General features: G+C 43.8%; 3 protein-coding genes across 3 annotated transcripts; all 3 read left to right on the forward strand.

Annotated features, from left to right (window-relative positions):
• The first annotated feature begins 483 nt into the window (after window positions 1–483).
• Window positions 484–13,492, forward strand: LOC138769841 (nicotinamide N-methyltransferase-like). The gene is made up of 3 exons (XM_069948538.1): window positions 484–628; window positions 11,345–11,552; window positions 12,956–13,492. Exons 1-3 carry the CDS (start codon window positions 484–486, stop codon window positions 13,377–13,379), a joined length of 777 nt encoding a protein of 258 aa, XP_069804639.1. The 3' UTR covers window positions 13,380–13,492.
• An 18,890-nt stretch (window positions 13,493–32,382) lies between these two features.
• Window positions 32,383–45,298, forward strand: LOC138769445 (nicotinamide N-methyltransferase-like). The gene is made up of 3 exons (XM_069947939.1): window positions 32,383–32,572; window positions 33,928–34,135; window positions 43,605–45,298. The coding sequence occupies exons 1-3, from the start codon at window positions 32,422–32,424 to the stop codon at window positions 44,026–44,028; spliced, it is 783 nt and encodes a 260-aa protein (XP_069804040.1). The 5' UTR covers window positions 32,383–32,421; the 3' UTR covers window positions 44,029–45,298.
• Window positions 45,299–52,229: 6,931 nt separating this feature from the next.
• LOC138769311 (indolethylamine N-methyltransferase-like) lies at window positions 52,230–56,930 on the forward strand. Its single transcript, XM_069947706.1, has 3 exons — window positions 52,230–52,394; window positions 53,653–53,860; window positions 55,957–56,930. Exons 1-3 carry the CDS (start codon window positions 52,241–52,243, stop codon window positions 56,378–56,380), a joined length of 786 nt encoding a protein of 261 aa, XP_069803807.1. The 5' UTR covers window positions 52,230–52,240; the 3' UTR covers window positions 56,381–56,930.
• The last annotated feature ends 10,768 nt before the right edge of the window (window positions 56,931–67,698 follow it).

The following is a 67,698-nucleotide window of genomic DNA, read 5'->3' on the forward strand; positions in this document are numbered from 1 at the left end:
TCAAGAGGGTGAGAGCCTCGAAGGACAGAGATTTGCAAAGCACCGAGTGATGGTGTGAAGATCTATGTGCATCTGTCCAACACACTGTGGTGACGTCTTTCTTTTTCTATTGTGTTTTGAAGATTTTTTGTCTTTTTTGTGAAAATTGCAAGATTTATACATAAAGGAAAACAAGTTTTTTGCAAGTAGCATGTTGTAGTGTCCCATTACTTATTTATTGCATTGGTCAGGGGTATCCACACTTCTGCCATCTTCTTGCGTGTTTCTGTTTTATCTTAATAACTGCATGTAAACACTACAGTATTTTATTGTACTATCACTATTCTTATCTCCTAAAATCCCCGGCATGAGATACGTTCCCATGACTCATGAAGAAAAGAGCAGAATAAATTATGTATTCATTACCAAACCACAAGCAAATAAATTACAGGTTTTTTTTACAGTACTTGAGTACTTTTGGAGGCAGTGATGGAAAGAGATACAATGGCTTCCAGCACCCACAAGCTCTATCATGTTCATGGCTTTGATTCCAGGCAGTTTCTGGAGCATTACCTGGCAGAGAACAATGAAATACAAGATGATTCTCTAAAGTTTCCCATAGAAAATCTTACAAGGGTTTTCACAAAAGGTATGTATAATGATCTTTATTCATGCTTTTATTATAGAACAACCTACAACACTAATATTATCTCTTCAAGAGAAATGGAGATGGGTTGTGGTTGTGGTTGTTGTTGTTGTTGGTGGTGGGGGGTACTTTTTCCTAAACTTTTTCACAGCACTTAAAGTAGAATTCCAGCCAGACCCATTTTATTATGGAGAGGATGAAAGAAATAACATGCTCTTACCTCCCTGGCTCCAGTGCTGGTGGCCGCATACTGCTGCTTTGGTCCCCGGGTGTCCGTCCGCTTCCTGGTGTCATTTTTTGACTTGTGAGGTCCACTCAGCCAGTCAGGGGCCAAAGTGGTCTCCTGCCTCAGCTGTTGACTGGCTGAGCGGACCTCACACATCACAGGGTATGCAGTCACCAGCACTTGAGCCCCTTTTCCCCAGCTGAATTCACGTCCACACAGATGTGGCCCTTGGTGAGTTTCCCCCCCCCCCTCCTTACCTTCTATGAGCCATAGCTAATTTTCCATATACAGAACTATATGAGGGCTTATTTTTTTGTAGAATCAATTGTACTTTATAATGACACATTTTATTTAACAATAAACATATTTAGGAAAAGTATTATTTTTGGGTGCATTTACATTAAAACTGACATGCTATCTTGATTCTTTAGGTCAGTCCGATTACAATTATGTTTTGTATTAATAATTTAAGGTTATGTTCCCACTACTCAAAAAACAATGTATTGCCGAGGTTTAGCACTAAACCACGGCCGTTGTTGTAGAACAGCAGCCATATTTTTATTGGGCAACAATTTTATTTTATTTTTTTTAATTGTGAGCTTTCAGGGTGAAAAAGATCCTTCCATCAGACAATTTTACCATTGTATGTTTACAAAACTTGTCTGATGATCGTATCTTTTGAATCCTGAAAACTCACAATGCTTAACAATTTTTTTGTTGGCTATTAAAGGTATCACTTCTAAAAACACTTTGATAAAAAGTATTTACCATCACTGTCTTGTTTTCCCTTTAATTTTTCAGTTTCTCCTTTCACCCTACAGAATAAATTACATTACAGTTTAATAGATCGGACAATTACGCACCCAGCGGTACCTAATATGCTTACCTTTTTTCTTTTCTTTTGTTTTCATTTTTATTTGAAAAATAGGAAAAGGGGGTACATTTAAAAATTCATCCCTGCACAAAACATCATCCTGCAATCTTCTCTCACCAAGCCCCCAGTTAAGCACTGACATTTCTAACCTGTGAATGCAGCGTTTTATGTGAACAGACAATGTGCAAACTGTACAGCTGCTTCTCTGCTCTCCCCGCTCACTCATCTCCCCTCGGTTATAACGGACTCAGCAAACCAGACTTCACTAGTGGCTGAAGCAGGGCACAGCAACTAACTGTACTAGCTGTGGCACCTGAGTGAACTAGTGTTGCCTGGGTGTGTAAAGACAAGAACCATCACCCATAGTTTGAAACTACATATGCAAAAATCTAATTTTATGCAAGCCCAACTTCAATTACAGGTCCCTGCAGAGTTACTAAGAGGAGCTTGCTTCTTTGGAAATCTATCTGGGTACACGGGGTGGAGCTTTTTGTAAGACTTTAGCGGGGATAACAGTCAAGGCAGTTTCTAGGTCTTTTTGGCAACAGGTCGACTCTTCATAAAAGCCCCCCCCCCATATATTCTGCCCTGGGGAAGGAAGGGGGGCTATTATCAAGATTAGGGTTACTAGAAAGAAGCCGTGTGTGTATTATGGAATGGAGCAGTACAGCACCCCTACCAAATAATGTTCTACTGAATACAAAAACATCATTCAGCAACAGGTGACGTCTTCTTTGATCTGAGGCATCACTTTCCTTTTCCTCTCCATCCGGCCCAGACCTCCATGATGATTTCTTGCAGTTACAATTCGTCTCTTCAGAACCTGCCAGACAAACATCTTAGGCTCCACACCTTTTCAGCAACTTCCTTCCATTTTTTCCACATAGGCTCCAAAAATGTAATTATTGCGCTGTTTGGTGCACTAAAGTCAGTAGGTATGTGAGTTACGCTTTGTATGTAGGCTCCCCTGCTGTGCCCTCCATATAGGAATAATGTCTCCTGTGCCTTTCATATAGTAATAATGTCCCCTGCTGTACCTCCATTTAGTATTTAGTAACAACACCCTTGCTGTGCCCCTCATATAATAATAATGCCCCCTGCTTTGCCATCCATACAGTAATAATGCCTCCTGGGGTTCCCCATAGTAATAATGTCCCTCTGCATTTCCCCCATAGTAATAATTTTCCCCTCCATTGCCCCCATAGTAAAATGTCCCCCCTGCATTGCCTCCATAGTAATAATGTCTCCCTGCATTGTACCCATATGTCCTCCTGCATTGCCCCATAGTAATAATGTCCCCCTGCATGCCTCAATAGTAATAACGCCCCCTGCATTGCTCCCATAGTAATAATGTCCCCCTGCATTGCCTTATATGTCCCCCTGCATTTCCCATATAGTAATAATGTCCTCTTGCACTCCCCCCACATGTCCCTCTCCATTTCCCCATATTAATAATGTTTTCCTGCATCGACTCCATATGTCCTCTTTATTTCCCCATAGTAATAATGTCCCTCTGCATTGCCTCATATAGTAATAATGTCCTCCTGCACTTCCCCATATGCCCCCCTGCATTTCCCTCATAGTAATAATGCTCCCTGCATTGCCCCCATATGCCTCCCCCTGCATTGCCTTCATAGTAATAATTTTCCCCTGCATTGCTCACATAGTAATAATGTTCCCCTGCATTGCCTTGTATGTCCCCCTACATTTCCCATATAGTAATAATGTCCTCTTGCACTCCTCCCATATGTCCCTCTCCATTTCCCCATAGTAATAATGTTTTCCTGCATTGCCTCCATATGCCCCCCTTTATTTCCCCATAGTAATAATGTCCCTCTGCATTGTCTCATATAGTAATAATGTCCTCCTGCACTACCCCATATGTCCCCCTGCATTTCCCTCATAGTAATAATGTCCCCTTGCATTGCACCTTAGTAATAATGTCCCCCTGCATTGCCCCCATATGTCCCCAAACACACTTTTAGAATATAACAGTCTGTAGTGCAGGTGTACTGTAGGTGTAAGTAACCACAGAGTCTCTGTTTAACTTAACCAGGAAAAGCTGTTTACTATAGAAATCCTTTTTGTAGTGCAGAATACAATACAGAGTCTTTTCTCCAATACAGTGCAATACACAGGATAGTCTACATCACAGTTTTCTCAGTAATAGTAGTAGACAAATATACCAAGCTTCTCACTTGTTAAATCAGATAGACATAGATTCTTCACAAGAATCCTGGTGTGGTGCACCACTAGTGTGGTGGACAACCGGTCACTTGCCAGATGAGGAAGTGTGAATCCACTACAGTAGTGGTTGGTCGGGGAATATCTCAGCCAGGTGTTATATTATTGTGACACCAGTGCTGGTTGGGCACAGAGGTATGATGGCACACCTGCTTTTATTTTAGTTAGGCTGGCTATACCCTTTCCCCTGTGGTCAGTAACCTGCCGGGCTGTTTGGGGGTCATTGGTCACTTATTGGTCTGGAGTAGAGTTATGACCTACTCAGACTATCGTTCCCTTCACCCACAGAGAGGGAAGATGAACGAAGGAAGATGCAATGGCTGTGTAGGTGCTTAGAAAATAACCACTGAGTCCAGTTAAAATAAATAACTTCTTTACTTTTAGAAATACTTGATACAGTGATATATAGCAGACCTCTGTCTTGACAATACACTTTATACTTTAGTGACAGAATCTGTGCTAAGAGCTTATAGAGTAGTGCAGCCGTGCTGGCTGGTTTGCGTGCTGAGAGGTAAAAGAGGTTCAGAGAAGTAGAGAGGGGGATGTTGAGAGAGTCCAAACCCAATGTGCTCTGCCGGGACTTTACAAGTAGAATAAGCAGAATACTTGAGAGTAGATAGAACACTTGTGCCCGTGTTTTGACTCCTTGGTCTTTGCAACACCTATTGCCCCCCAGTGTTGGGTGACTCGTCCTAGAGGGTGACACAAGCCCCAGACTTTGTTACCTTGGTTGAGCAGAGTGGTCAGAGTTCTCTGATTGCACCCGCACTGCAAGATAGAGTACGTAGGCTTCTAGGAACTTTGCTCTATCCGGATCAGTTGCTCTTTCTTTAGGATATTGTCTTGCACCTTTAGACTTGTTCATGGCGTGGGCTGGGACTTTTCCTCTCTGAGACTACATAGCACTGCATAGTGCCATGAAAGTACTGCTTTCAAGAAAAGAGTGGCCGTTCCCATGTGTGTCTGCTCTGTTACACACCTCAGACTACACTGGACTTGCCCTCTAACAGGGGATCTGGCATAAGCTACGGCTCAACTTGTCTGCTGTAAGGACCATTCTGGCTTGCGTCCTTCCTTTACAGCAGTGCTTCTTAAACTGTGAGGCGGGCCTCACCAGTGAGGCGCCCCCTAGTAGTTGGTGAGGCCCAGCTCACCAGTTTTCACAAAAGTAACTATGATCTGCGCAGTCCTTTTGCTGTTTGCAAAAATCTCCATTATTAATTTATTTTGTACTTGCTTTATTAGTATTGGGACATGGGTGAAAGGAATCCTAGCATTATTTTCAGTTTTTTAATGTAGTTTCACCACAGATAGTTAGACCCAGGCACCCTCTTGGCAAGTATGGTGAGGCCCAGGCATTGCCTTGATCTGTTGGGTGAGGCTCCAGTAGAAAAAGTTTGAAAAGCGCTGCTCTACAGAAACCAGAGTAAGACTCACTAAGTGTGTGGCTACACTTCCTCTGCCCATGTGACAACTTCCTACAGTATATGTTATATGTGCTGTGAGTGGGTGAGAAGAGAGTGCAAGAGAAAGAAGGATAGAGATAAGTAAATAAGAGAAAGAGCTCTCATTGGTGCACAAATCACAGAAACAATAACCCTTTAGCTGCCTACAGCTATGCAATACTTAAGCATACAACATACATACTAGTGACATCTAGTGGTAAAACTTAGGCACTACCTCATTACCACTGCTACTTTGAAGTACAAGCTTTTGCAAGAGGTGTAAAGACAAGAAACACTCTAGGTGGGACACCACATTAGCTTGCTACTTAAGTTAATCTCTGCTTATTGTGATAAAGGACAAGGGAGGGTGGAGGGCAGAAGGAGGAGTCATGGCTAAACTGGGAGGAGGAAGATGGATCGCCATAGTGTCCAGGAACAGGACCCACAGTAGCCTTGTGGAGAGCAGCTCCAGCAGTAACTGGGACCCCCCCCCCCCCCTCCTTGCCTGGTAATTGGCATCCTCTGGATGACACAGTAGACAGAAGAAAAAAGTACCTGGGTAAGTATCCTGACCCTCACCCAAAGGACCCGGCCTGGAAGGGTTACGCATGTGGTATTGTCTAACCAGACGAGGTGCATGCATGTCTTTGCTCGCCACCCAAGTCCGTTCTTCCGGACCAAATCCCTTCCAGTGTACAAGATATTGTAGAGAACTCCGGACCCAACGAGAATCCAGAATTCTCTCCACCTCGTACTCCAGTTCACCCTGGACGACCAAGGGAGCAGGGGAAGTAGACGGCAACACAGGGTTAACATATTTCTTTAACAGCGATTTATGAAAGACATCATGTATTTTCCAACTCTTAGGTAATTGTAACTGATAAGACACAGGGTTAATGATTTTCATAATTACATAAGGACCAATGTATTTTGGAGAAAGTTTACCAGACGGGGCTTTTAACCTTAAGTTTCTAGTAGAGAGCCATACCTTATCCCCCACCATATATTCTGGGTCAGATATACGTTTTTTTTTATCAGATTGTTTTTTAAAACTTTCTTGGGCTTTAATCAGGTTCTGAAGAGCCTGGGCCCAAACTGTGCACAGTTTATTGTAGATTTTTTCAGCAGAAGGGTTAACAGATTCGGCAGCATGTACTGAAGAACATCTAGGATTAAACCCAAAATTACAAAAGAATGGCGACATCTTGAGGGATTGACTTTCTCGGTTATTAAGTGCAAACTCAGCTAGAGGCAAGTACTCTTTCCACTTGTCTTGTGACCCTGCAACAAAACATCTTAAAAATTGTTCCAGTGATTGGTTGACCCTCTCGGTTTGACCATTGGATTGCGGATGAAAGGCGGAGGAAAAAGACAAAGTTACACCTAAGCGACCACAGAATTCCTTCCAGAATTTCGATACGAATTGTACGCCCCTATCGGATACAATATTTTCAGGGACCCCATGCAGACGCAAGATATGGTTAATAAACAGGGAAGCTAGGGTACGAGCGTTAGGGAGTTTACTAAGAGGAATGAGGTGACACATCTTGGAAAATCTGTCAATGACGACCCAAATCACCGTTTTCCCCCTGGAAGGGGGCAAATCGGTGATGAAATCCATAGAGACATGAGTCCAAGGTCTCGCAGGCAGTGGTAAGGGTTGAAGCAGACCCTCGGGGAGTCTGCGAGGTACCTTGGACCTGGCACAGGTCTCACAGGCTTCTACAAACAACTTAGTATCCCGAGCCCACGAGGGCCACCAATAATGTCGTGATAACAGATACTGAGTGCCAGCTATGCCCAGATGACCTGCCAACACTGAGCAATGTGTCTCCTCCAGTACTCTTAAACGAAGGTTAGGAGGAACAAAGAGCTTATTCTCAGGGGTGTTCTTAGGGGCCAGGGACTGAGACTCTACCACTTGGGCAGCAAGATCGGGCTGTAGAATGGCTACCACAACCCCGGGAGCTAAAATAGTCTCTGATTCCCCACTAGGGACATTGCTGGTCTCAAAGCTACGGGACAAGGCGTCAGCTCTTACGTTTTTGGAACCAGGTCTGAAAGTTATTTCAAAATCAAAACGTGTGAAGAAGAGAGCCCATCTAGCCTGGCGAGGAGTAAGACGCTTAGCCTTGTCTAGATACACCAGATTTTTGTTATCAGTTAGGACCTTGATTTTGTGCTTAGCCCCCTCTAGAAAATGTCTCCATTCATCAAATGCCCATTTTATGGCAAGGAGCTCCCGGTTGCCTATGTCGTAGTTGCATTCAGTTTTGGAGAATTTCCTAGAGAAGTAAGCAATAGGTCTGAGATTGGTGAGTGTCTCTGGACCCTGTGAAAGAACAGCTCCCACCCCCACCTCCGAGGCATCCACTTCAATCACAAAAGGTTTTTCGAAGTCAGGTTGAGTCAAGACCGGAGCCACCGAAAAACATCTTTTAAGCTTGTCAAATGCCTGAACGGCTTCAGGAGTCCAGTGTACCAAATCAGCCCCTTTCCTAGTTAGATCAGTTAGGGGTTTAGCAATTACAGAAAAACCCTTGATAAATTTTCTATAATAGTTAGCGAACCCCAAGAATCTCTGTAATGCTTTAAGACAATTAGGGCGCTCCCATTTTTCAATAGCTGATACTTTTAGAGGGTCCATACAAAAAGAATTGGGTGTGATTCTGTACCCCAAAAATGAAACCTCCTGAACGCCGAACAGGCACTTTGACAATTTTGCAAATAAATGATTTAGTCTTAAAAGTTCCATAACCTTACGAACATGACAAATGTGTGAGGACCAGTCAGGAGAGAAAATCAATATGTCATCCAAATACACCACTACAAATCGTCCTAGGTATTCACGAAATACATCATTTACCAGGTGTTGAAAGACCGGGGGCGCATTGCATAATCCGAAGGGCATAACAAGGTACTCAAAGTGCCCCTCGGGAGTATTAAAAGCGGACTTCCACTCATCACCCTCTCTTATCCTGATCAGATTGTAGGCCCCGCGCAGGTCAATTTTGGAGAACCACTTAGCCCCAACAATCTGATTAAACAAATCAGGAATAAGAGGAAGAGGGTGCTGGTTTTTCACTGTAATTTTATTTAGCTCACGATAGTCAATACAGGGGCGCAGGCCCCCATTTTTTTTCCCCACAAAGAAAAATCCCGCACCCATAGGAGAAGAAGAAGGGCGAATGTGGCCTTTACGTAAACTATCTTTGATGTATTCAGCATTGCCTCTCTCTCAGGCCTAGACAAATTAAAAATTCTTCCCCTCGGATACCTGGACCCTGGAACCAAATCAACAGCACAATCATATGGGCGATGTGGCGGTAAGACATCTACTGCTTTTTCATCAAACACATCTGCAAAATCTGACAAAAACTCAGGGATCTCTCCTTCAACCGGAGAACAATCTGCAACATTCAGCGCAACACAATGCGAAGCACAGTTAGATCCCCATTTGACCAATTCCCTGGTGGACCAATCAAATGTTGGGTTGTGTTGTGCCAACCAAGGTAACCCCAGAATAATGTCTGAAGACAAATTATCCATAACTAAAAATTCCAATAATTCGAAGTGAATAGAACCCACCCTTACATCAAGAGAGGGAGTTATATATTTCACCTTACCCTGAGCCAATGGGGTAAAATCCGCTCCAGTAATACTCAGCGGGCACTTAAGCAAAAGCGGACATACCCCCAGAGAGGACCAGAACCCAGAATGAATAAAATTAGCAGATGCCCCAGAATCCACATGGGCAAACCCAGAAATACATTTTTCACCTAAAAATAGTGAAATGGGCACCATTAATTTATTTTTCATATCGAGCGGTACCTGTGCGCCTGAATGACCCCCTCGACAATCATTCAGGCGCTGGAGTTTTCCGGCGGTGATCCAGGTCTGGATGTACATTCCTGTACACGATGTCCGGCCTTGCCACAGTATAGGCACAGATTGTGCTGTAGTCGATAGGCCCGTCGGGTCTTAGCATCTGTCGCTCCAATTTGCATAGGTTCTTCTTGAGAAAGTGACAGGGGAGAAGAAGACTTAGAGAAGGAAGCAACAGATGATGGGGCTTTGAACGAGTCAGAGGTTCCCTTTTCCCTGCGTCTGTCCCGCATACGTCTATCAACCCTTATAGCTAAGGTCATGGTTTCCTCCAAGGTCTCTGGAGGGGGGTAGGCCACTAGCAAATCCTTCAACTGGTCCGCAAGACCCAGCCGAAACTGATACCGCAAGGCAGAATCATTCCAGGTGGACAGGATACACCACTGCCGGAACTCTGCGCAGTAGTCTTCTACTGGTCTCTTACCCTGACGTAAGGAGGTCAGTTGGCGTTCGGCCACCGCAGTCCGGTCAGGGTCATCATACAACAGCCCTAGGGCTGAAAAAAAATAATCAACTGAAGTCAACTCAATTGCATTGGGAGGTAAGGAGAATGCCCATTCCTGCGGTGGGCCTTGCAGAAGGGACATGATAATTCCCACTTTTTGGCTCTCATCCCCAGAAGAGCGAGGACGGAGCCGAAAAAATAGTCTACACCACTCTCTGAAGGATCGGAAATCCTTCCTATCTCCCTTGAATTTTTCAGGGAGCTGAACAGGTGGTTCTGGAGGTGTGGGGGTTATCATGGTCACCTGACGGGGTGTAGCCTCTTGTTCTTGGACCCGCTCAGCAAGTCCCTGAACCAAAGTGTTCAAGTTTTGCATCTGTTCTATCAGCGCTTTCATTGGATCCATGGGAAAAAAAAATCCCAAATGGTAGGGCTGGTTATTCTGTCAGGACTGGCAGGCGTAGACAAGACAAAAGACAGTGGGCCCTAGAACTGAAACCACCCACTGTCACCTGCCTACTTGCCTCAGTCGACCCTAAACGGTCGCGGACAACCACGGAGTCGGTCCCTACACTGCGTAGGTGGATACACAAAACGTAGACAGACAAACAAAACACAATGGAGGATAGTCAACTAGCAGGGTCAAAACCAAACAGACAACGCAGTACAAAATCAGAAGGAGAGCGGATAGTCAAATGTCAAGCAAGAGGTCAGAACACGGGCAGAGCAAAAGCAAGGGGATTAGGACAGGGAACGCTGGGAAAGGAGCAGGGGAGCTGGGACTAGTAACAACTAATAACCAGCAGGGAACAGAGGATCTGACTGCTTTTTATCCAGGAAAAAAGACCAGGTCCAGCAGCTGATTGGAGCAGCCCAGATCCCAGCATCAAGCTCAGCTGAACAGACCTAGCGGTGCAGTAACCCCTACACTGCCAGAAGTCTGACAGGCCAGGCAGGTGTGGTTGAGAAGTGAAACACAATTCAGACACAAAACCAGTGCAACAGCAGACATAAACTCAGCGCTTCCTTGGCCGCCCGACATGGACTGAGGAGCGCAAAGTCACATTCCTAACATCTTGTTTTATTTCTGGATGACACAGGCACAGAGAATCCTTGTTGCGTTCCAGCTGTCAGTGATAGTCGGGACCTGCCACAACTGACAGTTAAGTCAGCACGACCGCAGCATCTATAGGGCTGCAGAGAGAGAATTCTCATATAGTGGGAAGATTAACCCTCTGCTAAGTGTCGTCCTCTCCCAGCTCTGAGTCACATGATATCAGTTGACTCCATAGAATTACATAGGCAGTCAGTAGGAGCCCAACTGATCACGTGAGACAGAGGCAGGACGAGTTGACTTTACGTCAACAAGACGAGTATATGCCTTTATACGATATACGCAGAGTATATCGGCCTTTGTTGTTAAAATGTTAAAAAAATTCAAATTTAGCATGATACTCTCAAATGTTTGCACAAAGCACTACAAAAGTGAAAATTGTTAAGCACATATAGATGTGCATAGCTTTATATTTGCCTGGGTGGGGGTACGCAGTCTGTGTCCGCCCTGGCTTCATTATTTTGATTTTTTTTTTTTTTTGTACAGGTCATATTAATGGAAATGTTCTGATTGACCTCAGCATTGGTTCCATGGTCCATCACCTCTATTCAGCCTGTGAGTTCTTCAAACACATCATAGTGCTAAAGGTCAGTGACAGATGCATCATGGAGCTGAAGAGATGGCTGGACACACGGACAGGAGCATTTGATTGGGGACACGCCATAAAACTACATGGAGAGATAGAAGAAAAGAGGTGAAGCAGTTGTCCAAATATTAGTAGGAATACACTGTCATTGTCAAGCTATTATTTCGCCATCAATACCCCATAATGCCAAATTAAAAATAGAATGGTAGAAATGTCAGCTACTTTATTGAAATGGTAAAGCTCCCATTGCCATTAGTATTCAGAGTGGTTACTCAGCACTTAGTTGAAGTCTTTTTGGCAGTCATTCCAGGCTCCAGTCTTCTTGGCTATAAGGCCATAAGGGCCCTATTACACGGAGCGATAATCGGCCGATTCAGGCCGATTATCGCTCTGTGTAATAGAGACAAAGCTAATGATGTTCATGCAGCTCTTACTGCTCGATTATCGGGCCGTGTAATAGGTTCAGTAAACGAGATCCCATCTAGCAGATTGGCACTTGTTTACTAAAATGATTGGGCCATAGTTGGCCGGTGTAATAGGACCTTTAGTCTTACATCAGGATTTGGGGGATTTTCAGCTTTTCGCTGTAGATTCTTTTAGGCTCTGTCAGATTGGATGGTGACCATTGGGGGACACCATTTTCAAGTCTCTCCAGAAATGATCCATTTGGTTCAGGTCAGGACTCTGGCTGGACCAATCAAGTACATTCAGAGAGTCATTGGGGGAGATTTATTTAAGGGTGTAAAATTTAGACTGGTGTAAACTGGCCACATCAACCAATCACAGCTCCTCTTTTCTTTCACCAGAGCTGGAAGCTGAGCTGTGATTGGTTGCTGTGGCCAGTTTGCACCAGTGTAAATTTTACACCCTTTGATAAATCTCCCCCATTCTCTTCTTAGAAGGTAAAGCGTCAGCACAGTCTGAGATCCAGTGCATTCTGGGTCAGGTCTTTAGGGGAAAGCAGAATGGAGCAAAGTACAGAGATATTCTTAATAAAGGGGTTATCCAGAATTAGAAAAACATATCCACTTTCTTTCAAAGACAGTACTACTTGTCTCGCGTTCAGATGTGGTTTAAAATTAAGCTCCATTTACTTCAATGGAACTGAGTTTCAAAACCTGCACCCAAACTGGAGACAAAAGTGGTGCTGTCTATGAAAGAAAGTGGCCATGTTTTTCTAATCCTGGATAACCCCTTTAAACCGGATTGCTCCCCCTGTCCCCACACAGAATGATCTCTAAGCTCTGGAAGGGGAAGAAGTAAAAACTCCAATCAGTGTGGACAGGTGAGCATCTCTCTCTTTTGTGGTATATTGCATGCAGAGAGATGCACAAGACCTCAAAACAACAAAAACTTTCCAAATGCATTGTATAAATCTGATTTAGTATTTAGATAGTATATCTTCTATCTACCTTATATTCTTTTTTGTAAGATTACAGCCTTGGTTAAATTCAAGTTTTTAATGTTAATTATAGGAATATCACTTTCCTAATTTTTCCCATTTATTTCAGTCACCAGTTGGAGGAAAAAGAAGGAAAAGTGAGATCAGCCGTGCAACATGTAGTGAGATGTCACCTTGACAAAGAGAATATGACGCATCCGATAGTTTTACCACCAGCTGACTGTATCATCATCGCTTGGCTACTAGGTGCTATCAGCAAAGACCAAGATGATTACATCCGATATTTTGGGAAGTTCTCAAAGTTGCTGAAACCTGGAGGATACCTTATAATAATTGAAGATTTAGAGGGAACATTTTACACAGTGGGGAAAGACAGGCATCATTATTTCAAACAGGATGAGGATTTTATCAGGAAAGTTCTAGCTGGTGAGGGATTTGTGATTGATTACTGTAATGTTAAGGAGAGAACGGCTGTGAGTGACCTTCTCGACTTTAAGGCCAGTATATGCATTGCAGCTCACAAGGGGAAATAGATAAGAGCAGAAACTTGTATTTATTACTTCTACATGTGATGCGGCCATATGTAAAGCTTCACAGCATGTTTAAGACTTCATTAAGCTGCCTTATGGATCACTGCAGTAGCCCAGATATGAGTAACAGCTAGGGTCCCATGATAACAGTCTGGATAAGAGATAGCTATTGACAACAGATTGACAAGGGAGGGGGCCACCTCTGACAACACTCTGGGGCCTATAACACGTGACTGTGGGCAATCAAAAAAGGACAACACAGGATCATAGCTGTCAGGGCTTCCAAAGTCTCTTAAGGAAATAGATACTTGCTAGGGATGAGCGAACTGGTTCGTAACAAACTTTGGGAAAAGTTTGGTTTGGAACCGAACCGAACTTTGAGAAAGTTTGTTACGAATCTGGTAAAAACAACGGCGACGCAAAATTGTACTTTTGTCACATAATAGACCAGGATACAAGGGATTATTACTCCTATAATCCCTTGTATCCTGGTTTTCTGTGAATATCAAGATGTGTGACGTCACCCCTGTTAGGGTGAGACCTTAAATTAGTCTCCTCAGATATACCTGGGTGCTGCCTAATGAAAAATGTAATGGGACAGCTGTCTGTGAGTATTAACCAAGACACATGAAAGCAACTTTGGTGTTCAAGCTTATCGAATTTATTAAGGGAAGATCAGTTCATATCTTTACAATCAGGTTAAAAAATATAGAAGAACCCCGTTTAGCTGAAACAACAAAAAGTAAAAAAAAAAAGGCCAAAAAAGTCCCATCACTGTCGCAGAAACAAAAAAAGTCCCATCAGCTGTCCCATCGGCTGTCCCATCACTGCACAGTTGTGTAGACAAATGTTGGCGACTTATTGGGTATCTTGGTGTCCAAGACCGTGCACCCCAGTGCTCATGTCTGGTCCTTAAATTATGGGCAAGGGCAGTACATGTCTGTTACTTCCCATTGGGTCAACATTCCCCCAGAAGACCAACAGAAAGTTAGCCCATTCTTGCCACTATCACTTCCCCGGTGCTTTAGGGGGCCAGTTCTGCCTCCACCAGCTTGCAACCATCCACCGCTTTGACTGCAGTCCAACCTGCCCCGGTGTCTTACCAACGATGTCAGACCCGGCGCTCTCAGGCTGTCCTCCATTTTGTGAGCCTGGGTGAATGAAGCTACAGTGGGCAGGAGCTCCTCCGGAATATCAGAAAGGTGAAGGAGGTATATGAATCACTAACCCAAGGTCAACTAATGGTGGGAAGTGTTGTAGCCCACAAAGGGAGGAACATTGTCTCTGCAGTGCAGCAAGGAGAGCTGCGTCATACACTTTGTATGGCACATGTGATAAACCTCATAGTGCACAGGTTTCTTCGAACATGTCGCGTTGATCCCTTTTAAAGACGCGTCTCTGTGAGCAGGCATCAAGGACATCATCCCACTAGTCTGTATTCTGGAAAGTGCAGTAACCAACATCATCAGCGAGGAATCCCAGGCCACCACTCCAAGGCTGAACATCCTCCACCATGAATAGTCTGTTCGCAATCATACTGGCCTGGGTGCAATAAAGTAGTGCCTCCTCCTCCTCAAATAGTCTTTTCCCAATCATACTGGCCTGGGTGCAATGAATTGGTGCCGCCTCCTCCAATAGTCTCTCTCAACCATACCGGGCTGTTTGCAATCAAGTGCTACTGCCTCTTCCTTCCCCTCCTCCACATTGGGTCCAATACAGTACTATTACTGCTGCTGGCTACACTGTCAAATGTCTGTTTTCCACCCTACTGGGTCCAAGGAACTTTGTGTCCTATGTCCCATGTAATCATTTACACCTTGGCAAATTTTTTTTCAATATTTTTGTATTTTGATATTTTTCACTTTTCATTGTAATAGCAACTGCAAATTAACGAAACTATACCCTATCACACTCCCACTTTTGTAGCTGCAATTATTCAGCCGTTATAGAAAGGTTCGTTTTAGGTTCGGTTCGTACGAATCCGAATTTCACGAAAGTTCGCCGGATTGAACCGAACCGAACTTTTCAAAAGTTCGCTCATCCCTAATACTTACAATACTCACAACATTTTAGGGGTCTCCTTGGTAGTATGAATAAGGGGCAGAGACCCCAGAAATGTTGCAGCCCTCAGAGAGAAAGACACAGCCTGTTAATTTTTATAGATACATGGCATACAGTTACATTGGGTAAAAAAGTATATTACAGGCATGTGTATAGCCAAATCGCACTGTTCTTAGCAGTAAGGACCAAGATTAGAGATCAGTCTCGTATTGGTCATTTAACTGTTTAGATGCCACATGTTTAAACAGTTTTGACAGATAAAATTGGTGGTTCTCGGTCCGATTGGCACAACCGCAATGTAATCAAGGGGTGCCAGTCGGTTGTCAAAGTAGCCCCCTCTAGCAAGTGATTATTTATAATAGTCGGGGGGGGGGGGGGGGTAAGAGGGTAAATGTTGAGGGGAGTGAGTGAGCGAGCACAGAGAGGAGAAAATGTAGCCCTGTGAAACACTACATCCTGCAATGTTATCTCACCAAGCTCCTAGATAAGCAATGACTTCTGAAACCAGCATTTTATCTGCCTAGACAGTCTGCAAACTTTACAGCTGCTACTCTGCTCTTCCTGCTCTCTCATCCCCCTCGACCCCTGCCCCCTCTATAGGTTATAAATGGGACGCCGCAAACCCGTCTTCACTTTTCTCTTCTGTAATGAACGTTGTTTTTGACCGATAATGGATGGCTGGAAAACAGCTTTTTGAGTACAGAAAGAGGCTTTTTTTGCCTAGTAAAATTGCCTTTTCTATTCATTACTGCAAAAAATAAATAAATTAATAAATAAAAGATATTTACACTTTCAGGTTTTTGTTTTCTCCTTAATCTAAAATTCAGTGCACTATTACAACATGCTATCCCAACACTCAGAAGGTTTCATATACAAAGCCATCAGAAGGTGTCCACAGCGCAGCACATACATCTCATGGCGGAGTGTCAGGAGATCAGGTTATTGTAAAAAGCTGAAAATCCCACACCATACTGTACAGAATGTGTAAAGAACAAACACGTGTACATTCCTTTTTTTTCTAAACCTTTTTGGGAGCTTTGATCACTTTGGAAAATATTGGGTATTTTTTTTAAAGCTTTTGGCTATTTGCATACTACAAACCTATTAATAAAAGAATTCATGTAACATTAATCTGTGGGCTTTTCAACAGTGACCAATGATTCTCGGCTGCTCCTCAGCTGTCAGGATCAGCAGACGTGCGCCCACTGTGTCACATACCCGTCTATCCCTAAGAAAATTGTCTTAGTGTATGCTCTGTTCTTCACAAGATACTCCTGAGGGAGGAGCTAGACTTTCCCAGAGGATACTCCAGGTCGCTACCTCTTGAGATAAAAGTAACAGATGCAGGTTACAGATGCTGATGACGAAGGATAACCAGACGCAGAAATGGTAGCAGGAGCAAAAACGGCTTGGGTCAGGTTCATACACAGGACGCAGGTATGCTGGAAGCAACTGGGAGTGCAGGAGCAAACAACAGGAACTCCAGGGAACGAGGACACCTCAGTGGTAACACAGGATCTAGACAGGAACACTGTTACAGGAACATAGGAACCAGGGCAGGAATTACAGGAACACAGGAATGCTTTTGTAAAGCAAATGCACAAACAAATGCAGGAATCAAAGGAACCTTGACACTCATGGCAGAGCACATGTGCAGGAAGCTTCCTTAAATGGCCAAGACACAGGTGCAGGGTAACTAAGACACAGAGCAGTGTGCACACGCCCCCTCTAATGGCTAGATGTATACTGCAAGAAGGAAGGAAAGAGAAGACACATGTTGCTCCATGCAGCTAGGGCCGAAAACCACGATGGTGAGTAAGAAGAAGTCGTCCGGAATACCCAGCTGACGTTACAGTACTTCCCCTTACGCCCCCTCTTCTTCGGGGCATGACAAAAGAGAAACCTCTTCAACAAGGCAGGGGCATGAATGTTTTCCTCAGGCTCCCATGACTTCTCTTCGGGACCAAAATTTTTCCAGTCCACAAGAAAGAACCACTTGCCCCTGACAACCTTGTCGTCCAGGATGTTCTTGACCTCAAACTCTTCATCATGGTCCACAGATATCGGAACATGCGAAGTTGGCTTGGAGAACCTGTTCTGGACTAGAGGTTTGAGAAGTGACACATGAAAGGAGTTTGGAATCCACAAGGTGGGTGGTAACTTCAACTTATAGGTGACTGGATTGATCTTCTGAAGTATCACAAACGGACCAAGAAAGCATGGAGCAAACTTGCGTGAAGGTACATGAAGACGAATATTCCGAGAAGAGAGCCAAACCTTGTCTCCAGGCTGGAAGTGGGGAGCTGGTTTCCTTTTAGTATCTGCATTTCTCTACATGCGAGCTGTGGACTTCACTAACATCTCCTTGGTCTAACACCAAATAAGCAGAAAATCTTGAGCCATTGCACTGGCAGCTGGAAAGTCAGAACGGGCTGGCACAGGTAAAGGAACCCGAGGATGTTGTCCATACACTATAAGAAATAGAGAGGCCCCAGATATCTCGCTTATACAATTATACAGTAACATAGTAAATAAGGTTGAAAGAAGACAAGAGTCCATCAGGTTCAACCTAGGGAAATCCTACTGTGTTAATCCAGGGAAGGCAAAAACCCCTATGAGGCAAACGACAATTGCCCCATCACAGGGAGAAAACTCCTTCCCGACTCCAATGGCAACCAGAATAATCCCTGGATCAACGTATCACCGGAAATCTAATGCCCATAACTTGTAATATTATTTTGTTCAAGAAAAGCATCCAGGCCTCCCTTGAACTTATTTAATGAATCGGCCATGACAACATCATGTGTCAGAGAGTTCCACAGTCTTACCACTCGTACAGTAAAGAACCCGCGTCAATGCTGATGATGAAATCTTCTTTCCTCGAGACGTAGAGGACACAAGGGGTGTCATGGTTACAGACCTAGGAGTAAAAAGACCACTACAAAGATCTCTGTACTGTCCTTTCATGTATTTGTACATTGTGATCAGATCGCCCCTAAGACGTCTTTTTCTAGCATAAATAACCCCAAGCTTGATAACCTGTCTTGGTCCTGTAACCCACCCATTCCCTTAATGACCTTTGTGGCCCTCCTCTGCACCCGCTCCAGTTCTGCTGTGTCCTTCTTATATACCGGTGCCCAAAACTGTACACAGTATTCCATATGTGGTCTGACCAGTGATTTATAAAGAGGCAAAACTATGTTTTCATCTTTAGCATCTATACCTCTTTTGATGCATCCCATTATTTTATTAGTCTTGGCAGCTGCTGCCTGGCACTGATCACTAAAGTTGAGTTTACTGTCCACCAATACCCTCAAGTCCTTTTCGGCAGTAGTTTTACCCAGTGTTTTATTATTTAGCACATAACTGTACTCATTATTTCTACGGCCCAAGTGCATAACCTTACATTTATCTACATTAAACTTCATTTGCCATTTCACCGTCCAAGCCTCTAGCTTCTCCAAATCCCTCTGTAATATGATATTATTCTCCTCTGTGCTGATTACTCTACCCAGTTTAGTATCATCTGCAAAAATGGCGATTCTACTCTGTAGCCCCTCTACAAGATCATCAATAAAAATATTTAACAGAAGGGGACCCAACACTGACCCCTGTGGTACCCCACAAGTAACTAAAACCCAATCTGAATATGTTCCATATGACCACCCTCTGTTTTCTATCACACAACCAATTACTTACCCATTTGCATACGTTTTCCCCAAGTCCCAGCATCCTCATTTTGTAGACCAACCTTTCATGCGGCACAGTATCAAATGCCTTTAAAAAGTCCAGATACACAACATCCACAGCCTCCCCCAGGTCCAGTCTATAACTTACCTCTTCATAGAAGCCGATCAGATTAGTCTGACAGGACAGGTCCAAAACTTATTGGAAGCAGCCAGTCGTCCTGTTGGGCAGAGATGAAATGGCGAAGGTAAACCTCCAACTCCTGGTTCACACGCTCTACCTGGCCGTTTGTCTGTGGATGGTACCCCAAGGAATAGTCCAGCTTGATCTCTAAGAGTCCACAAAGCTCTCTCCAGAATCTAGACGTAAACTGGACGCCACAGTTAGACACAATGTGAGATGGCAGACCATGCAACCGGAAGATTTGCTCAATGAAAAGATGGGCAAGGTTTACAGCGGACGGGAGGCCTGGCAAAGGAGTAAAATGCGCCATCTTGGAGAAGCGATCTACGACTACCCAAATTACTGTATTACCGGCAGAGGAGGGCAGATCGGTAATGAATTCCATCCCCAGATGTTGCCAGGGAGTCTCTGGAAGTGGTAGTGGCAGGAGGAGACCAGAGGGTTTGGATCGAGGATCTGTGTTCTGTGCACATCCCACACAAGTGGAGACGTAATCCTGCACATATTTAGAGAGACTAGGCCACAAATAATGCCTGGAGATGAACTCAAGAGTCTTACGATGCGCAGGATGACCAGCGAGCTTGGAACTGTGTCGCCGGGCTAGAACCTCCTTCCTCCTGGAATGACCTTTACCTGTTCAGGGGCAGCGGTGATGACTCGAGATGGTTTGATGATGTGTTAAGAGTTCCTCCTCTTGATCTGACACATCAAAAGACCGGAACAGAGCATCCACTTGGACATTCTTCTCAGCGGGGAGATAGTGGAGCTCTAAGTCAAAGCAGGAGAAGAACAGAGCCCAACAAGCCTGTTGGGGGTTCAGGCGATGGGCCGTCTGGAGGTAAGTCAAATTCTTATGGTCCGTAAAGATTATTACCAGACACCTTGCCCCCTCAAGCAGATACCTCCATTCTTCCAGGGCTAACTTGATGGCAAGTAACTCCCAGTCCCCGATGGTGTAGTTCTTCTCAGCAGGCGAAAATAATTTAAAGAACCCACACGTTATCATCTTGCCCTTCTTCTGCCTAAGAACCGTTTCTGCCCCTATTGAAGAGGCAACTACCTCCACAGAGAATTGCTATGAAACATCTGGGTGATGAAGTAATGGGGCAGCGGCGAAGGCCTCTTCAGGCGAGAAAAGGCAGCTTCAGCCTGAGTTGTCCAATTCTTGGCATTCATTCCCTTTTTGGTCAGTGCAGAGATGGGAGAAACCACGGTAGAGAGGTTGGGAATTAATTGCCTATAGAAGTTGGCAAACCCCAAGAATCTCTGGCTGGCCCATTGACCTATGGTCAGGGCCAATTCAAGACCGCAGACAGTTTCTCGGGATCCATCTTTAAACCCAGGTCAGATAATACGAACCTCAGGAGTGGCAGAGATGTCTTCTCAAAAACGCACTTCTCTAATTTTGCGTAAAGGCGGTTTTGCTGTAGTCGATGCAATACCTGGTGAGCATGTCTGCAGTGGGTGCAGATATCCAGAGAGTAGACTAAGATGTCATTCAAGTAGAACACTACACAGGTGTAAAGCAGATCTCAGAAGATGTCATTCACAAACTCCTGGAAGATGGCTGGCACGTTGCAGAGACCAAAGGGCATTACCAGGTACTCGTAATGCCCATCGTGGGTGTTAAATGCCGTTGTAGGCCCCACGTAGGTCCAACTTGGTAAAGATCTTAGTTCCCCGTATACGGTCAGTTCATGGAATTTAATTTACCCCCTGATAATCTATACATGGGTGCAGCAAGCCATCATTCTTTTTGACAAAGAAGAACCCTGCCCTAGCCGGTGATGAAGACTTTCAGATGAACCCTCTCTCCAGATTTTTTTTTATGTATTCAGACATACCCCGTGTCTCTGGGAGAGAGAGAGGATAGACCCGGCCACGAGGTGGTGTTGTACTAGGGGGTAGGTCAATCGGGCAGTCATATGGTCTGTGCGGAGGTAGAACCTCAGCCTCCTTCTTGCTGAAGACGTCAGTGAAATTGGCATACTCGGACGGAAGCCTAGAGAGACCCTCTGGAACCTGTGGAACCTTAGCCGGATGTACCGTGGTTAGACAAGATGACTGCCATGATGGTCCCCACTGCAAGATGTCTATGGACTGCCAGTCAATTAACGGTGCATGCAGACGGAACCAGGATAGTCCCAGAATAACATGATCCACTGAGATTGGCAGGACATAAAATATAATCTCCTCGCAGTGCAGGCCTCCGATCTGCAGCTTGGGAGGTTTGGTGGCATACTGTCACGATCGGCAGGTGAAGACAACACACTCGACAGTGGGCCCTAAATCTGACCCCACCCACTGTCACCTGCCTACTTGCCTCAGTCGACCCTAGGCGGTCGCGGACAACCACGAAGACAATCCCTATACTGTATACGTGCAGAACATAAAACGCAGACAGACAGACAAACAAAATGCGGAAAGTCAACTAGCCGAGTCAGGAACCAAACGAGCAACGCAGTACAAAATCAGAACCGAGCGGAGAGTCAGGGGACAGGCAAAAGGTCAGAATCCAGGCAAGACAAAATGGAGAAGGATAGGACAGAATACAAGGTACTGGGGAGCTGGGATCAGAAACAACTAATAGCCAGCGATTAGAGGCTGACACTGAAAACACTTTATACTGGATCAGGAGCCCGGACCAAAGACTGATTGGTCCGGCCTCCTGAATCCAGACACATAGCAGCTGGTGCGCTGCAGGCTGAGTGGCAGAGCGATCCGTCACTCAGCCTGAGCTCAACAGCACTCAGCTGCTTGGCCGGGCGACGTACACTAACGCGAGACCCGCGGCTTCCCTGGTTACTAGGGACGCCGTCGGGTCTCCGTGACGTCACCCGGCTCGGCCGAGGAGGACGGCGCTGCGCTCCAGCCGGACCAGACGACGCTGGAGCGCGGTCAGGTAAGTTACTGACATTACCCCCCCCTTCAGGAGGGGCCTCCGGACCTCTACCTAAGGGACCAGGCTTAGATGGATTTTGCAGATGAAACTGTCTAACTAGACGTGAAGCATGCAAATCTCTACTAGCTACCCAAGTGCGCTCCTCTGGTCCAAATCCTTTCCAATGAACTAAATATTGTAAAGAACTCTGAACCCGACGAGAATCCAGAATTCTCTCCACCTCATATTCCAGTTCACCTTGAATGATTAACGGAGCGGGAGGAGCAGACGGAATCACTGGATTAACAAATTTTTTCAATAGAGATTTATGAAAAACATTGTGAATTCTAAGACTCCTAGGCAACAGCAGCTTAAATGAAACTGGATTTATGATTTCTACTATAGGATAAGGACCAATGTATTTTGGAGACAATTTACCAGATGGTGTCTTTAATTTCAAATTTCTAGTAGAGAGCCACACCTTGTCACCCACCCTGTACTCAGGGCCAGATATGCGTCTTTTATTAGATTGTTTTTTACAATTCTCTTGAGCTTTAACCAGGTTCTGCAGAGCCTGGGCCCAAACTGTGCACAGTTTTCTGTAAATTTTTTCGGCGGATGGATTAGTGGATTCGGACGCATGTACAGAAGAACAACGAGGATTAAACCCAAAATTACAAAAGAACGGCGACATTTTGAGAGACTGACTTTCACGATTGTTCAGGGCAAATTCAGCCAATGGTAAGTATTCTCTCCATTTCTCCTGTGAGCCTGCAACAAAACACCTTAAGAATTGCTCCAGTGACTGATTTACCCTCTCCGTTTGTCCATTGGATTGTGGATGAAAGGCTGAAGAAAATGACAAAGATATACCTAGACGACCACAAAACTCTTTCCAGAATCTAGATACAAACTGTACCCCCCGGTCCGACACAATATTCTCCGGTACCCCATGCAACCGTAAGACATGACTAATAAAAAGAGAGGCCAAAGTACGAGCATTGGGCAGTTTGCTGAGAGGAATTAAATGACACATCTTCGAGAACCTGTCAACAACCACCCAAATCACCGTTTTACCCTTAGAGGGTGGTAAATCAGTTATAAAATCCATGGAGATGTGGGTCCAAGGTCTAGCAGGCAGGGGCAGGGGTTGAAGAAGTCCCTCCGGTAACCTGCGAGGAACCTTGGACCTGGCGCAAATCTCACAAGCTTCTACAAACAGTTTAGTATCCGTAGCCCAGGATGGCCACCAGTAATGACGAGACAGTAGGTACTTGGTACCAGCAATACCTGGATGACCTGCCAGTACTGAACAATGTGTTTCTTCCAACACTTTCAACCGAAGATTAGGGGGAACAAATAGTTTATTTTCCGGGGTGTTTCTAGGTGCCATGGACTGAGACTGAACCACCTGAGCAGCCAGATCGGGCTGCAGAATTGCCACCACCACCCCAGGAGATAAGATGGTTTCGGATTCTCTTACAGGGACCTCTTTAACACTGAAACTACGAGATAACGCATCTGCCTTTACATTCTTGGACCCTGGTCTGAAGGTGATTTCAAAATCAAACCGTGCAAAAAACAATGCCCATCTGGCTTGCCGTGGAGTAAGGCGCTTGGCTTTATCTAAATAAACGAGGTTTTTATGATCGGTAAGAACTTTAATTTTGTGTTTAGCCCCTTCTAAAAAATGTCTCCACTCATCAAATGCCCACTTAATGGCAAGGAGCTCTCTATTGCCAATATCATAGTTGCATTCGGTCTTGGAGAACTTTCTAGAGAAGTAGGCAACGGGTCGGAGGTTAGTGAGTGTTACGGGACCTTGAGAGAGGACAGCCCCTACACCCACCTCTGATGCGTCTACCTCGACAATAAAAGGTAATTCAAAGTTAGGTTGAATCAACACTGGAGCGACAGAAAAACATGTTTTGAGTTTGTCGAAGGCCAGAATGGCTTCAGGAGTCCAGTTATCCATATCGGAACCCCTTCTGGTGAGATCAGTTAAGGGTTTAGCAATTACTGAGAAGCCTTTAATAAATTTTCTGTAGTAGTTGGCGAAACCCAGAAATCTTTGAAGAGCTTTAAGATTCCTGGGGCGTTCCCACTTTTCAATGGCTGCCACCTTAAGGGGATCCATACCAAAAGAACTAGGGGTGATTTTATATCCCAGGAAAGAGACCTCCTGAACACCAAACTGGCACTTCGACAACTTCGCAAATAACTGATTGTGTCTTAACAGTTCCATAACTCTGCGAACATGATTGACATGTGAAGACCAATCTGGAGAAAAAACCAAGATATCGTCCAAGTACACCACCACAAAACGACCCAGGTACTCACGAAACACATCATTGACGAAGCGTTGGAAAACTGCAGGCGCATTACACAACCCGAAGGGCATGACTAGGTATTCAAAGTGTCCCTCGGGGGTATTGAATGCAGTTTTCCACTCGTCACCCTCCCTTATTCGAATCAAATTATAGGCCCCCCGGAGGTCGATTTTAGAAAACCACCGGGCCCCCCCAATCTGATCAAACAAATCTGGAATCAAAGGGAGCGGGTGTTGATTCTTAATGGTGATTTTATTTAGCTCCCGATAATCAATGCAGGGACGTAATCCACCATCTTTTTTACCTACGAAGAAAAATCCGGCCCCAAGGGGAGAACAGGAGGGACGGATGTGACCCTTATGTAAACTTTCCTTAATATAATCCCGCATAGCTTCCCTTTCTGGTCTAGACAAATTAAAGATACGCCCTTTCGGGTATTTAGATTCAGGAACCAAATCGATAGCACAATCGTATGGACGATGAGGGGGTAGTTCATCCACCGATTTTTCATCAAAAACATCACCAAAATCAGACAGAAACTCGGGGATCTCCCCTTCTAATGAAGAACATCCTGTTAGATTTAAAGAAATACAGTGAGCAGCACACCCGGGCCCCCATTGGACGAGCTCTCTGCTTGCCCAATCAAAAACAGGGTTATGCTGGGTCAACCAGGGCAAACCTAAAATAACATTGGAAGACAAATTGTCCATAACCAAAAAATCAAGACACTCCGAATGGATCGACCCCACTTTTACTTCTAGAGGAGGAGTGATATATTTCACTCTACCTTGAGCCAGTGGTGTAAAGTCCGCCCCAGTAATACTCAGCGGGCATTTAAGCTGAAGTGGACATACCTCCAAACTGGACCAAAACCCGGAATTAATAAAATTAGCGGATGCCCCTGAGTCCACATGGGCCATTCCCGAAATACACTTCTCACCCAAACATAGTGAGATGGGGACCATTAATTTATTCTTATCGAGTGGTACCTGTGCGCCTGAGTGACCCCCTCGATAGTCACTCAGGCGCTGGAGTTTTCCGGCGATGATCCAGGCTTGGAAGTACATTCCCGAACACGATGTCCAGCTTTGCCACAGTACAGACACAGATTATGTTGCATACGATGGGCCCGTCTAGTTTTCGCATCGGTAGCCCCGATCTGCATAGGTTCCTCCGGAGGTGGTAACGGGGAAGGAGGAGGTTTAGAAGGAGACAGAAAAGAGGTAGGGGTTTTACAGAGTTCAACGATTCCTTTCTCCCTACGTCTGTCCCGCGTACGACGGTCCACCCTGATGGCTAACGTCATGGTCTCTTCTAACGTTTCAGGGGGAGGATAAGCTACCAACCAGTCCTTTAGCTGCTCAGATAGGCCCACCCGAAACTGATAGCGCAGAGCAGAGTCGTTCCAACCGGATGGGATACACCACTGGCGGAACTCTGCGCAATAGTCCTCAACTGGCCTTTTACCTTGTTTTAAGGATGTCAACTGTCGCTCGGCTACAGCAGTCCTGTCAGGGTCGTCATACAATAACCCCAAAGCTGAAAAGAAATAATCAACCGAGGTTAACTCTATGGCGTTGGGAGGAAGAGAAAATGCCCACTCCTGTGGTGGACCCTGCAGCAGCGACATGATAATCCCCACTCTTTGAGACTCGTCCCCTGAGGAGCGGGGACGTAGTCGAAAGAACAGTCTGCACCCCTCTCTGAAGGTCCGGAAATTCCTTCTATCACCCTTAAATTTTTCTGGGAGTTGTACCGGTGGTTCAGGGGGGGAAGGGGTGGTCATAGTAACTTGTCGGGGAGCAGCCTCCTGCTCCTGAACCCGCTCAGCAAGGCTCTGTACCATAGAATTTAGGTTCTGCATTTGCTCCAACAATGCTTTCATAGGATCCATAATAGAAATCCTGGTGCACGTCACGAAACTGTACAGGCTGGCTATTCTGTCACGATCGGCAGGTGAAGACAACACACTCGACAGTGGGCCCTAAATCTGACCCCACCCACTGTCACCTGCCTACTTGCCTCAGTCGACCCTAGGCGGTCGCGGACAACCACGAAGACAATCCCTATACTGTATACGTGCAGAACATAAAACGCAGACAGACAGACAAACAAAATGCGGAAAGTCAACTAGCCGAGTCAGGAACCAAACGAGCAACGCAGTACAAAATCAGAACCGAGCGGAGAGTCAGGGGACAGGCAAAAGGTCAGAATCCAGGCAAGACAAAATGGAGAAGGATAGGACAGAATACAAGGTACTGGGGAGCTGGGATCAGAAACAACTAATAGCCAGCGATTAGAGGCTGACACTGAAAACACTTTATACTGGATCAGGAGCCTGGACCAAAGACTGATTGGTCCGGCCTCCTGAATCCAGACACATAGCAGCTGGTGCGCTGCAGGCTGAGTGGCAGAGCGATCCGTCACTCAGCCTGAGCTCAACAGCACTCAGCTGCTTGGCCGGGCGACGTACACTAACGCGAGACCCGCGGCTTCCCTGGTTACTAGGGACGCCGTCGGGTCTCCGTGACGTCACCCGGCTCGGCCGAGGAGGACGGCGCTGCGCTCCAGCCGGACCAGACGACGCTGGAGCGCGGTCAGGTAAGTTACTGACACATACATCACGAGATCTGACAATATTGAGCCGTTAGCTGAAATGACATCCAGTGGCCTCTCCAACCTGGTCACCGGGAGGTGGTATTGTAGGACTGAATCCTGCCGCAAGAAATTACAGGTGGCACCAGTGTCCAAGAAGGCTAAAACGGAAAATGCCACTCTCTCCATGGAGATGGTACTGGCCACAATCAGCTTTGGAGAGGAATTTTACTTGTCTAGGACCGCATCTCCTACCTGTTCTAGACATTGGCGTTTCCCGACTTCTCAAGACAACTCCTGACCACGTGTCCCTTGCCACCACAGTACAGGCAGAGATGCTCAGCTAGGCGTCGCTGACGTTCCTGCTGGGAAATCTTGGAACGACCTAGCTGCATAAGTTCTTCAGCAAAAGTTGCTGGTGGTGGTAGCATAGGCCTATGAAATGTGGGCGCCAGAAGAGACGGTCTTCTGAGGCGGGCTTAGAATGCTCACAAAATCTCAAATTGATGCAAGGTAAACCAGGTCATTCAAGTTGGTAGGTCTGTAACGACCTGCCAGCTCATCATTTATCCTGTCAGCTAGTCCCTCCCAGAAGACTGCTAGCTGCGCTTCCTCATTCCACATGAGCTCAGCCACCAGGGTACGGAACTGAATGGCATAGTCCCAGGGGCGTAGCTAATGTCTCCTGGGACCTGGTGCGAGAGGTCAACTTGGGCCCCCCCTCCTTTAACAACCAAGTGATGCTATTGGTATCTATCTATCTATCTATCTATCTATCTTAAATAAAGTCTATTAGTGCAGCACTCCTTTTTGTTCAAGTAGCTCGGTGCCTTCCAGCATGCACCCTTGCGACCACAGGTGCTGGAGTATACAAGTAGAAAAAGCCTTGGCACTCGAAATTTAGTGAAAAAATAAGTGCTTTTTATTTGCCCAAAACTGCCCTTATTTTTTCACTAAATTTCGAGTGCCAAGGCTTTTTCTACTTGTATCTATCTATCTATCTATCTACACACACACACACACACACCAAGACAGATATTACCAATAACACCAGCATATAGGAAGATAAAATATTATCACCATACATATTACCGCCATACTGTCACTGACCAAATCCTGTATACTGAGACCAATATTATCAATAATATCAGTATATAGGAAGGAAATATTACCACCACACCACAACCACAACCATCACCACCGTATTGTTACTGACCAAATCCTGTATACTGAGAACAATAAAACACAGTACCAGATAACAAGTAACAAATAACACCACCGCATACTGACTAACACCACCGCAGCTACTGACTAATACCACCACATACTGAACTAACATCACCACATACTGACTAACACACCACATACTGAGTAACACCACCACATACTGACTAACACCATTGCTGCTACTGACTAACACCACCACATACTAACACCACCGCTGCTACTAATACCACAACATACTGACTAACAACGCCACATACTGACTAACACCACCACATACTGACTAACACCATTGCATACTGACTAACACCACCACATACTGACTAACACCACCACATACTGAATAACACCATTGCATACTAATAAACACCACCACATACTGATTAATACCACCACTGCTACTGACTAAAACCACAAAATACTGACTAACACCACTGCTGCTACTGACTAATACCACCACATACTAACACCATAACATACTGACTAACCCCACCACATACTGACTGTACACATGTTCTATACTCCATATACATTACAGTGCAGTTACATCGGGTGACTCACAGGGGACGTCTTCTCTGATCAGAGTTCTTCCCTTTCCATCTTCTTCTCCACCTGCCCTGGGCCATTATGAGAACTTCTCCGAGCCATGAATCCACAGACAGACATATTAGGCTCCTCACTCTGGCACCATACTCATCTCTACAAATTGCACATCTGTTTTGGCCCCTTTACACCCTCATTTAGTGGCTAGGCTTACTATGTGACCCCCCTAATAATATATGCCACCTATTCTATGTAGCCTCCTTATAGATGGCCCTCTGTGTTGTCTCCCTTATAGATGGCCCCCTCTCCCCCTATGTTGCCCCCCCATTATAGATGGCCCCCTCTCCCCTATGTTGCCCCCTCTTTCCCCCCCTTATAGATGGCCCCCTCTCCCACTTATAGATGGCCCCCCCACTCTCCCAATTGTAGATAGCCCCCTCTCTCCCCCTTGTAGATGTCCCCCTCACTCCCCCCTTTAGATGGCCCCCTCACTGTCCTTCCCTTGTAGATGGCCCCCTCACCCCCCCCCCCTTTTAGATGGCCCCCTCTCCCCCCCCCCCCCCCCCTTGTAGATGGCCCCTAAAGGATCCACTGAAAAAAAATGCTCAAGTTTCCCATTGACTTCACTGGGGTTCGTTACTCGAAACAAGCACCAGAGTATTGGGAAATATTTGTCTCGAGTAACGAGCACCCGAGCATTTTAGTACTCGCTCATCACTACTATACACCTTTTGATAAGGTAAGAATGTCTAGTATATGTCATAGGGTACATAAATCTCCTATGTGTTTTCTTCGCTTTCTTCTTTCTCCATCTCATCTGACCTCTATTTAGCTTACTCACTTCACTTTTTACTTCTATATCACAGCCCTTGTATCCTCTCTGTAAAAACTTATGTACAATTTTCTCCCCATTGTTCAGATATAGTATATTTTCTTATCGGTCGGCTTTGAGTACAGAGTAGTATCAAAACAATTTGTGCCTTTTTCTGACCCCAACATCTAGAAAATGATTGATCACAATCATTTAAACTTGATGAATGGATGGATGGATGGCAGGAATTTAAACGATCCATGAATCCTAACAAAACATGGCACATTCCTTTATATATCTTCCCTCAAAATTATATATAAAAATATTAAGTGACCTAACAAGGCACTATTAGTCACTACTATCCATATGCATCAAACACAATATATATGACCTACAACTATATAAAAAATGCTGGACAACAAAATCACCATTTATAAATGAATACTTTATTATTGCATATCAAAAAATATATAATTAAAACCATTTAAAAAAAGAAGCAAAAAAATATACATTACATATATCAGATGGTTTATATATTTTTTGATATGCAATAATAAAGTATTCATTTATAAATGGTGACCCTTGATAAAGCTCATACAGCGAAACGCAGCGTCGGGTGAGTGGTAATACTTGGTAGTATACATTTTGGACCCTGAGGTTTAAGTATTATTTGTCTTTTTATTTCATTAGTTTGCTTTATAGCCTAATATAGCACATGTGTTTTTGCACTTTAGTCTGCACTTGCAGCAATATATATATATAGGTCATTTTAGCCCTTTTTGAGTCTTTAGTTTACTTGCACTTGTACATTTTCTGTGCCTCCGGGAGTCAACTGACATACCATTGTTTGTTCAGCATATAGAATATTGAACATCTATTTATTCCTGCCTTGTAAACCATCTGATATATGTAATGTATATTTTTTGCTTCCTTTTTTAAATGGTTTTAATTATATATTTTTTGATATGCAATAATAAAGTATTCATTTATAAATGGTGATTTTGTTGTCCAGCATTTTTTATATAGTTGTAGGTTATATGAAAATATTAGCCAAACATAGGGCTACTGCTAGCATATAAACCAAAAAATCTGTATTAAAGCAAAAAAAAAAAAAAAAAAAAAAAAGGTCAACACATAGGGGGAGATTTATCAAAGGGTGTAAAATTTAGACAGGTGCAAACTGCCCACAACAACCTATCACAGCTCAGCTCAGCTGAGCTGTGATTGGTTGTTATGGGTAGTTTGCACCAGTCTAAATTTTACACCCTTTGATAAATCTCCCCCATAGTCTAAAAGACTCATGAAAAAACTAATCATTGTGTTGTCTAGTTTAGAATTTTTTAAAAGGGGGTGGACCTACTCCTCACCAGATTTACCATGATTTACACCTGACGTGGGTGCAGTATGAGATCAGTCTGGCCCCCAAGGGGTTAAGTGGGGATGCAATGCATCCTCTCTTAACCCTCTGGGGCACAGACTGTTCAGTCTTGCACCCAAAGGGTTAAGTGGGGATGTAATGCATACTCACTTAACTCCTTGGGTGCCACACTATAAGCAGCTATCTGTACAGATGTTACACACTGTAAGGAGCAGAACACCTGTCAAAATGATGGGTGTTCTGCTACCGCCTTTCTTTGTTTCTCTATCTTTTTTGTTTTTTAGATATTGGTATCCTGAGGATTACATTGGATTCGGTGGACTATGTCGGTGATGAGTAGATGTTTTTGTTTAATAAAATGGCCAATGAATTTTTAAAACATTTGCTTATCTCTAATGGTTAACCATACATTCTTCTGAAGAAGCCATTAACCCCTTAAAGTACTTGAACGCAACCTCATTTACATGCAAGTGAATATTTTAAGCTATCCCTGTGCAAAATCAAGTGACGTCAGCAAATGGTGACAGGTCCCGGCAACCAACCAGGGACCTATCATCAGTCACATAGGCTGGAGGATCATTCCGTTTGGTCCATCTTTGCAGGTTGACCAATCAAACTGAGAATGACAGGAAGTGGTGGTTTCTGAAAGCAGCACCATAATGTAATGTATAAATAATTCCTTTGTACCCTTATCTCCACTCCTGTTAGTATCCCTTATCATTGCGACTGTTACTTTAGGTAATTGTTGCTCCTGTAACTGTACCTGGTTGACGCCACTTTTACTGTATGTGAAATTAAAAAAAAATTGGAGTTAAACCTCTAACATCCTAAAAAATTAGGCCCTTACTTCCTAACATCCTAAAACTTGACATGAGTTTTTCATAAAGAAAGTTGTACATTTTGGTTAATGTATTAACTCTAACAATAAGTATACTTTTTCACAAGAAAACCTTCTCCGAATAACTTAGATAAGTTAAAGTTTCACAAAGTTATTAACACATAAAACGTGACTAGTCAGATTTTAAAAATATGGCTCAGTCCATAAATTAGTTAAAAAAAAAAAAGGAAAAAAAAAGGTTGAATAGACAGGTTTCTTGGGATTTTTTCATTTATTTATCCTCTAGAGATTTCTTTATTTGAACACATAAATCTATTACATGAACATGATTTTCCCATGACTGTCTCATGAAGGTAATAGATCATCAAGGTAATATTTCCCATGACTGTCTCATGAATATCTCATGGCGTCATTAGTATTTTTTACTAACATGCTGTGTAAATCAATTGTTATTACAAAAAGACTTGAGCACCAGTGAAGAGGTTGTCACCCTATCTGTGATACAAGTTACAAGATGGCTTCCAGCACTCATAAGCTCTATCACGTCCATGAATTAGATTCCAGACAACTCCTTGAGGATTATTTTTCAGATAAACCTGATTTGACCCTTGTAGAGGACACCTTGCTTTTTCCTATTAAAAACCTTACAAAAACCTTCGCACACGGTATGTAGCTTGCACTTTCTTTGATTATTAGTTTTAAACAACTGTCTACAAATGAATTATTGTTAGTTATGAGAGATCACAAGGGGCAGTCTTGGTTACTGAATATGATAGAAAGACTAGGGTTCCCAGGTAAAGTCATTGTTTTCACCTTAGTATTCACAAAAAAGAATAGAAGACTCGTTAACAATAATGAAAGGTAATTTTTACACATAGTATATGCTCTGGCTGGGATTCTAACCGGCTGCACGAAAAACTGACATTTTAGTTTTGTGTGGCCGCTATTAATTGAATAGCGGCCGCACAGGACATGTAAGTTCACACAATGGAGAATGCGGCTCCGGACGCACACTCCATTGTGGGCAGCAGTGAATTGGGATGCGGGTGCACACGGATGTACCCACATCATAATTCATCAGAAATGAAGATCAGTGTTTTACAATGTTTGAGCATGGCCTAATATTGTAATACTGTAATATTTACTCCACTAGAAGAGGCGTTACAAGAAAATTAAAAACTCATTTTAGCTTTCCCCACAAATTGCGAGAGATCCAAGCAGGAGGATAATTTGTGATTAACTTAATGTCGATTCCCTTTTCTATTTTAATCTATTGGTTCCTAACAGTTGTATAATCAATGACAGCTCTTATATATAATAAATTGAGGCGCACATACAACAAAAGGAGGTCGCTTTAAAGCGACTCTGTACCCACAATCTGTCCCCCCCAAACCACTTGTACCTTCGGATAGCTGCTTTTAATCCAAGATCTGTCCCGGGGTCCGTTTGGCAGGTGATGCAGTTATTGTCCTAAAAACAAGTTTTAATCCAGCAGCGCTGTGTCTAACGGCCGGGGCTTACATTTGTATATGCATTAGTCTGGCACCACCTCTCCATCCTTCCTCCCCACCATACTCCTCATTAGGAATGATCCAGGAACATTTACTGCTGTTTGAGCTTTGCACAGGTGTATTAACGATCCAGCCCATGTTCATTATACACACATGTTGGGAATAGGAAGCAATCTGCCTGGAACATTCCTAATGATGAGGAGGGTGGGGAGGAAGGACGGAGAGGTGGTGCCAGCCTAATGCATACACAAATGTAAGCCCCGGCCGTTAGACACAGCGCTGCAGGATTAAAAGTTGTTTTTAAGACAATAACTGCATCCCCTGCCGAATGGACCACAGGACAGATCTTGGATTAAAAGCAGCTATCCGAAGGTACAAGTGGTTTGGGGGGGTCAGATTGTGGGTACAGAGTCACTTTAAGTAGTCAAGACCCTTTTAACAAGTAGGGATTAGAGAAGAGTGTAATGTTAGATGTTTCACTGTGAATTTTTTTTTTTTTTTTCCTGCAGGTCATATTAAAGGAGATGTCCTGACTGACCTCAGTGCTGGTTCCTTGGTCCATCATCTCTATTCCGCCTGCAGGTTTTTCAAACACATCATAGTGCTGAAGGTCAGTGACCGATGCATCATGGAACTGAAGAGATGGCTGGACACACGGACAGGAGCCTTTAACTGGGGACATGCCACAAAACTACATGGAGAGATCGAAGGAAACTGGTAAAGAATATGTCATATATGGGTGCAAACTCGTTGTTTTTTTTTTTTACAGACAAGAGAATCTTTAATCTTGGGAGGATTCATTTGAAGATGTTATAAGATTGAGTTCAGATTTGAAAGATTTGGATCCCCTGCTCCTGTACTTAAGTGGATAAAGATATTTTATTTTACTGAAATCTAAAATGTTATTTTGCACAGACTTAAGCTATGTTCACACTACGTAAGTTTCCGGCCGTAGCGCGCTCCGTGGACAAGCGGCCGGAGTTTTACGTTTTTTGCGTAAAATGGAAAGTATACGATCTACGGCTGCACAGTTCACACTACGTACGAACTTACGCCCGGATCGTATGCGGCGAGGTAAAAAATGAACCAGACTATTGTTTGAGGACGGAAATGCTGTAACTTACGCCCGTAGCGTAACATGCGGTCCCGTACGGAGTGGTGATTTCTTCTTTTTGCCACTTTGATTTGCCGATCCAAAAGGTTCTGTGGGGGGTCCGGGGCTAGCCGAAGATATCCCAGTAAAATACCACTGTCACATACGTAGCCGACCGCAACTTGCGTAAATTCCGGCTGGAGTTTTACACGTATATGTCCGGCCGTGAAAAATATGCGGCTGGACATATACGTAGTGTGAACATAGCCTAACATTGCAAAAAAACAGGTGATATTCTACCAGACATTAACCAGATACGCTTTTAGGCCATGTTCACATGTTGTATGACGCCGGACGGATGATCTTCCGGATGCAGTACCGGCCGGATGATCTTCACTGCCGCTGAATTCAGATGCAGGCGCATCCGTGCGCGCCCGCATCCAAATCCCCCGCTGCTCACAATGGAGCATGCGGCCAGAGCCGCATGCTCCATTTTGTGAACTGTTGCAATGGTCGTGATTAGTACGGAACTTACGTTGTGTGAACATACTGTAGCCTCATATGTCATGATAAATGAGAGATGCAGGGCCGTATTAAAGGGAGGGCATAAGGGGCACGTGCCCCGGAGCCCCCACCACACAGGGGCCCCCACCAGCCCGAACCCGGAAGCAGAGTTCTGGGTTCAGGCTGGTGTATATCAGGGCTGGCGTCAGTACCCGGCTTACTCAGGCCCTCAGGGGCGGGTTCTGCTGAACCTGAGTCCGGGGGGGGGGCGCTCCCTCCCTCCCTAGAATGGAGTTGTTAGAAGGAGGTGTAAAGGACCTGCCGTGTCTACAGCAGAGTCATGGGGAAGGACCTGTGGTGACGTCATAAGGGGCGGGGCTGAGAACGGGAGGATGCTGGTTGATGAAGGACCTGTGATCACTGTCATGTGACTTGGGGCTCACTTATACCTCCCCTCTGTATGCTGGGAGTTATAGTCCTCTTATATCTCCTCCTGTAATGTCCTATGTTCTCCCATAATAACAGGCTGGACATGCTGGGAGTTGTATACAATCCAGGAGAGAAAGAAGCGCTGCACCTCACACCTATGGCTGACACTAATGCCTCTCGGCTGCATATAAAAAAACATCAGAAGTTTGTGTGTAAATTGATCAAGCCACACTGCCCCATGTACCAACGTGCAGGTCTCTGATACACATGGGTCCCTACACTAAGTCCACACTGTGTCGGTCAGTGACCACCACCCCTGCCAGGCGTGCACAGGCAGGGAAGGGAGGCCATGGAACGGCCCTGCAACCCCCATGTCACAGGACCAGACCCAAAAAGGCCCCCCAAAAACACCCAGCAGGCACCACCAAGTGCTTTTGCACTCCTCCTGGCAAGACCCACATGACCGCAATTAGCAGGAGACACCTGAGTGCACAGGTTTTAATCCCTCCTGTCTTTCCCATTCTGTCTGCAGCAGCTATGGTGAGTGTAATACCTTATCCAGACTTGTGCTGTTTGGGGGCAACCTCCTCCTCCGGTGGTGCCAGCTGGGTGTTTTTGGGGGGCCTTTTTGGGCCTGGTCCTGTGACAGGCGGTTGCAGGGCCATTCCATGGCCTCCTTTCCCTGCCTGTGCACCTCTGGCGGGGGTGGTGGACACTGACCGACACAGTGTGGACTTAGTGTAGGGACCCATGTGTATCAGAGACCTGCACGTTGGTACATGGGGCAGTGTGGCTTGATCAATTTACACAAACTTCTGATGTTTTTTTTATATGCAGCCGAGAGGCATTAGTGTCAGCCATAGGTGTGAGGTGCAGCGCTTCTTTCTCTCTTGGACCATGCTGGGAGTTGTAGTCCTCTTATACCTCCTCCTGTAATGTCCTCTGATCTCCCATAATAACAGGCTGGACATGCTAGGAGTTGTAGTCCTATTATATCTCCTCCTGTAATGTCCTCTTATCTTCCATAATAACAGGCTGGCCATGCTGGGAGCTGTAGTTCCCCTGGTATACCTCATGTAATGCCTCCTGATTGTAATACTGTCTGGCAACTCCTTCTAGCAACTCCATTGCTCTAAGGTGAAGAAGCTAGAATACAGACTCCAGGGGGAGGACCTCCTTCTAACAACTCCATTCTAGTCTCATCCCTGCGTGGATTCGATCTCACCAGCAGACGCAGAGTGATGACGTCATCACGCCTGCTGGTGGATCCACAAGGCGCACACAAGGGAGAAGACAGGAGGGAGAAGAAGACCCGTTCCCTGTCCGGATTAGTGAGTATGATCTTATTTTTTTTTATTTTTTTTGTGTTGAGAGAGAGCAGGGGGCATTTCTATGGGGCAGGGGGCATTTCTATGGGGCAGGGGGCATTACTATAGGGGCTGAGCAGGGGGCATTTCTATGGGGGCAGAGAAGGGGGCGTTTCTATGGGGGCAGAGCAGGGGTCATCTACTATGGGGCATTACTATGGGGCAGGGGACATTACTATAGGGGCTGAGCAGGGGGCAGAGCATGGGACATTACTATGGGGGGCAGGGCAGGGGACATTACTGTGGGGGCAGATCAGGGGGGAATTTATATGGGGGCAGAGCAGAGGGCATTTCTATGGGGGTAGAGCAGGGGACATTACTATGGGGCAGAGCAGGGGACATTACTATGGGGGCAGAGCAGGGGACATTACTATGGGGCAGAGCAGGGGACATTACTATGGGGGCAGAGCAGAGGACATTACTATGGGGCAGAGCAGGGGACATTACTATGGGGCAGGGGACATTACTATGGGGCAGAGCAGGGGCGATTACTATGGGGGCAGAGCAGAGGACATTACTATGGGACAGAGCAGGGACATTACTATGGGGCAGGGCAGGGGACATTACTATGGGGCAGAGCAAGGGACATTACTATGGGGGTAGAGCAGAGGACATTACTATGGGGCAGAGCAGGGGACATTACTATGGGGCAGGGGACATTACTATGGGGGCAGAGCAGGGGCGATTACTATGGGGGCAGAGCAGAGGACATTACTATGGGACAGAGCAGGGGACATTACTATGGGGCAGGGCAGGGGGCATTACTATGGGGGAAGAGCAGGGAACATTACTATGGGGGCAGAGCAGAGGACATTACTATGGGGGCAGAGCAGGGGCATTACTATGGGGTCATGGCAGGGGGCATTACTATGGGGACAGAGGGCATTTTTACTATATGGAGGTCACAGCATGGGGACATTATTACTATATGGGGGGCACAGCACGGGACCCACAAACCTCCTTACTTTACTGCACATGACACCAAACAGCGGAGTTACTACTGTATGAAAGCCTATGGGTGGGAAAAAGGGAAGTTGCTGGAAATGTGCGGAGTCTAAGATGTTTGCCTGACAGGTTCTGAAGAGATGAATTGTAGCTTGAAGAAATCATCATGGAGGTCTGGGCAAGATGGAAAGAAAACGGAGAGCGATCGCCTCAGATCAAAGAAGACGTCACCTGTGAGTTACTGAATTCAATTTTTTTTCGGTATTTTGTCAAGTGCTGGGTTCTCACATTGCATTATTAACACAATGTGAGAACACACCCTAATAGTCAGCCCTCCCTGCTCCTGTCTCTAGGCCTGGCATCTTCCTCTGCACTGCAGCCTCTAGTGACCATCACATGCATAACAGAGGAGGATGGGGGGGGGGGGGCCTCCAACAAAATTGTCGCCCGGGGCCTCCACCAACCTTAATCCGTCCCTGGAGAGATGTGTAAATCTGTTCTTTTAAGAATAATTTAGCTCTAATTTCCCCCGCAAATTGAAGAGGATTAATTTTAGGTGATTTAAAACTAGGAAGAAGGACTGCCCCTCATAACAGTACCAAGGCAATGGTATCAACTTATGTCAATGGTGGAAGACATGGAAAAGGTATGTGAGTCTTAGGATGATCTTTCAGCCCGCAGGGCTCTGATGCGGGCGCATCCGTGCGCGCCCGCATCAGAACTCCCTACTGCATGCTATGAATCTTGCGCCGCAGCCGCTCGCTTCATAGTATGCACTGACATGGTTTCCTACGGCCAGTATTCACTGAATAGCATCCACAGAAAACTGACATGTCAGTTGTTTGCGGCGCCGCTAGGGGTCCCGGCTAGAGCGTATACTATGTGTATGCGCTCCGTCCGGGATCTCATAGACACCTGGCCAACGTGTTTCGTCGTATTAACTGTGGCTGTTGTTGCAATCGGGGACAATGGCCGTAGAAATATGAAAAAATACATTGTGTGAACATAGCCTTCTTGAGATAGGGTTCAAACTTAAGCAATAATCTTTCAGTGTGTATGCGGGCAACGATCAATCGATCACTGACCTTAAAATCGCTGTTTATCATTTGCAAATCATTTGGTGTATGTACTGTACATGTTGATTAATCTTTTGGTCTTTTGCTGGGATCAGTGGGAGTATGCTTCATAAAAGAGTTTTAGGCTTGTAAAAAATATATATATATATATATATATATATATATATTGTTTTGTGTATTGTGTTGAGCAATCTGAGAACACGAAAATCGCTTTGTGTAATAGGACCCTTAGACTGTTTAAGATAAAATGTTGCATGTGCTGGGTTCACACTACGTATATTTCAGGCAGTATTTGGTCCTCATGTCAGGTCCTCATAGCAACCAAAACCAGGAGTGGATTGAAAACACAGAAAGGATCTGTTCACACAATGTTGAAATTGAGTGGATGGCCGCCATATAACAGTAAATAACGGCCATTATTTCAATACCACAGCCGTTGTTTTAAAATAACAGCAAATATTTGCCATTAAATGACGGCCATCCACTCAATTACAACATTATGTGAACAGAGCCTTTCTGTGTTTTCAATCCACTCCTGGTTTTGGTTGCTATACAGCCTCACAAATACAGCCTCAAATATACATAGTGTGAACCCAGCTTAGTAGTGTAAATCCAGTTAATCAATACAGTGGCGCCTTGGATTATGAGCAAATTCATTCAGGGACAGTGCTTGTAATCCAAATCCTCTCTTAAAGGGGTTATCCAGTGCTACAAAAACATGTCCACTTTTTTCAGAAACAACACAACTCTTGTCTACAGTTCAGGTGCGGTTTGCAATTAAGCTCCATTTACTTCAATGGAACTGAGTTTCAAAACCCCACCCAAACTGGAGACAACAGTAGGGGGAAAGTGGCCATGTTTTTGTAGTGCTGGATAACCTCTTTAAGTTCCATTCACTTCAATGGAACTGAGCAGCAAAACCCTGCCAAAGCTGGAGACAAGAGTGGGGCTGTCTCTGAAAGAAAGTGGCGCTGGATAACCCCTTTAAATCAAAGCTAATTTTTCCATAAGAAATCACTGATGTGCAGACAATTGGTCCCCCACCCCAAAAATAATGATTTATTATTCTGAATAACATGTAAAAGAAAAGAAACAAACATTCATAAACAGCAGAATATGTGATATAAGTTACTGTACAGTAATGGAGAGGATGGGAAACACAAGGGCTGACAGACTGCAGGAAGTATGAAGGAATGAGCAGGGCAGATGTGGGCACATACATGCTGCACTCTCTGTCTAGGGAGAGAGAGGTTACAGCTATGAAGAGATTATCTCCACAGTCCTGTCCCCTGATGCAAGCCCCAGCCTGCTATGATTTGGAAGGTGAGGGAGACTTCCTGGGTCAGAGTACAGTGCTGTAGACCCCGCTATGCAGACCATGCCTCTCCTCCACTCCCACCCAATACAGAGAGCTCTAAAAGCGACCCTGTTCCCACAATCTGATCCCCTCAAACCGCTTGTACCTTCGGATAGCTACTTTTAATCCAATATCTGTCCTGGGGTCCGTTCGGCAGGTAATGCAGTTATTGTGCTAAAAATCTACTTTTAATCCTGCAGCGCTGTGTCTAACGGCCGGGGCTTACATTTGTGTATGCATTAGGTTGGCACCACCTCTCCATCCTTCCTCCCCACCCTCGTCATCATTAGGAATGCTCCAAGCAGATTGTTTCCTATTCCCCACCTGTGTGCATAATGAACATGGGCTGGATTGTTAAGACACCTGTGCAAAGCTCAAACAGCAGTAAATGTTCCTGGATCATTCCTAATGATGAGGAGGGTGGGGAGGAAGGACAGAGAGGTGGTACCAACCTAATGCATACACAAATGTAAGCCCCGGCCGTTGGACACAGCGTGGTAGGATTAAAAGTTGCTTTTAGGAGAATAACTGCATCCCCTGCCCTACGGACCCCAGGACAGATCTTGTATTAAAAGCAACTATCTTAAGGTACAAGTGGTTTGTGGGGGGGGGGGTCAGATTGTGGGTACAGAGTTGCTTTAAACCAAAGCAATGCTCTTAAACCAAGTCACAATTTTGAAAAACTGTGAGCTCTTAAACCTCTTACACTGAGTTACTCTTAAACCAAGGTACCACTGTACTTTCAATCTATAGGGTTTTGTGTGTTAATGTGTACTGTTGAAAGATTACAGTTTATTACCCTAATTTTGGCCTTGATTATAGGGGTACTCCAGCGAAAAATGGCAGAAAGTGCCAGAGATTTGTAATTTCTTCTATTAAAAAAAATCTCCAGTATTCTTGTACTTATCAGCTGCTGTATATCCTGCAGGAAGTGGTGTATTCTTTCTAGTCTGACACAGTGCTCTCTGCTGCCACCTCTGTCCATAAAAGGAACTGTCAAAAGCAGTAGCAAATTCCCATAGAAAATCCCTCCTGCTCTCCACACTGGATAGAATATGTGGTGTCCCACCACGGATGTTGCTATTGGTTACACCTCTCGCAAAAGCCTGTACTTATTGTAAGTAGTGATAAAGTTTCGCCACTAGATGTCGCTATTGTAGGTATGTTGCACGGCTGAAGTATGGAAAGGGTTATTGTTTATTTATGTGTCACATGGATCTGTGAACTTTTGGGGGTATCTTCTTCTTCTGTCCTATCATCTCTCACTTTACTTGTTCTTTATGCACTGTTCACCCATTCACAGCACACTTTAGATATGCTAGAGATAGGAAGTCACATGTGTAGAGGAAGTGTTGGAAGTCTTTCGTGTTTGACGTTGTAGGGGAAGGACGCAAGCTAAAAAGCCCCCTGCAGTGGTCCCTTTTGGGCCCTGGCCCTCTTCCAGGTCCCCCAGCCTTCGTATGAGGTTTTTGGTCACTAGACTCTGTAAGGCTAGTACGCACACAACAGTTTCTCCTCAAGTAACCTTACTAAGCACTATGCAGTGTTAAACCCTTCACAGGAGAGGACACGTCTGAGATTATCTCAACCCATGCCATAGACTAGGAGTGTCACAGTGCAGGACAGTATCCACAAAAGCAAGAAGCTAGGAACTGATCCAGATAGAGCAAAGTTGCTAAAGCCTAGGAACTCTCACAGTGTGGTTGTCAGCACATAACCCTCAGCATTCCACTCATCCTAAGTAACAAGGTCTGGGGCTTGTGTCACCCTCTAGGACGGGTCCCCTGACACTGGTAGGGCAACAGGTGGTTCATTCCGACCAAGGTCGATGCATGGGCACAAGTATTCTCTTTCAAGTATTCTTATGTCTCTACTTCATCCTCCAACATCCTAGCAAAGCACACTACTACTTGGGCTGGGACTCTCACGACATCCTTCTCTCTGCTCCTCTGATTCTTCTGTATATCTCTCAACACGCAACTCAGTTAGCAAAACTGTACTCCTCGCTATACTCCTGTCATAGATCTGGATACTGTGTTATCAAGTGTAGCTTATACTGTCAAGGCAAAGCTGTATGTTCTACTGCACACAAGTACTTTCAGAGTAAACAAGACAGGAGATTATTTATGGTAAAGAGACTCTGTGATTCTTTCCCCCGCACCAGCACAGTATACACACACTCCTTGGAACATTTCTCCTTTCTGTGGGTGGCAGTACCAATAGTCCGGGAGAGTCACTACACCACTCCGGCCCACCGTGATAACAACCCAAGGGAACCTGTAGCAACCCGGCAGGGCACTGTCCACAGGGGAACAAGGTACAACCGGCCCTCGAAACTAAAAGCAGGTGTGCCACCATACCTGTGTGCCCAACCGGCACTGGCGTCACGATATAACATCGCTGGGCCTGGCTGTATCTTGGCCAAACACCACAGAAGTGGCATCAAACGTCACCACCTAGCAAGTGACCAGCCATTCCTCCACCATAGCACCGCGGGGGCATACCACAAATACACCACTTTCTGTAGGCCATACAGCAGCTGATAAGTACTGAAAGATTTTCTAATAGAACTAAATTACAAATCTCTGGCACTTTCTGGCACCAGTTAATTTGAAAGATTTTTTTCTTGCTGGAGTACCCCTTTAAGGCTGGGTTCACACACAGTATATTTAAGGCAGTATTTGGTCCTCATGGCAACCAAAACCAGGAGTGGATTGAAAACACAGAATGTTGAAATTGAGTGGATGGCCGTCATTTAATGGAAAATATTTGCTGTTATTTTCAAACAACAGCCGTTGTATTGAAATAATGGCAGTTATTAACCGTTACATGGCGGCCATCCACTCAATTTCAACAGTGTGTGAACAGATCCTTTCTGTGTTTTTAATCCACTCCTGGTTTTGGTTGCCATGAGGACCTGACATGAGGACCAAATACTGCCTGAAATATACTGTGTGTGAACCCAGCCTAAGGCTATGTTCACACTACGCAAAACTACGGCCGTAGTTCTCGCCGCAGGACTATGGTTGTAGTTTTGCGAGGTGGATCATAGTCTTATTTTCAATGGGATCCCGGCCGGAGCGAACACACATCGTATACGCTCCGGCTGGGATCCCATGCGGCGCCGGAAAACAATGACAGGTCAGTTTTCTGCGGCCCGGCCGCTCGCTTCACTGTGCGCTATGGGAAGCTCTAATGCTGATGCGCCCGCATCACAGATCTCCGGGCGGAAAGATCATCCGGCTGAGATGATCAGCCCAGAGACGAAACGGACGGTCTCTTACCTAGTGTGAACATAGCTCAAATCTACATATTTCTATCATTACCATAAGCTAATAATCCTGACCTAACTACTGAGCTTTCATATATATCTACTGATGTTGACCTTACACCAGTCAATTTCTTCATTTTTCAGTGACGAGCTACAGGACAAAGAAGGAAAAGTGAGATCAGCCGTGCAACACGTGATGAAATGTGACATTGAGAAGGAGAACATGACGGATCCCATAGTCTTACCACCAGCCGACTGTATCCTAAGCGCTTGGCTCCTCGATCATATTTGCAGAAGCCAAGATGATTACATAAGATACCTCAAGAAGTTCTCAAAGTTGCTGAAACCTGGAGGACACCTCATATTGATTGGCTCTTTAGGGAAAACATATATGATGGTTGGGAAAGACAAGATTCATGCTCTCACATATGATGAGGATTTTGTCAGGAAAGCTCTAGTTGGAGAAGGCTTTGTTATTGATGACTGTAAGGTTAAGAAGAGAACGGCTGTGAGTGACCTTACTGACTATAAGGCTCTCATATTCATAGCAGCCCACAAGGTGAAGTAGGTCTGAGTAGAACCTACAAAATCAACTGTTAAGGCCCCTGGGACACTGATGTTCTCAGTCTATGAAACACGATCTGTATGCTGGGTGAATTTCACAGACTAAATACATTCCCGCGAATGTGACTTGATTTACTGTAATTAGAGATGAGAAAGTTCAGGTTTTGTACGAATTCAAACCATCGGCATTTATATCCCACTGTCTTCCTGTTCCGTGGGGAAGATGAAGATAGCCTCACCAGGAAAACAAGGATACTGCCTATGGCCTAGGCTGTCTCCACCTTCCCCATGGAAGAAACAGACAGTACAATTCAAATGTCGATGGTTCAGGTTTGGCCCGGCTCACTCATCTCTAATTGTAATAAATTTTTGTAATTATAAAAACTTTAGACATGTCATAAGTTTTGAGGTATCAGTGCTGAGACCCCACCGATGGCCAGATCATCACTCAGTCGGTCATGTTGTAAATAATGGGCTCTTCACACTGTAATAGAGCCCATCTCCTATAACAAGTGCTGAGCCCCTCACTTGTGATAATCTGGCCGTTGTTGGGGGTCTCAGCACTGAAACCCTGACTGATCAAATCTTTAAACATGTCTGTCAGAGATACCCACCTATAGCGAAGGTGCACACTGGCTAGATAAAGTGCAAGCATTGCCAATACACTCTCTTAGTAAATCCATATAATCATAACCAAAGAAAAAATCCTAAGATAGGAAAGTATGCCCATCCCAATGTAATACAATAATATACTTTATTGAAATAGCAGACTAAAAACAAACTGTATACAGCAGGAATGTCAAACTGTGGCCCACGGCGCCATTATTTTTGGCCCGCTAAAGAAATCAATTGATTTCCTAGAACTGACCTACCGATAGGATATTGCAACGGATTGTAATATGGGCGGTCTTCTGAACTACTAATGGTGGCTGGCTACTATATGGGGCACTATTGTGGGGACTGGCTATTATATGGGGCACTATCGTGGGGACTGGCTATTGAATGGAGGTTGGTTACTACATGGGACAATATTGCAGGGGGACGGTTATTATATGGGACACTATTGTCGGCGCTGGCTACTTTATGGGGCACTATTACTATGTGATGAAGCAACATGGGGGGTGGACTTCTATATGGGGCACTATTGTGGGGGCTACTATGTGGGGCCCTATTGTGGGGATTGACCATTTCATTGATCGTAGTGCAAAGTGTTTGATGATGCATGATCCTTTGACAGTGCCAGAAGCCCTGTACGCCGATCTGAAAGTTCCAGATATGCTTCAATGAATATTAAGGAAATATCAAGGTTGGCCATCGACTTAATAATTTTGGCCCACTATGTATTTGAGTTTGACACCCCTTGCATACAGAATGTAAAAACAAACTGAGACGGTACACAACATCACCGTACCTCACTATACAAGGACACGCTTACATGCAATGCATTGCCTCCCCAACCTCCTCCCCTCAATGTCACAGAGTAAGTGTTTGCCCAGCGATTGTGCCAGCAGGACCGCTCGTCCTCCTTTTTCTGGGTTTATCATGATCCATTGGTAAGGTTGTTCATTGCACCTGCTTTTTATTTTGCTCTTATACCTAAGTGTATATCTTTACTTTTGTACTTGCTGCACTTGTCACTTCATTCATTTATGGTACAGTATATATGTTTTTATGATTTGTTATTTCTAGTGCATATAGCATGGTGCACATTTCCTCTGTGACTTTATTATGTGATATTGAGGGGAGGAGGTTGGGGGAGGCAATACATTACATGTAAGCATGTTCTTGACTAGTGAGATAGGGTTGTCCTTCCTCGGGTTGTTTTTATATTCTATATATAGTTTGTTTTTAGTCTGCTATTTCAATAAAGTATTTTACAACCTTACATTGGGATCTTAGGCTTTTTTTCTTTGGTTATGATGTCTGTCTGAGATTTATTGTCCATTTATTTTTTTTATGATGACACTAATTTTTTTTATTAATGAGCACTCATATGACTTTTATGGTGGACATTAGGCCTTATTCTAGCCTGACACCTTGAAAAAGTCCTGCAGTTATGCTGTCCTCTTCTGATGCAGGAGGCCAATGGAAGCACCATAGATTACGTTGTCCAGTATGTTTATTACAATGCGATCTACTGCGCTTCTGGGAGTTTTGTTGGCGGGCCCCATCGGACAAGGATAGCATAACTGCGGGAGTATTTCAAAGTATCCTGCCATGCCATCCAAATGATGGGTACACTTTAAAGACCTCCTGTTAATACTATTTGGGTGACCTTGGGCACCCTTTGTAATAGTGTTTTTGCTTTCTTGCTGCCCCCTCCTTCTGCTCCTAAGATATAAAAAGTATAATTGGGTTGACTGTGAGCAGGAGACAATGTGGATTGGCACAGGGGCCAGTTTTTTTCACTTCCTGGATTTCTATCAGCTACCAGTGTGGTAGAACCGCACAGATACAGTAAAACATTATATAGACACATCTATATAACTTTTAATGTACTTTTAATAGAAAACAAGTTCTCCTTTAAGATTACGTGTATTACCTTACACCTATTGAACTGATCGCCCTGCAACTTGCACTGTAGAATTCCTGCTGTATCTTGCAATGATGATTTTAAAATGCATGATATGTATAACAGAAATAAATAAATAAATTAATAAATGATTGTGAACAATGTTTATGAAAAACATATATATATATATATATATATATATATATATATATATATATGTATATATATATATGGGTTAAATGCAACATAATAATACAGTACATAACTGAAGTATAATTACTATATAGCCATAATTAGTATCAGTATGCAAAAACGTGCCTGATGTATGTCAGAACCATGATTATGAATGGGCATTGAGTATATGTATATAAATTCTATGCAGCATATTGAATGAATACAAATGGCTCGAATGTATATATTATATGAGCAAAATAGTGTGAAAGTGTGAACCTGCTTCATGAATTACATGAGTGTGCATAAGTGCATAATAAAGTGCATAAATGTGCATACGTGCATACTAAAGAGCTAAATGTGCATTTATGTTGCATAGTAAACATATGCAACATGAACAGCCAATGTAGTTGGAATTGTGACATAAAGACTGACCAAGAATAAAAATGTAGGTGATAATGATTATGATATGATGCCAATTAGAAAACTATGATAAAAAAATGTGAAATGTGAGTGAATTGAAAAATTGTAAAAAAATTGTAAAAAAAAAATATTTCTTACGTTAGAGCAACAAGGTGCAAAATGCAAAATCTAGTCAAAAGTGCATAGTGAGACCAAGACTGTGTGTGAAAAAATTAATGTGTAGGAGTGATGTGTGGATCAAAACTCAATCGGGAATGTGAAAACAACTAAACAATATTGAAAATTAACTCTTGCAAAAAAAATAAATAAAAGAAAATAAAAATATATATATGTTAAGTAATTGCAGGGCAAATCAAAATACATGACGCTGCTTTTATGCCTTGTGCGCCATTCGACCGCATAATTCAGTAAGGGATATCTCATAATCCCATCAAAAATCCTAGCTGCCCAGACTGAGTAGCCCACACAAATTATTAAAAAACTGACCCATAAAAACCAATAGTCGAACATGACCCTGAGGTATATTTACATATGTAAACCTGATATCGATAAGTGCTAGCTTCACAGATAACTTGAAAAAGTCCATTGTTCATTCAGACCATCCGTTGAAGTTGTTTTAAGTTTTGTGATTAGAGATGAGCGAACCGGGTTCGGGTTCGAGTCCATCCGAACCCGAACCTTCGGCATTTGATTAGCTGGGGCTGCTGAACTTGGATAAAGCTTTAAGGTTGTCTGGAAAACATGGATACAGCCAATGACTATATCCATGTTTTCCACATAGCCTTAGGGCTTTATCCAACTTCATTATACAAAAACAAATCCAACAAAGGATCAAAGGAATGCAGGACAATCCAGAATATACTTATATTTCTTTATTAGAATAGAATTAAATTTAAAATACATACTGATAAAGTAAAAAACACAAAAGCTAGGGGAATGAGACAACACAAAATACACAAAACGGTGATGGGACATAAAGCAATATTTTATGAAATCATATATTGCACATGCATGAAAGTTGAATTAAATTAGTGTAATCATGGCAGTATAAACACCCTCCATTGAGTAATAAATAGTATAAATAATATTAAATTAGCAGCAATAAGAATCAAGTGCATATGGTAAACAACCTATTGAGAGCTGCAATTTATTAAATAAATAAATAACTATATCAGTGAAATCACCAACACGTATATATCAAATAAACATACAAACTAGGAGGATGTGTATACTGCAACAAGTCCCATACACCCACTCACCCTACGCACGTTTCGCGTGGCTCGCTTTGTCAAGGGATATGAGTCACTCATATCCCTTGACAAAGCGAGCCACGCGAAACGTGCGTAGGGTGAGTGGGTGTATGGGACTTGTTGCAGTATACACATCCTCCTAGTTTGTATGTTTATTTGATATATACGTGTTGGTGATTTCACTGATATAGTTATTTATTTATTTAATAAATTGCAGCTCTCAATAGGTTGTTTACCATATGCACTTGATTCTTATTGCTGCTAATTTAATATTATTTATACTATTTATTACTCAATGGAGGGTGTTTATACTGCCATGATTACACTAATTTAATTCAACTTTCATGCATGTGCAATATATGATTTCATAAAATATTGCTTTATGTCCCATCACCGTTTTGTGTATTTTGTGTTGTCTCATTCCCCTAGCTTTTGTGTTTTTTACTTTATCAGTATGTATTTTAAATTTAATTCTATTCTAATAAAGAAATATAAGTATATTCTGGATTGTCCTGCATTCCTTTGATCCTTTGTTGGATTTGTTTTTGTATAATACATTTTTCGGTGCGTTTAGGACTATAACTGTTTTTGGGCACTTTTTGTTTTGGATTTTATCCAACTTCAGCAGCCACCGCTAATCAAATGCCGAAAGTTCGGGTTCGGATCGACTCGAGCATGCTCAAGGTTCGCTCATCTCTATTTGTGATCCATTTGCATTCGCGTTGTGCCAACATTTTGGCCATGTCTACCCCTCTGGATCCAAGGCGCACATGGTCTATTCCTCGCACTTGCAGTTCTTTCCATTTCCCACCATGTTTCACACAAAAGTGACGAGCCAGTGGTTTTAACTGTCGACCGGCAAAACTGTCTTCCAGAGGAGTATTCATGGCTGCCTTGACATCACGAATGTGTTCTTGTGTTCTGACTCTCAAGTCTCTGGTTGTAAGTCCAATATAAATAGAGTCACAAGGACAGGTGGCATAATATAAGACACCAGTAGTTCGACAGTCAATATGATGTACTATGCGGAATTCCTGTTCCTTGGTGGAGTTACAGAATCAATCCGCTCTAATATATGTGGGCAGATGGAGCACCTACCACATGGGAAAGATCCCCATTTTGGGCCACGTGCCTGAAAAATGAAATTAGATTTAGAGGGTATGTAATGACTCCGCTTAGGTGTAATCATAGGTTGGGGGGACAGAACCACGTCCGATGACGTGCGGCGGCTCAGCTGAACATTGTATGCTCAGCTGAATAGTATCAGGCTCAAGCTGAGTGGCAGACACCTCTGCCACCCGGCTTGCAGCCTGCACATGTGATTGATCAGGACTCAGGAGTCTGGACCAATCACATCCTGGTCTGGGCTCCTGGTCCTGTATTTAAAGAGCCAGCGGTCATTCACTGATCGCTGGCTATTAGGTGTACTCCTGGTCCCAGCTCTCCCTTGTCTATTCCTGCGGTCCCCGTCCTAATCCCTCCTACTGCTCGACTCGTTATTCTGACCTCCCGCCTGACTTGTGACTACTCTTTTGGATTGCTGACTTTGTACTGCGTTGCCCGTGTGGTTTGACCCGGCCTTTATTACTACTCTTTATTGTGTTTGTCTGTCCGTATTGTTTTGTGTACCACGTATATGGTGCAGTGAACGTCTTCGTGGTTGTCCGCGACCGCCTAGGGTCGGCTGAGGCAATTAGGCAGGGACAGTGGGTGGTTCAGATCAGGGCCCACTGTGTGGTTCTGTTACACTTCTGTTACACAATACAGCGACATCTAGTGGTCATTTTAGTAACACTTCAGCTGCAATAGGCATACAAAAAGTACAGACTTTTACGAAGGGTGTGGATAATTGTAATAACCCTAGTGGGACACCACATATCACAGAGTATAGACCCTAATTGTTTTACAGTCTGATTCTCCATACTAACCCTGACGCATCAAACTATACCTTTAATCTAAAAAATAGCAATGGGTCACTTTCTTTTGTTTTTATATCAATAGAGCAGCAATTGTTGACTGTAAAGGCTAGAGATGAGCGAATAGTATTCAATCTTTCGAACAGTAATGAACTTTCGTTCTAAGAAAGCTATTTTTCTTGTACAATAGCATAATTTAAATGAATAAATGCTTTTTAAAGTAAATATACTGTTAATAAAAAAAAAATATATAAATAAATAAATGTACACACACACACATATATATATATGTATATATATATATATATATATATATATATTTTTTTTTTTTTTTTTACAGTATATGAAAAAACATTTATTTGTTTAATTATGCTATTGTAAAAGAAAAATAGCTTTCTTAGAACGAAAATTTGCTTTATTAATTAAATATGAAGTATTACATGGAACTAAATGAATGCCTGGGATCGCTAATGCCGGTAATACCATTCCCTGTGATAGTGGAGTAATACTGCTTCCCTGTTTTCCCAGATGCATTCCAGAGGTGTTTGCATTAATTTCTAAAGATGTCTTTATGGACTTGGTGACCTCCAATTTGTCGAATTTAGATTTTTAAGTGTTGAGCATTTTTCTCCCATAGTCTCCAATAGGGTTTGATATTCGATTGAATAGTCGAACATCCCAATCTATTCAAATAGAATTTCGAACATTTCACTATTGGCTCATCTCTACTAAAGGCCCGCCTTTACACAAAACGATTATCAGCCGTATTCGGCTGATAATCGTGTTGTGTAATAGAAGGCAACGATCAGCCGACATGAATGATGTTGGCTGATCGTTGCAGTGGTTTGTCTTTCAACATGTTGAAAGACAAATGACCAATATAGCAACAATCTGCTGCCGTCACTCTGTGGAATAGGAGCGGCGGCAGCAGACCACTTCTATCTGCTATGGGCTGTCCAGATGATCTAGTGATCATCCGGGTAGCCCCCCCGCAGCTTCTCGCGGCCCCCCTGTACTCACCCGCTCGATGCTGCCGCGTGTAATAGTGGAGGCAGGGAGCTTAGAACGAGGAGCAAACGAGCAGTGACAGCTGTCCTCATTGTCCCCCGTGTAATAGGGGCTTAACTGTACACATGCCTGTTTTATTATACTATGAAGCGAGCTCAGGAGGTGAAGGTAAGGATTGGCTGCTGTCAGCAGCGGATAATTCTGCACGCTACAATGTGAAATATGTTTATTTTTTATGTTTTTTTTTATATATTTATTTGTATAATGGGAAAAGGGATAATATAAATCTTTATTTGGGCATTTTTATTTGTGTTTTTTATATATTTGTATTAAAACTTTTTAAATTTTTTACACATTTTGCATTGCATATATAAATCCCTTAGGACTTAGGACATGTCAATTCTTTTAGCGGAGAGGGGAGGAAGCAGAGATGCAGGTGCCCTCCCATAGTTTTTCACAAAGAAACTAGTAAATTTTAGTTCATATACAGTGTTAACCCTAACAATAAGTATAATTGGTCTCAGAATCACTTGGATAAGTTTGTTTCACAAAGTTACTAGCACATAAAACGCAACTTGTCAGATTAAAAAAATATATGGCTTGGTCCGTAATGCCAAAAGTGGCTGAGGAGTTTAAGGGTTACAGAAGGATGAATAGACAGGTTTCCTGGGATTTTTTCCCCATGTTTATTCTCAGGAGATAAATGAGATTTGTTTATTTGAACACATTAATCTATTACGTTAACAGATTTTCTCATGACTGTCTCATGAAGGTATTATATGATTGAGGTAATATTTCTCATGACTGTCTCATGAAGGTTATATCTCATGGTGTCATTAGTCATTTTTACTAATATCAATGTAAATCAATTGTTAGTATAAAAAAGACTTGAGCACCAGTGTAGAGGTAGTCATCATATCTGTATTGGAAGATTAGATGATGGCTTCCAGCTGCTGTAAGTTCTATCATCTACATGGCTTTGATTCCAGACAACTCCTGGAGGATTATTTTTCAGATAAACCTGAAATGACCCTTGGAGATGATTCCTTGATTTTTCCCATTGAAAACCTTACAAAGACTTTTGCACAAGGTATGTACCATTAAATTTCTTTGATTATTTGTTTTTGAACTGTAAAAAAATAAAAATAAAATAAATATATTTATATATTTTAACGGTGAGTGAGATCAAGCCATGGTCACTACATATGAGAAAAAGACAAGGGTTCCTAGGTTTAGTAAAGTCATTGTTTTCCCTTCTGGATTGACAAAAGGGCGAGAAGACACGATAACAATAAAGGTAACTAAAATTTTCAAAATTATGTTCTCATGTTCAGAGGGCTCATATTTTGAAATAACACAAACTGAATAGTATTGTATTTATCTTTTAATATTTTTGTAAGCCTTTTATTTTATTACATTTGCCTTTATTCATATCCCAACACTTGCTAAGTTAGACTAATTCAACGGTGTCTCCACATTTGATGTAATTTTAGAGGACACCTTGAAGACTGTACATTTCTCAATTTACTTTTTTGTCTGACATTGTGGGATTTGGGTTGGCTAAAGTATAACTAACCTCGGCGTACTTTCAGCTTGTGAGCCGCACCGCCATCCTTCCTTTTTGCTCCCCCCCCGCCCCATTAGTAAGGCAAGGCGCCCCTGCAATTGGGCTTTCATTGCAGTGAGCACATCTCAGAGGTAGGAAATAAAGGAATCTCTAGGGACTCCAGGTGACTAATATCGATGCAGACACAGCATTTTTTTTTTTTACCCAGATTATTCCGCCAAATCTAGGGTTATGTCAATTAAACCAATGCAATTTCGAGACCTCTTCTAATCTACCAACATAAAGGGTTATTCCCATATTAGACATAGGACCTATCTACAGTAAATGCCATGAATGTCTCATTAAGAGAATCTCACTACAGCCCCTATTACACGGGGCGTTCAGAGGGAGCAAGCGAGCACCGACCTGTCAAATCAGCGCTCATTGCTCCTCATACCCCTCTCACTGCCAGCGCTATTACATGTGCTCCTTCCTGCAGCTCGTAACATCCCCCCCCGCCCTCTTAAACGCTCACTGTCAACACGTATGATAGCAGTAGCAGGAAGGACCATAGCACACCTCTTCTACACAGAGATCAGAACAGTTTGTGAGGACCAGCATGTTACTGACCTTTGTGTAGAGATCATTCAGAACAGTTCAGAAAGGGACTATTATTTTACATGTCCACAATACAGGAGCATCACCTCCTCCTCCCCACTTCTATATGACTTTTATTTTTTAGCACACTTTCTTTAGCCCTTCTGTAAGATGTTTAAGAGTGCAATTTTTTTTCCTCCCTCAGGTCATATTAAAGGAGATTTTCTGATTGACCTCAGTGTCGGTCCCATGGTCCATCATCTGTATTCCGCCTGTAGGTTTTTCAAACACATCATAGTGCTGAAAGTCAGTGACCGATGCATCATGGAGCTGAAGAGATGGCTGGACACACGGACAGGAGCATTTAACTGGGGACATGCTTCACAACTTCATGAAGAGATAGAAGGAAACTGGTAATTTATCTTTCCACTATAAGTGCAAACCCATAGTTGTCAGAAATTTTATCTTGTGTAGACTAAGGCTAAGTTCCTACATTGTATGACAGTGGCTGTCACAGAACGGCCACTGTCTGTAAAGTTCACCCTTGTGTCTCGAGAGTGACAGCAGCTTAGCCAATCACTGGCCACAGCACAGTCCCTCAGTCAGTGATTGGCTGAGTGGGATTTTGACCGCAGGGGACACAGGAGACCAGAGGCCGAGGGCACAGGGGGTCCCCGACTGCTGATAGCTGACGGCCCCTCTCTGAACCCCCCTACCTGCCACGGGACATAACAGTGCGTAATGTGGCGGGAAGGGGCTAAAGCAAATCTGTCAGCTACAATTCATTCTCCAGACTGATCACACTGAGTCTTTCATATACAGTATGTGCCTGTACTTCCATAATGGAGAAAAATTCTTTTATACTCTGGTACAACGTGTCAAAGAGTCTTTTCCAAGCTCCTGAACTTCTAGGGCTGTAATGCCTCCTCACTCCCACTCCCATCCCTGTCCCTGCTTGCCTGACAGTCAATCCAGTAGGTATATGGATGGGCAAGGAAACGAGGAGGCTTTACAGTCTTTAGCCCTTCAGGAGCTTGGGAAAGAATCTTTTTACCACTTTGCTCCAGAGAATAAGAGCATTTTTATATGTTATAGAAGCACAGCTGGATATATGAAAGATACCATGTGCCCTCTTGCCCTGACAGCTATCTAAATGTCTGCAGTTGGGATTGTGAATTACAGATGAAAAGAGGGGTGAATTTATTATTTGTGGCTTTTTTCCAGACATTTTTTTAAGCTTGCACTGTTTCCTTTAGGCTAGATTTACACACACCGGATCTGCAGCGGTTCTCATGCTGTGAATTTACAGCGAAATCCGCTGTGGATCACTTGCCTGTAATTTTGAATAAGAATACATACTAATGTCAATCCCGCTGCGAGTATGTAATTGACAGCCCCCTTAACCCCCGCCGGCTGGAGCATACATTACCAGTTCCACGTTCTGGCTTGCTTCAAGGGTTCCTTGCTAGACGTCCCGATCAGCCAAACAGTGCGCTGCCCCGCCACAGTGCACTGATTGGCTGAGCAAGGCGCCAAGATGCCTGAAGCCCCCGAAGCAATCCAGAGTCTGGAGCAGGTACAGTATGCTCCGGTCGACGGGGGTTAAGAGGGCTGTCCCTTCCAGCCAAGGGATCCCCGACGGATTTTGCTGCGAATTTGCAGCATAAAATCCACTCCAGATCCGTTACCTGTGAAACTGGCCTAATGCCAATTTAGCAAATAGATGAATTTGAGCATTATTTTCCAATGCACTTTTGTCATATGGTTTGAAGATTAGAAAAATTTACAAAAGTGTCTAAAACACGAAAAAGTTTCAAATGATTAAGAAAAAAAATCTAAATATTGACGTAACACAAAAGAGAAATCAGTTCTAGGCTATGTTCTCACACCACATTTCTGCTCAGTATTTTGCAACCAAAACCAGAAGTGGGTAGAAAACACAGAAAGGCTATGTTCACACACTGTTGAAATTTAGTGGATGGCGGCCATTTAAGGGCAAATAATTGCTGTTATTTTAAAACAACAGCCGATGTTTTGAAATAACGGACGTTATATGCTATTAAATGATGGCCATCCACTAAATTTCAACAGTGTGTGAATATAGCCTTTCTTGGTTTTCTATACACTCCTGGTTTTGGTTGTAAAATTCTGACAAAAATACTGAGCAGAAATACTGTGTGTGAGAACATAGCCCTAAAAATGATCATTTGTGTACAATGATATAAAGTTAAATCTGGTATTTAGGAAATTTATCTTGTTTTTACAGCGTTGGCCTATTCAACATAAAATGTTAGATGTTACAAAACAATCTAGATCCTCTTAATTTATACTGTCAATCTATAAGGTCCTATATATTAATGGGTACTGTTGAAAGAATACAGTATATGACCTTGATCCCGACCTTGGTTAAATTTCAGTACCAGAAGCTAATAATTCTGACCTTATTACTGAGCTTTCATATATATCTACTGATGTTGACCTTACACCAGTCAATTTCTTCATTTTTTAGTGACGAGCTACAGGACAAAGAAGGAAAAGTGAGATCAGCCGTGCAACACGTGGTGATATGTGATCTTGAAAAAGAAAATGTGACGGATCCCATAGTCTTACCACTAGCCGATTGTATCATCACTGCTTGGCTCCTCGATCATATTTGCAGAAGCCAAGATGATTACATAAGATACCTCAAGAAGTTCTCAAAGTTGCTGAAACCTGGGGGACACCTCATATTGATTGGCTCTTTAGGGAAAACATGTATGACAGTAGGGAAAGACAAGATTCATGCTCTCACATATGATGAGCATTTTGTCAGGAAAGCTCTAGTTGGAGAAGGATTTGTTATTGATGACTGTAAGGTTAAGAAGAGAACGGTTGTGAGTGACCTTACTGACTATAAGGCTGTCATATTCATAGCAGCCCACAAAATGATGTAGGTCTGAGTAGAATCTACAAATTGCCATGCTCGGTATATGAAACACGATCCATATGCTGGGGGGCATTTCACAAACTAAATACATCCTCTTGATGCATTGTAATGAATTTTTATAGAATGAGCTCCTGATCGACCAGAGTAAAGGCCCTATTCCACAGATGGATTATCGGCCGTATTCGTTATGGCCGATAATCGGCCCGTGAAACAGGAGGTAACGATTAGCCAACATTGTTCATGTCAGATGATCGTTGAAGAAGTTTGTCTTATAACATGTTGAAAGACAAACGACTAATATAGCAATGATCTGCTGCCGTTGCTTCATGGAATAGGAGCGACAGCAGCAGACCACCGCTATATCCTATAGGCTGCCCGGATGATCAGCGTTCACCTGGGCAGCTCCCCTGCCCCCCCCCCCCGGACTCGCCGCGTGCAAAAGCGGTGGCAGTGAGCGGGGAATGCGGAGCAACAATCACTCACAGCGCTCATTTGCTCCTCACTGTAAAGGCCCCGGGCTACATTTTGGTTGTCCCCCCTCACCTTTTTTTTTTTTTTAATCAAAAATAAACTATACAGTGATTTGCACAGATGGGGTTTTGTGTAAGGCCCCATTACACAAAACGATTATCGGCTGTATTTGACCGATCCTGACCGTTACAGCTGATAATCCCTTTGCGTAATAGAAGACAACTATCAGCTGACATGCATGATGTTGGCTGATTGTTGTCTTTCAACATCCTGCCTTCAAAACAGCTACAACATCCAAGGAAGGTGCTCAAAAATCTAGCCTGACACAGCATGGCGGTGAGAACACAGTGAACCATTAAAACAGAGGTATCATATGAACTACCCAAAAATTTTGCCTGACACAGCATGGCAGTGAGAACACAGGGAACCATTAAAACAGAGGTACTATAGCATATGAACCACTCAAAAACTTAGCCTGACACAGCATGGCGGTGAGAACACGGTGAACCATTAAAAAAGAGGTAGCATATGAACCACCCCAAAATTTTGCCTGACACAGCAGGGCAGTGAGAACACAGGGAACCATTCAAACTGAGGTAGCAAGTCAGCCTTCCAAGAATTATGCCTGACACAGCATGGCAGGGAGGACAGAGTGACCAAGGTAGATGAAGTAGCAAATGAGCCTTCCAAAAATTATGTGCGACACAGCATGGCAGTGAGGACACAGGAAACCATTAAAACTGAGGTACCAAGTGAGCCTTCCAAAAATGATGCCCGACATAGTATGGCAGTGAGGACAAAGTGACCAAGGTAGATGAGGTAGCAAGTGGCCCTCCAAAAAAATTATGCCTGACACAGCATGGCAGTAAGGACAGAGTGACCAAAGTAGATGGGGTAGCAAGTGAGCTTCCCAAAAATTATGCCCGACACAGCATGGCAGTGATGACAGAGTGACCAAGGTAGAAGCGGTAGCAGGTGAGCCTCCCAAAAATTATGCCAGACTCAGCATGGCAGAAGAAGAATTGGCTGTTGGCTGAGAAGTGAAGCAGGAGGAGGAAGAGGAGGAGGAGAGGCAACGAGGGACAGCCACCGCCATGAGGTTCCTAAAAGCCTCTGTCTCTACAAGCTGATAGGGCAGCATCTCCAGGCTCAGCAGTTTGCCTATGTGCACATTTAGGGCTTGGGCATGTGGGTGAGTGGCAGTGTATTTGCGCTTCCGTTCAAAGTCTGTTGTAGGGACAGTTGAACGCTGCGCTTGGACACAATGCTGGAGGGTGTGAAGGTGAAGTGGTGGGTGTAGGGCGGGAGGTGCTCGTGCCTGGGGCTTGGGCGGGGGGGCCTGACAGAGCCAGCATGTAACAGAGGGGAAGGAGCAGGGTTGTGACTTGCAGTAAGTGAACGGCCTTGGTTCCACCGAGTGGGGTGTTTAGCACTCATATGCCTGCGCATGCTGGTAGTGGTTTGGCTTGAGTGGTGGCTCCCCTGCTGATCCTGGCGTGACACACGTTGCACACTACAGTCCGTCGGTAATCCGCAATATCTTTAAAGAACCTCCAAACTTGCGAAGATCTAGGCCTGGCCATGGGAGTTTGACTCTGTGAAACAGTTGCTGATCTTCTTGCTCTGGCCCTGCTTCTCCCTCTGCCCACCCCTCTTCCTCTTCCAACCGGTCTTGTGGCTGAACTTGCCTCCCTCTCAGAAGCACTGTCTTCACTAGGCTTATCCACCCAGCTCGGGTCAGTCACCTCGTCCTCATCCACCAGCTCTTCCTCCAATTCCTCACTCTGCTCTCCACTTTGACTTACAGCCATGACAATAACCTCACTGTCTGTCAACCGGGTCTCATCCTCATCATCATCAGACACCTCTTCAAACCCCACTTGCAAGTCCCCACTCTCATCACCCACTGACTGCGTGAGCTGCATAGTTTGGGCATCGGGAAAGATCAACTGCTCCGGTTTCTCAGACTCAGGGAAGGGTCCAGAAAAGAGTTCCTAGGAGCATGGCTGATCCCTGGAGGGGCCAGGCTGTGGGAAAGGAGGCTGAGCTGCTGGAGCAAGTGTCCCACTCCCTTGGCTAGCATGGGTGGACTGCGTGGAAGACTGGGTGGTGGATAAGTTGCTGGACACATTATCCGCTATCAACGTTATCACCTGTTCACACTGCTGCGGTTTCAATAGCGGTGTACCCTGAGACCCCGTAAGTTGCAAGAAGGGAGTGAATGTCTGCGGTGTGCCACTACTCCCTCCTCAACGGGTGCTGTGTCACCCTGCCCAGAACCACGACCTCTGCCCACTGCATCGCTTTGAACCCCATGCCCATGCCCTCATCCTCCACCCTTACTCCTGGGGTTCACCATTTTATGGACACTGCACAGTCAAGACTGAGATAGCTGCACTACAGATCACAGCAAGCCAAGAAAATATATTAGTCAGACTACTATTGGAGGTTGTCGTATAGAGTCTGTGTGTAAGTAGTGCTATATGGTGTTTGCCACCTCTTACTCAGGACAATGAGCAGTGATGTTGGATATTGCTACACTAAAAAAGAAAGCAACCCTGTAGACTGGCTGCAGATGACAACAGATTATAGTCAGACTAGTTTTCGGAGGTTGTCGTATAGAGTCTGTGTGTAAGTGGTGCTTTATGGTATATGGCACATTTTACACAGGACAATGAGCAGTGAGGTTGAATATGGTTGCACTTAAAAAAAAAAAAAAAAAAAACAACCCTGCAGACTGGCTGCAGATGACAAAAGATACTGGTCAGACTGGTTTTTGGAGGTAGTTGTATAGTGTCTGTGTGTAAGTGTTGCTTTTTGTGTATGCCACCTCTTAAACAGGACAATGAGCAGTGAGATTCTATGCAGCTGTACTACAAATCACAGCAATACAATGTACAAAAGCAGCAGCACCAGCCACAAAAAAAAAAAAAAAAAAATAGTACTGAGGACTTCTTTGGGGTCTGTATGCGCCACCTGCTGTCCTCTTTCTGCCAGCAATAAAAAAAAAATTTTAAGCCCTTACAAGGGCTGTTGTGTTCTTTGTCTAGTATCCCTGCCTACAGGAACTCTAATTCCCTTCCTAACACTGTTTCTGGCAGCAGTCAATCACCACAGTGTGCAGCTAAGATCGTGGTAGCTGCACTGCAAGTCCAAGCCAGCAGTCTGGAGTATTCCAAGAAAAAACAAAAAAATTAAGCCCATACAAGGGCTGTTGGGCACTTTGTTTAGTATATCTTCCTACAGGAATGCTAATTCCCTCCCTAACGCTCTCCCTGACAATCAGCAGCTCTGTCCCTAATCTCTTCCAGCATGCATGTGAGGCGAGCCCCGCCAGCCCAGATTCTTATATGCCCAGGTCATCTGATCTGGCCAACCAAACGCTGCTATCAACATGTGTGTCCCATGTCATCACACAATGTAGGAAAGAGTTTCCTGCATGTTTCAGTATGAATTGGAGCCAACATGCATAAACTATGCAACGATTAAACAATCGTGAAAATGATAAAAAAGCAGGAGATCGACTGACTTGTTGCTGTCTTCATATTTTATTCATTTTCTGTTGCTCATTATTTCGGCTGAGGAGGCTTAGGAGGTCTGCATCCATGGAGTTGGCGTGGGTCCCGTCTGCCACGCGACATTTCGAGGGTGTTTCCCTCATGATGTGTTCAATGGGATTTCTGCTCTGTTGTTCACACAGATGAATTTTCAAGCAGAATTTTTTGCCGCAGTTCTGCAGAGAACATGTCAATTCTTTGGGTGGATGGCGTAATCTGCTTGACCATAGAATGGAGTCTATGGGACAGGCGGAGATGCGAGCGGGAGAGCACAGGAGTGATCGGCGGAATCCGCGTTCAGTGTGAACACACACAAAAAAATTCACATTTCAGAATTGTCAATTCTTGGGCAGATTCTGCTAGAGGAATCCTATATAAGTCAATGGGGCTTGAATTCTGATTGCAATCTACTTGAATTCTGCTCAAATTCCTCTTCAATTCCTTGCCTATTCCTCAGTGTGCACATACCCATATAATTGAACCTCCAAATGTGTTGGAGCTGTGGTCTAGGGGTAACTAACCTGTTTACAGACCTGCCAGCAGTTCTTTCTTTGGTTCAAATCCCCTGATGGAAATGAAATATAGGTTTTAATTTCTCATTTGTTAGGAACCGGACAGCAGGACAAGACAAGACAGTGAGCCCTAAGCTCAGCCCCGCCCACTGTCCTCTACCTACTTGCCACTATCCGCCCTAAGATGGCGGAGAGCAACTGGGCGGCAGTCCCTGCACTGGCTAGGTGAAACACAAATACAAAACAGACAGACAAACACAATGAAGAATAGTCCACAAGCCGGGTCACAACAGTCGGGCAGTAAAAGTACAAAATCAGGATCCAAAGGCGTAATCAGAAAACAGGCAATATGATCAGGGGCAGGCAGCAAGCAAGGGAGGTCAAAGATACAAAGCAGTAGTCAGGAGATGCAAAGAAACAGAATCCACAAGCAGGCAGAGACTAAGTCAATAACCAGCAATAAGTGCACAGGCTGAGGTTTGTTATATAGGAGACCAGGGCTCTGGTCCAGAACGTAATTGGACCATCCCCCTGATCTCCAAGCACAGACACCTGAGAACAAGACAGATCCACTGGCAGGAAGACCTGTCAGTCACAGCAGAACCAGAACACAGATTAACCCTGACATGGCCAGACAGAACTCAGCAGGTGAAGTCGGGTGTGTCTCCCAAAGAGAGCAAATAAACCAGTGTTCAGACACAGCAAAACAAAACACAGAACAGAATAAGAGAATATCAGCGCCTTCTCGGCCGCACAGCACGAGCAGAGGGACGCATAACGCTCCGCAAAGATACCATCCTGACATCATTATTGTATCATTTTTAAGGCTATGTTCACACACAGTATTTTTGTTCAGTATTTTTCAACCAAAACCAGGAGTGGATTGAAAACACAGAAAGGCTATGTTAACACTGTTGAAATTGAGTGGATGGCCGCCATTTAATGGCAAATAATTGCTGTTATTTTAAAACACCAGTTGTTTTGAAATAACGGACGTTATTTGCCACTACATGTAACTATGTGCATTCTCCACTATTTGTAATTCTTAAGTTAAGATTTACTTTTACTGCAGGCCCCATTAGTTTTCCTCCTCCTCAGCTTCCCCCCAGTCTCTCCAATTACCGTGAACGCTGCTTCCAGGTTCATACTGATTGAGGCTCCTAAGTGGTGGAGGCCAGGGGTACACTCCCTTTAATCTGGCCCTGCTCCCAACCATACTAACACAGCTGTAATAATTTTCTAGGATATCGCTCTGGATGTTCATTCCCTTACTGGATCATAATTCCTTATCCCATTCACAGGTATGTGTTAAATCCATAAATTGCGGCCACCATTTTGACTGTGTTTTATGGACTAAATATGGCAATTTGCAATGAACCTAAAATTACAGTCTAACATTAACTGATGTATAAGACTAACTGTAGCCATATAGTTTTATACTGTACATCACCAAGGTATACTCAAATACACTACCACAAGATAATCATCATCAATCATTGGAAAAACAGATGCACACAAATGCATCCGTTTTTTCAAAAATCATTTTTCATCCATTTTTTTTCAAAAATCGGTTGAAAAAAACGGATTGCAAAAGCGTAGTGTGAACTCAGCCTTAGACAAATAAAAGTTTTCCTTGGTGATAGTGCCAATTTAAAGCCTACTTACCAATTGACTGGTGTGGTAGATATCCTACAAGATTTTCAAGATATGTAAAAAGATATGCCAACATAAGGCCAGGTTCACACTACGTATAACGTGTTGCTGAGGCTGATCTTCATTTCTGCCTAATTCACTGCTGCACACAATGGAGCGTGCGGCCAGAGTCGCACACTCCATTGTGTGAACTTACAGGTTCTCTGTGGTCGCTATTCAATGAATAGCGTCCACAGAAAACTGACATGCCAGTTTTTCTTTTGCGGCCAGATAGAATCACGGCCGGAGCACATACTATGTGTATACTCGCCGGCTGGGATTCCCTGTACTTGCAGCGCAATGTAAGTTTAGTATTCATCACGGTTGTTGTTGCAAATCGTCAACAACGGCGGTGATAAATACTAAACTTACATTGTGTGAACATAGCCTAAAGTAATGTATTGCACACCAATGAACTTTGTACCTTTTGTATACTATTTTTCTAGTTAAAGCGACTCTGTTCCCACAGTCTGACCCCCCCAAACCACTTGTAACTTTGGATTGCTGCTTTTAATCCAAGATCTGCCCTGTAGTCCGTTTGGCAGATGATGCAGTTATTGTCATAAAAAAATAATTTTAAAATTGCAGCTCCGTGCCCTAAAAGTGTATCTGTGCCCTAACTTTGCACCACCCCTCCGTCCCTCCTCCCCGCCCACCTCATCATTAGGAATGCTTCAGGCAGATTGCCTATTATTCAGCACCTGTGGCAGCCCGGCACATGGGCTGGATCATTAAGGTACCTGTGCAATGTTCAAACAGGAGTAAATGTTCCAGTGGCATTCCTAATGATGAAGAGGGTGGGGAGGAGGGACGGAAGGGGTGGTGCAAAGTTAGGGCTGCAATTTTAAAAGTAATTTTTTAAAACAATAACTGCATCACCTGCTGAACCAACCGCAGGACAGATCTTGGATTAAAAGCAGCTATCCGAAGGTACAAGTGGTTTTTTTTTTTTTTTTTTGGGGGGGGGGGGTCAGATTGTGGGTACAGAGTCGCTTTAAAACACTATGGGAACTGTTTTCTGAAATACATTAGAAAAACTAAGTAAACATGGGTATCCATGTATTCGGACTGACCTACAGTATATAATAAAGATATCATGTCGGTTTTAATGTGAAGTGCATTGTGTAAAAACAACCCCTTCCTTGCATCTTTTCTCAATTTAATTTTATAGTAGATTGAAAGGAATCATTACAAAGTACAATTTTCCTTGAAAACAAACAAACAAACAGCAAAAAAGCCACTACATGGCCCTGTAGATGGAAAAAATAAAAGAGTTGTGGCTGTTAGAAGGCAAGGAGGAAAAGACTAAAACAAAAACTGTCTCTGTCCTCAAAGTCAAAATCCACTGAATCCCTAAGGGGTTAACAAAGATCTGATCCAGAGCTCTCTAGACATCAGACTGGGCTAATGCTTCACCTTTTTAACAAGACACTGACCCTAAGTACACAGCCATGACAGCAAAGGAGCCGATAAAGAAGGGTAATATCCTTGGGAGGCCTATGCTGCGTTTACACGGAGCGATAATTGGCCCGATCGTACGATTAACGATTTCGAAGTAACAATTTTTTTATAACGATCAGCGTTTAGACGGAACCATATATTGTACGAAAAAATCTTTTGCGATCGTTTTGCGATCGCTCAAGCCTATATTGCACATAGGTTAAATCGGTGAACAACTGTTTACACGGAACAATCTGTGAATCTTTTGCGAATGACGAACAACGATTTAAGAACATGTTGTAAGATCAAAATGAACGATTTCTTGCTCGTCGCTTGTTCGTTCGTGCGTTTACACATACGATTATCGTCCGAATTCGATCGTTAACGTGCAAATTCGAACGATAATCGTTCCGTGTAAACGTAGCATTAGCCACAACCCTGAGCTGAGCTTAATGGGACATCTCTGGAGAGACCTTATAATAGCTTCACCAATGGTCACCATCCAACAAAAATTAATAGGATAATCCTGTAGCAAATACTAGAGATGAATGAGTAGTGAAATATTCGAAAGCTCAAAATTCGATTCTAACAGACCGTGATGTTCGACTATTCGATTGAATATTGAATCCCATTAAACTCTATGGGAGGAAAATGCTTGTTTCTTGGTGACCTCCAAATGGTCAGATTTAGGTTTCCAAGTCCACAATGACACTGCAAAAATTGATGCAAACATCTCTGGAATGCAACTGGGACAGCAGGGGAAGCATGCCTGGGTGCATCTTACACGCCAAAGTCGTAGCATTACACCACTATCACAGCCTATCCACAGTACACTCCAAACACAATCTATGTAAAGTGGAATAAATACATGAAAACCTTCATTTGCATGGAGAGAAAGCCACATTTTAGGCAGAAGAAACATTTTCATGCATCCCTTTAAATCACGTTGCCTATGTCAACCACACATGGCATAGGCAAGGGGGAAATCAAACAGCACCCACCGCTAACTGTCATTGTGTGTGTGTGATGTCGTCAGACACGTACCCTTTAAAGTGACCCTGTCACCCCCTTTTTGCATTCTGGCTTCTCTACACAGGTGTAATGGGTACATTTATCAGCTTTCATACCTTATTTTATATCATATGTCATGCTGCTTGTTCAAGTAAAAAGTAATCTTTTATCAACTGCAGATTGTGCTAAGTGGGCGGGGCTTCACGGCTACAGCACCACCGTTGGCCCCGCCCCTCCGTGACACATAGGCCTCACCCCCCTTGACACTCATTGATATGGGCCAACATAGAGGGAGTGGGGCTTAGACCTTTAGGCTGGCCTGTTCCAATGGTCAGGGGTGGGGCATATGTGGATATGACGTCATGGAGGGGTGGGGCCAACAGAGACATTGTGGGCGGGGCTATGTGGCGCTGTTGCCGTGAAGCCCCGCCCACTTAGCACAATCTGCTCTTGATAAAAGATTACTTTTTACTTGATCAAGCAGCATGACATATAATAAAAAAAATAAGGTATGAAAACTGCTAAATTTACCTTTTACATCTGTGTAGAGAAGTCAGAATGCAAAAAGGGGGGGGGGGCAGTGTAACTTTAACTCCAAGTCTGGAGCACACTGTATATATCTGAAGTTTTATGTATACCTGCGGGCGAGACATGGGAGGTGTTTTTTTTATTTTTATAAAACCTGGCACAGAGCCAAATCAAGCAATGAGACCGTTGCTATCACACCGGAACTAGGCCTGCGACAATTCACCTGTAGGGCAAAATAGACACAGGTCTATGCAGGAGAATTCTATTTGTCTATCTAGCTGTTATGCTGCTAGTCTATGCACTGTATATGCGGATGTACTGTATATGCTGTGCTGTGTAGTAGCCCTAACAAGGGCTTTTGGGGTCTTTCCTGCCTACAATCTGATAGGATGCTCACTCTCCCTACTGCAATCTCTCTATCCAACACTACTTAGCATATATTATCCACATCAGCTTAATAATTACACCCTACCTACCACTATAGCCCTTGCTAAAATTATCAAGGTTAAAGACAGAACAGGGTTGTGTAGGTGACAGTACTGTTCATCCTGACCCAACATCAGGTGCAGAGAGATACAGCTGCTTGCTGGGCAGTAGAGTTGCTGAGTTGCTGCTAAAACAAAAGAAAAGGTGTCCATGTCCCTTGAAAACTCGCCACAACTAATATATTTATTAAACAATCCAACATTTTTTTTAGTGGTTTTGCATTGTAAAAAAAACTAGCGTAGCAGGAAGGCTGGGTTTTAGTTTTGTCACGGGAAAAACTCACCAGATTTACTAAGGGCAACTCTTCACTCAACTCTTCCAATCCCCACCAACCCATGTTTCCCACCTGTTACTAGTGATTAGCTAAACCACTATATATTGTAGACCTGGGTTCATATGTCACCCTATTCTAAGTGAGCCATTCAAGTGTAATAGCAGAATTAAAACCAAAATTGATTACTCATGGTTTTCTGTGTCTTTAGAACAAAGCAGCAGCCTCAGAACTGGGGGAAGGAGACTGAAAAGGTAATAACAAGTATGGAACGAATTGTTAGTCTCCGGGAGGTAGGGGTGGAATATCCCTTTAAGCCTAAATCCCCTGCATTGAGATAAAATTGCATGATATATCTATGCCTTAAGCTACCACAAGAGGGAGCAAGGAAGCTTAAACTTCCTCATTTAGTTCAATAATAAGTCCAAATGGTGACAGCATGAAGCCACAATTTCATGACTTAAAGTGTTACTGGGTTCTGAGTGTAGAGAGATGCTAAGGCACTCAGCTAAGCTTTTCTCTCCCTGTCCCACTCCTCGTTTCAGAAGACAGGCTCCATAGACTTTCTATAGAAGCCATCTCTTTCAAACCAGACAGGATGGGAGGAGCTTCAGTTGAACGCTTCTCCTTGCTCATTCTAACAGTTGGCCAATGTTTTATCACCCAACCCCAATCGATCAATTTTTTATTTTTTTTTTTAATTATATTGATACTTTCACCTTGTTGCTGAATAAAGGATTTGTGTTGCTGATCATAAAATTGAGATTTAAAGCTGTATTGCCATCTTTACTTGTAGGACTCTTTAAAGTTGTACTTTACCAATTTTTTTTATAAATCAACTGGTGCCAGAAAGTGCCAGAGATTTGTAATTTGCTTCTATGAAAAAGTTTCCAGTCTTCCAGTACTTATCTGCTGCTGTATGTCCTGCATGTTTTTTTTTTCTCCCCAGTCTGATGCAATGCTCTGCTAATGTCAGGAACTGTCCAGAGCAGTAGCATATCCCCATAGAAAACCCTCTCCTACTCTAAAATTACAAATTTCTTTTTTGGCACCAGTTGATTTTAAAGATTATTTTTGGTAACTACTATTTTAAAGGGGTTGTCCAGCGAAAATCTTTTTCTTTCCAATCAACTGTTGTCAGAAAGTTACATCGATTTGTAATTTACTTCTATTCAAAAATCTCAAGTCTTCCCATACTTATTAGTTGCTGTATGTCCTGCAGAAAATGTGGTTTTATTTTCAGTCTGACACAGTGCTCTCTGCTGACATCTCTGGCCGAGACAGGAGAGGTTTTCTATGGGGATTCAAAGAAAACCAATACAAAGTTCCTGTCTCGGCCAGAGATGTCAGCAGAGAG

Source organism: Dendropsophus ebraccatus, chromosome 12 (genome assembly GCF_027789765.1).
Source record: "Dendropsophus ebraccatus isolate aDenEbr1 chromosome 12, aDenEbr1.pat, whole genome shotgun sequence".
Lineage (NCBI taxonomy): Eukaryota > Metazoa > Chordata > Amphibia > Anura > Hylidae > Dendropsophus > Dendropsophus ebraccatus.

Coding starts and splice junctions, on each gene's coding strand:
- LOC138769841 (XM_069948538.1), top strand. CDS start 484: ATGGCTTCCAGCACCCACAAGCTCTATCATGTTCATGGCTTTGATTCC. Junction 629..11,344: donor TACAAGGGTTTTCACAAAAG/GTATGTATAATG, acceptor TTTTTTGTACAG/GTCATATTAATGGAAATGTT. Junction 11,553..12,955: donor GGAGAGATAGAAGAAAAGAG/GTGAAGCAGTTG, acceptor CATTTATTTCAG/TCACCAGTTGGAGGAAAAAG.
- LOC138769311 (XM_069947706.1), top strand. CDS start 52,241: ATGATGGCTTCCAGCTGCTGTAAGTTCTATCATCTACATGGCTTTGAT. Junction 52,395..53,652: donor TACAAAGACTTTTGCACAAG/GTATGTACCATT, acceptor TTCCTCCCTCAG/GTCATATTAAAGGAGATTTT. Junction 53,861..55,956: donor GAAGAGATAGAAGGAAACTG/GTAATTTATCTT, acceptor TTCATTTTTTAG/TGACGAGCTACAGGACAAAG.
- LOC138769445 (XM_069947939.1), top strand. CDS start 32,422: ATGGCTTCCAGCACTCATAAGCTCTATCACGTCCATGAATTAGATTCC. Junction 32,573..33,927: donor TACAAAAACCTTCGCACACG/GTATGTAGCTTG, acceptor TTTTTCCTGCAG/GTCATATTAAAGGAGATGTC. Junction 34,136..43,604: donor GGAGAGATCGAAGGAAACTG/GTAAAGAATATG, acceptor TTCATTTTTCAG/TGACGAGCTACAGGACAAAG.